We start from the raw sequence: 72,089 nt of genomic DNA on the forward strand, positions 1-72,089 counted from the left end.
ACCACACCCTCCTTGAGAAAAGGTGCTTCTATGGCCTCCAGGATGCCATCCTCTGCCCTCGCCCCTCCCTCCTACTTGCCTGGGTTTCCTCTTGTGCCCAGATCTGAGGTGCTGAGGGTCTTCAGACTGAACTATGGACCTCCCACTGCCTCCCAGCCACTCCCCTGTGGTCACGTCATCAACTGCACGGAGGCAAAAGCCATCTTTCGGCAAATAACGCTTACATGTTTATCTCCTCTTTTCACTCCGAGAGTAAACAGCCCACTGCTCCCTGACATTGCAACGTATATGTCCTATAGCATCTCAGATTTAACAGATACAAAAGGGAACTCTTGATTTTCCCACACAACCAAAATAAAAAGGAAAACAGCAACAACAGAGAGGGCATTCTGGTTAGCGGCGGAAGCCAGCAATCAGGCGTTATTCAAAGCCCCTGCTTGGCTCTCTCCATCTCATCTGCCAGATTCTGGTGCACACGTGATTTTTTTAAATTCAGTTCTGGCCACCAACTGTGAGGGAAAGATTTTCCTTATCTGTACAAACACACTCAGGAGGAAATGCCTCACTCATCGAGCAGTGGCTGAAACGGCTGCTGCCATTTCGTGGTCCTCTGAGGGGACATCACTGGTGAGATACAGACGACAGAGCAGAACATGGCCAGCACCAGGGCGTGGTGGTGCCTCAGAACGGACTAATCCCGGAGCTGCCCACCTCTGGACGTCCTAGTAAGGTCTACAATAAACTCCTCATCGTAAAGTGCTTTCTGTCGGTCTTGGGTTATTTCCAGGCTTCCCAGGTGGCGCTGGTGGTAAAGAACCTATGTGCCAATGCAGGAGACGGAAGAGACGTGGGTGCAATGCCCAGATTGGGAAGATCCCCTGGAGCAGAGCATGGTAACCCACTCCAGTATTCTTGCCTGGAGAATCCCATGGACAGAGGAGCCTGGCGGGCTACAGTCCATGGGGTCCCAAAGAGTCAGATGCAGCTTGGCGCACTATGGCATTATGTTATTTCAAGTCAAAAGCAATCTGACAGACACACCCCTTCTCTAACTAGTTCTCTGCATAACAAATTATCTCAACACTCAGTGGTGCAGAACAGCAATAAATGCGGTATGTTCTGCAGGTTCCATGGGCCATGAACTCAGAAGTGGCTTAGCTGGGTGGTCCTGGTTTGGGGTCTCTCGGGAGGTTGTCAATATGATGTATTGGGAGACTTGATGGGACAGGTAGACCCACTTCCCAAATGGCTCATCCTCACGGGCCATCCACAGGCCTGCTGCCTGCCATCAGTGGGTCCTCAGGTCCCTCCCACGTGGGCTTTTCCACAGGCTTCTAGGGCACCACGTGGCACCGACCTCTCTCTGAATGAGGAACCAAGACTGAGCGAACCTAGTGGAACCCATTTTTTTCCAATGACCATGCATCAGAAGTCACAGAGCATCAGCCCTCTTCCATTCATCAAAAGAGAGCCACCAAGTCCAGCCCAGGTTTATGGGCAGAAATGAGTCTCCATCTTGGGAAAAGATACACTGATGTATTTTAAAACCACCAAGTGCACCTTTTCTCAGTGCATTCTAGTCCCAGTGGCCCTTCATCTTCAAGAATTTGAAGTCCTCTCCACCTCAGAGCTCTAGCACATATGACCACGACTACCTAGAACGTTCCTCCTTTGCGTTTCATCTCTCCTTCAGGTGAGTCTTCCCCAAACACCTTCCATAGTCGCTTCCCCCAACCCCACCCTTTTCTTTCTTGACTCCTCGACTCTCCCCTTCATTACACTGTTCACAATTTATCGTTGTTTGATTTCACTTCACTTCCTTTTCTCTTTTGTTGGTCTGCATTCACCCCTTGGGCTTCCCTAGTGGGTCAGTGGTAAAGAATCCGCCTGCCAATTCAGGAGACATAGGTCCAATCCCTGGGTGTGGAAGATCCCCTGTAGAAGGAAATGGCAACCCACTCCAGTGTTCTTGCCTGGAGAATCCCATGGACAGAGGAGCCTGGCGGGCTGCAGTCCATGGGGTCACATAAGAGTCACATGACTTTGTTTTAGCGACTAAAAACAACACCACAATTCAGCCCTAGGAAGTATATCTCATCTTTTTTTTTCTTTTTTTGGCCATGCTGTGCAGCATGTAGAATCTTCGCTTCCTGGCCCCAACTGAAACCGCAGCCTCCGCAGTATGAAAGCAGAGGTTTAGCCACTGGACCACCAGGGAGGTCCAGAAGTAGGTTTCATCTTTCGTCTTGTTTACCATTACATTCGCAGAGCCTAACAGAGTCTATCAGGAAGCAGGCACTCAAGAAACACCAAATGAATAAACAAGAAAAACTTGGGTGATGCGTCCACAAAATGTTTTTGAACAACAGCATTAGCACAACAATGCAGAGGGCGATATGTCAGGTGATAAAGAAGCTCAGGAAGTTCAATATGCAAAGATCTCATAGCTGCTTTTGGAATATTCAAAGGACTATCATTGGAAAAGAAGATTAAATCTCTTCTTTATGATTCATGGAGTAGAATTAGAATGAATGGGTAGAAATTATGGTAAAACACACTTTAGTTCAATAAAAGGAAGGCTCTTCTAATGATTGTTGCTGTTGTTCAGTCGACTCTGTGATCCCAAAGACTGTAGCACTCCAGGCTTCCCTGTCGTCACTATGTCCTGGGGTTTGCTCAAACTCATGTCCATTGAGTCGGTGATGCCATCCAACCATCTCATCCTCTGTCGTCCTCTTCTCCTCCTGAAGGAGGAAACAGACAGAATAGGCTCCATCTTGAAAGCAGGACTCTGTCTTGGGCCGGACTGTGGACTTTGAGCTTTATGCCCAGTATCTATGGAAACGACATACCAACTGGAAAACCAGGCCCCCCGGATGGAAGAACCCCAGGGCTCATACCTAGACTCTCCATTGCCTAAAAGAATACCCTAATTATCTGTGTAACCAAATAGAATCATAAATTCTATTATGCTTATTGGGGTATGACCACAGGCCTATTAATTGTCCACTGTTAACTACCTAGGCTTAAGGCATATGAATCACGGGTTAACTTTGATTGTATCTTTCTCTTCCTTTGTTCAGACTAATTTCAGGGAATTTGAGGAGGTGGGTTTGGGCACGTACACTTAGGGTATATAAGGTTTTCACAAAAACTGGTCGGGGTTCTTGGCTAAGAGGAGACTCTGCCTTGGGCCCGCCGCTGTAATAAACTGCACTCCGCTGTCTGCACTGTCCTTCTGAGTGAGTTTGTTTCCCGGAATGCGTGGCCACAACACTCCCGCCTTCAATCTTTCCCAGCATCAGGGTCTGTTCCAATGAGTCAGCTCTTCGTATCAAGTGACCAAATAATTAAAGCTTCAGCTTCAGCATGAGTCCTTCCAATGAATATTCAGGGCTGATTTCCTTTAGGATTGACTGGTGTGATCACCTTGCAGTCCAAGAGACTCTCAAGTCTTCTCCAACACAACAGTCTGAAAGCATCAGTTCTTCAGTGCTCAGCCTTCTCTATGGTCCAAGTCTCACATCCAAACATGACTACTGAAAAAACCATAACTTTGACTAAACACACCTTTGTCAGCAAAGTGACGACTTTGCTTTTTAATATACTGTCTAGGTTTGTCATAGCTTTCCTTCCAAGGAGCAAGCATCTCTTAATTTCATGGCTGCAGTAACCATCCACAGTGATTATGGAGCCCAAGAAAATAAAATCTGTCACTGCTTGCACTTTTTCCACTTTTTCCCCTTCTATTTGCCATGAAGTGATGTTTAGAGTTATCTAAAAAACTAAAACCCACTGATCTATAAGAGTAACCTTCCTATCATTTAAATATATGCTCTGAGACTACCTGCCCTCAATGTCAAAGAAGAAATTCAAACTGGACCAGATGACTCTAAACTCCCTCTGTACATTCTAGGACTCTATAGTATCAGTTCAGTTCAGTTGCTCAGTCGTCTCCGACTCTTTGCGACCCTGTGGGCTGCAGCACATCAGGATTCCCTGTCCATCACCTATTCCCAGAGCTTACTCAAACTCTTGTCCATCAAGTCAGTGATGCCATCCAACCATCTCATCCTCTGTCATTCCCTTCTCCTCCTGCCCTCAATCTTGCCCAGCATAAGGGTCTTTTCCAGTGAGTTAGCTCTTCACATCAGGTGGCCAAAGTCTTGGAATTCAGCTTCAACATCAGTCCTTCCAATGAATATTCAGGACTGATTTCCTTTAGGATTGACTGGCTGGATCTCCTAGCAGCCCAAAGGACTCTCCAGAGTCTGCTCCAACACCATAGTTCAAAAGCATCAATTCTTCAGGGTTCAGCTTTCTTTATACTCCAACTCTTACATCCATACATGACCACTGAATAAACAATAGCTTTGCCTTTGTTGGCAAAGTAATGTCTCTGCTTTTTAATATGCTGTCTAGGTTGGTCAGAGCTTTACTTCCAAGAAGCAAAGATTTCATTTCATTTGAAATCTTTGGATTTCATAGCTGCAGTCACCATCTGCAGTGATTTTGCAGCCCCCGAAAATAAAGTCTGTTGCTGTTTCCACTGTTTCCCCATCTATTTGACATGAAGTGATGGTACCAGATGCCATAATCTTGGTTTTTTGAATGCTGAGTTTTAAGCCAGCTTTTTCACTCTCCTCTTTCACTTTCATCAAGAGGCTCTTTAGTTCCTCTTCACTTTCTGCCATAAGGGTGGTGTCATCTGCATATCTGAGGTTATTGATATTTTTCTTGGCAATCTCGATTTCAGCTTGTGCTTCATTCAGCCCAGCATTTCGCATGATGTACTCTGCATGTAAGTTAAATAAACAGGGTGACAATATACAGCCTTGACGTACTCCTTTCCCGATTTGGAACCAATCTGTTGTTTCACGTCCAGTTCTTACTTGCTATTTGACCTACATAGAGATTTCTCAGGAGGCTTGTAAGGTCGTTTGGTATTCCTATCTCTTGAAGAATTTTCCATAGTATAGAAGAATTCTCTATAATATAAGCCTTAACAAAATATACATTAAAAACTTTCCTACTAAAAAGATTTTTGAGACATAATAATGCGATAAACATTCATAAGAAAAGATTTCTGTCTACCCTCTCATGCTGTTGGAGATTTGATTATGAAGAAGATGAAATTTTTAAATGACTTTTTATGATTACAAAAAGAGCGTGTCTATTTTCAGAATCTAAATTTTGTTCTATATTGATGAAATACTGATTTCAGAGCTAAAGAGGTTTTAATTGAATGCTTTACCATGAGGTATATTTTCTAATATCTTTTGTTTCTGGAAATAATAAATTTCTGCATTTAATTAATCTTTTAAACCTCATATAAAGTAAAAAATAATCTTTAGAAAATAGCATCAATGACCTTCAAACTGTGAATAAACTGTGGTAATTCATACAGTAGAATATGATTCAGCAATAAAAAGAAGTGAGTTATCAAGACATGAAGAGGTCTGAAAGAACTTTAAATGCATACTGCTAAACAAAATAAGTCAATCTGAAAAGGCTACATAATGTGCATTTCAGCCATAGGACTTCTGGAAAAAGGACAGCAGTGAAGAGCAGTGGTTGCCAGGGATACGGGGGGAAGGGGACGGATGACTAGGTGGAGTGCAGGGGGCTTTTAGGGCAGTGAAGCTACTCTGTATGATACTTTTTTAATTCCAGAAATGATATATTTTTCCTGATCTAGTCAATAAATGTTGGTTAAAGGAATTAACATTCTAGAGAAAAGGACATTTATTTCACATTATGAAATGTCAGTTTTCTGATTCATCACTATTGTTCACATACCATGAACCTTTAATCACACAATATGACCTCTCTACAAGACTGCTTGGTATTCCTATCTCCTCCTTCTTCTGTGCCAACACCTATTTTTAATGGTTTTTAGTTGCAGGATGACTGTTGTACCATGTCGTGTTAGTTTCTGCTGTAGAAAAGCGTGAATCAGCTCTAAGTATACATACAGCCCCTCCCTCACGAGCCCCCAGCCGCTCCATCCCCCCCGTCTAGGTCATCACAACGCTCCGTGCTGGCGCCCTGTACTGTACAGCGCCTCCCCACTAGCCATCTGTTTACACATGGTGGTGCACACACGTGCTTCCTCTGTGGCTCAGTAGTAAAGAATCCACCTGCAATGTCGGAAACCCGGGTTCCATTCCTGGGTCAGGAAGATCCCCTGAAGAAGGAAATCACTGCCCACTCCAGTATTCTTGTCTGGGAAATCCTGTAAACAGAGGAGCCTGCTGGGTTACAGTCCAGAGGGTGGCAAGAGTCAGACCTGACTTCACAACACAACAACAAAGTATATACAAACAGTGCTCCTCTCTCACTTCATCCGCCCTCTCCTCCCGTGCCCCCCATGTCCATAAGTCCATTCTCTACGACTGTGTCTATTCCTGCCCTGCAAATAGGCTCACCTGTACCATTTTTCTAGCTTCTATATATATATATGTGTGTGTTAATACACAATGCCCACTTTTCTCTTTCTGACTTACTTCGCTCTGTATGCAGACTCTGGTTTCATCCACATCACTACGAATGACCCAATTTTGTCCCTTTTTATATTTTGTCAACAGTATGTTTGGGCTAAATTTTAAAAATACTAACATGAATTTTTAATACTAACTAAATTTTTAATACTAACAGGCACTGCAATTCCAATATTAATCATACATATCCATAGTTAAATATTGATATGGGGTCCACAACCAGGTCTCATGGTGAGCCCTGAGTTGACAGCTGGGTGATCGTGATGATTAAAAAATAAAATCCCCCATCCTTAGAAGTACCACTGCCCCATTCCCATCTAAATGCCAGAGCGACCAGGAAGATGAATGATTCACCTTCTACCCACGACAGGTAGGAAGCGCCTTAGTAGCCCTGATGCCAAGCACACCGGGAGATAGCCCTGTTGTCATCTGACTGGTGAGCAACAGCAATTCTAGAGACCCGAGAGGCTTCATCTGAGACTTCTTACACAAAACTTCCTACTTGGTTTCCCCCACAAAGCATCACCTAAGACAACTACTTGTGTGTGGCCAGGTCACTTGGGAAGGTGATCCTAGTTAGAAAGAGGATAAGGAGAAACATACAGAACATGATACGAGCGTGTATTACTGAAGTTGGTGCTGTAAGCAATTGAAGCTCCATTTCCCCAGGACCTCTTGAGAAGCTCAGAGAACGGTCTTACCAACCTATCTTGCTAAAGGGGGAGAGACAAGAACCTTTATCCACTGGCTACCATTGCCTGGTTGAAGGCAGACCCAGGAGTGTTAACTCCCCAAAGCTTCAGAGGCATGCAGGGCATGAGCTGAGACAGCTAGCACTGGCCTCAGAGGCTGGCAAAGTCAGAAGAGCTTCAGGCAGCCTGGCCAACGCAGAGGAGAAGCCTTCAGGGAGAAGAGTGGAAGCTTGCGTAAGACTGTTCCCCAGCGAGCCAGATGCTAGAAGGGACACCGAGAATACGGGTCAGGACACTGAAGGCTTTTGACACACAGGACAGTCAATTTCTTAGACGTTATAACCAACTCATAGCTGCACATCTTTAATTTTGTGGGACCACAAGGGTTCTCACAGGTTAAATGGGCGGCAGCGTTCTGCAGTCGGTATTGGTTAAGTGCCTCCTCTGTAACGACTCCAGACTGCTTCTCACACAGCTCACATTTGACCTGTAAAGATACGTCACTGACTGTCTTACTCTGCCAAGACTGCCTTAACAAAATACCACGGATCGATAGCTTAGACAACAGAATTTATTTCCTCACATTTGCGGAGGCTAGAAGTTCAAGTGCTGTGTCTTCACGTGGTCTTCCCTCTGTGTCTGTATCCACATTTCCTCTTTTTACGGGGTGACCAGTCAAACTGGATTAGAGTCCACCCTCTTGACTTCATTTTAACTTATTTACATCTTTAAAGACCATATCTTCAAATACAGTCCCATTCTAGGATACTAGAGGCTAGGACTTGAACACAGGAATTTTGTGGGAGATGCGACATGGCCTGTGACATTGACTTTTACATTAAAAAAGTATTTATAATATTTAATTAAAGTACTGCTCATTTGATTTAATATAAAAGCTACCCTGGATTCCTAAAGAGTAGGAATCTCTGGTAATCTGATTCTCTAATTATCAAAAAGGCAAAGTCATGCTTATCTTCATGATTAGGATTATTAAAATTACTGATGATTAGTTGCCTGGAAAATCCCATGGACGGAGGAGCCTGGTAGGTTGCAGTCCATGGGGTCGCTAAGAGTCAGACACGACTGAGCAACTTCACTTTCCCTTTTCACTTTCATGCATTGGAGAAGGAAATGGCAACCCACTCCAGTGTTCTTGCCTGGAGAATCCCAGGGACAGGGGAGCCTGGTGGGCTGCCATCTATGGGGTCGCACAGAGTCGGACACAACTGAAGGAACTTAGCAGCAGCAGCAGCACACACTTACGTATTTATATAATTTATTTCTTGTTTGATTGATAGATATAAAGTGATCTAAAACCTTATGGCAAAGAATTAAATAAACATAACTTTATAATGAAGCAGCATCATAGTTGAAATTGGGACAATTTTAGAAAATGAAACTGTTTGGTTTTCTTCTTTCTTCATATATAAGAAATACCTTTGGACTTCCAGAGAGAATTACAGGGACATTTAATCCAGCTGGTTATTTTGTGCCATATTATTTTCTTTGTCTTTCAGGTACAGGAGAAATTTTTAAATGTGTGTGCATCACTGATGCTTTATTTAAACATTTAATTCTATGTTATTTTCAGTATTTTCTTTTTCATGACTTCAATTCAACTATTCTCTAAGTATATTTCCTTGTCAGTCTGGAATTGACAGTATCTGATGGATACAATCTAGGAAGGCTAGGATTTGCCAGTAAAGAGGGAAAGATAAACCGGCCCTGATGAGGCAAGGTGAATTTTCACAGATGTGCCATTAGCAGTTCCCCATTTTGGTTATGCTTTTAGAGGCTGGCACTAACAATGACTGCAGACTCACACTGCCTTGTCCAGTGTCTTTGTTTTGGTTGACTCTGTTCTGACTACCCCTCACTCCCCTTTCCCGCTTTCTAAAAATCCCCCTTTCACCCAATGGGAATCCTCCTCATCCTTTAGATTCTGCCTTCTAAAGGAAGCTTTCACAGACCACTCCAGCCAATATTTTATTTCTCCTGAATTTCCTTATTACTATCCTCACACTCGTTTGGCACTGAGTCATTCGCTCACCACGTAATTACTGAGTGCAGCCTGTGGGCTGAGCACTCAGTTCTAGATGATGGCATCAGCGCTGTGAATAAATCAGACCAAAGTCCTGCTCTCATGGGATGTTTCAGCAGAGCCAAAGAGGTGAGATCCAACCAGTCCATCCTAAAGGAAAGCAGTCCTGAATATTCATTGGAAGGACTGATGCTGAAGCTGAAACTCCAATACTTTGGCCATGTGATGCGAAGAACTGACTCATGTGAAAAGACCCTGATGCTGGGAAAGACTGAAGGTGGGAGGAGAAGGGGACGAGAGAGGATGAGACGGTTGGATGGCATCACCGACTCAATGGACTTGAGTTTAAGTAAACTCTGGGAACTGGTGATGGACAGGGAGGCCTGGAGTGCTGCAGTCCATGGGATCGCAGAGTCGGACACAACTGAGCGACTGAACTGAACTGAACTGAAAGAGGTGAGGGAGATACAAATGGCACACGTGTGGGAAGTCATCTCAAGTGCTATGCAGTCCCGTGAAGCTGAGTGAGGACAGTGTGTGAGTGGGTGTGGGTGTGGGTGGATGGGGCAGGTGGCGGTTAGCTCTCCTGGATGGAGCAGTCAGGGAAGAACACTCAGACCAAGGTACATTTGAGCAGCTACGTTGGAAAGTGAGGGCACTCATTCTGTGGGTAGCTGGGAGGGCAGTGGTCCATTAAGAAGGAACAGTGAGTCCTGAGGGCTCCTGCCCAGGGTGGCTGGACAGAGTGAGACAGGCTTTAAATAGTAGCTGTGGATGTGGTTCATCCAGATCGAGTTTTCTTCTTAGGAGGAACTTTTGAACTTGGAAGGTAAAGCTTTTGAATTTGAATCTGAGTAAAATGGGTTCTGAGCACAGGAATGGTATATTCTGTCACAGGTTCTAAAAGGATCATTCCACTGCTGAAGGGAACTGGGATATAGAGAAATAAAGGGGAAGCAGAAAGACAGGCTAGAAGACTACTGCAATTGTCCAGGTACAAGTAGATAGTAACTCAGGACATCTCTTGTAAATTGTTTCATGCCAACATTTACCCTTTCCTGTGTCTCTCTAACTCTTTGAGGTCAGAGAGCTTACATTTCTAATTTAAGGATTATGTGCATGACCCATGCCGTATACATGCCTAACAGCAGACTTAAATCCACATTATCCAAGTAACAGAATGGCATCATTGCAAGCCTATCATTTACTACTTCTTGAAGACATTTAAATTGTCTAAGCCACAGTCAACATTTGTAAAATTCAACCTCAGTCAGTCGGTCAGTTCAGTCGTTCAGTCATGTCCGAACTCTTTGCGACTCCATGAATCACAGCACGCCAGGCCTCCCTGTCCATCATCAACTCCCGGAGTTCACTCAGACTCATGTCCATCAAGTCGGTGATGCCATCCAGCCATCTCACCCTCTGTCGTCCCCTTCTCCTGCCCCCAATCCCTCCCAGCATCAGAGTCTTTTCCAATGAGTCAACTCTTCACATGAGGTGGCCAAAGTATTGGAGTTTCAGCTTCAACATCAGTCCTTCCAATGAACACCAGGACCGATCTCCTTTAGGATGGACTGGTTGGATCTCCTTGCAGTCCAAGGGACTCTCAAGAGTCTTCACCAACACCACAGTTCAAAAGCATCAATTCTTTGGTGCTCAGCTTTCTTCACAGTCCAACTCTCACATCCATACATGACCACAGGAAAAACCATAGCCTTGACTAGACGGACCTTTGTTAGCAAAGTAATGTCTCTGCTTTTGAATATGCTATCTAGGTTGGTCGTAACTTTCCTTCCAAGGAGTAAGCGTCTTTTAATTTCATGGCTGCAGTCACCATCTGCAGTGATTTTGGAGCCCAAAAAACTAAAGCCTGACACTGTTTCCACTGTTTCCCCATCTATTTCCCATGAAGTGATGGGACCAGATGCCATGATCTTAGTTTTCTGAATGTCGAGCTTTAAGCCAACTTTTTTACTCTCTCTTTCACTTTCATCAAGAGGCTTTTGAGTTCCTCTTCACTTTCTGCCATAAGGGTGGTGTCATCTGCATATCTGAGGTTATTGATATTTCTCCCGGCAATCTTGATTCCAGCTTGTGCTTCTTCCAGCCCAGCGTTTCTCATGATGTACTCTGCATATAAATTAAATAAGCAGGGTGACAATATACAGCCTTGACGTACTCCTTTTCCTATTTGGAACCAGTCTGTTGTTCCATGTCCAGTTCTAACTGTTGCTTCCTGACCTGCATATAGGTTTCTCAAGAGGCAGGTCAGGTGGTCTGGTATTCCCATCTCTTTCAGAATTTTCCAAACTGTGGAAAATTCAACCTAACACGTATTAAATGGAAATGCCTAGCAGACCCACCACTTACAACACGAGATGCCCTCTGTCCTTCAGTATAAACCTTCACTGCCCGCCCTATACAAAATTCAAACGCTGCTCCTTGAACAATGCCTGTGAAGTTCTGAAAGCTGCACACAACTGGATTGCAACCTATATATTAACCCAATTCATTCCTTTCCTGGGTATCTAAAGCATGCTCTCAAAAATGTTCCTTCCGTACAGTAATCTGTATCATTTTAGCGTTACCCCCAAACCAGTCATCACTGCACCTGCAGCCCTGCTGCTGCTGCTAAGTCGCTTCAGTCGTGTCCGACTCTGTGCGACCTCATAGAGGGCAGCCCACCAAGCTCCCCCGTCCCTGGGATTCTCCAGGCAAGAACACTGGAGCGGGTTGCCATTTCCTGTAATCGTTTAGGGGCTGGCAGAGCTGTGGGATTTCCACATTCTGAGCAGTAAGTGGCACCGTCACAACAACGCTAATTTTCGCGAAAAGGACCGGGGTTGCCGTAGCCAAAAGCTGAATTATTCCGTCAGAGGCAACCCAAACATTACTTGGGTTCACCCAGAAGAACATGAGTGAACATGAAGTAGAGAAAGGTATTGTGACTTTACCCCATCTCATTTGGATCGAGCAGAGGTAAGAGGGAACCCCTGGGGTGTCTGTATGGGGTTCAACATTCTCCAGTCCGCTTCCTTCTCAAATTCCAGGGCAAGGCCACCTGCGTGGGCCCCCACGGGGCCCAGAGTCCCCGGCCCTGCAGCCAAAGGAGCTGCACGGGCTCAGAGGCTCGAAAACTAGAAACACTAGCAGCACAGCTCGGAGGAGGAGAGCTCTCCACCCGACCGTCATTTGCCGCAGGGACGCTACATCTAACCGGCAGAGGAGCGCACTCGCAACATCATCTCTGGACCACACCCGCGCTGGGCCAGCGAGCGCCGGGGCAGAGGGCGCATGCGCGAGACGTAGCCGCGCCCCTGCCGGCGGAGTCTCGGGGCTGGCGAGGGGGCGGGGCCTCGCGACTGCGCACGCGCAGGCGGACACATAAGCGGAAGTGGCGCGCGGACGCCGGGGATGAGAGCACCTGGAGAGGAGGCGGCGGCAGCGGCGGCGGCTGAGGCTGAGGTGGCAAGTGCCGGAGTGGGCGAGGAGGAGACGCAGGAGGTGATGGCGACGGACCTGGGGAGGGGGAGACGCTGCGTCTGGCTTGGCGGCCCCTGGGCTGGGGTCCCCCTTCCAGGTGACCCAGGGCCCCCCCCTCAACCCCCGGGCCTTTCGCCGTGTTTGGGACCCAGCCATCCCCTTCCCCGCTGAGAACCGTGACACGGCCCACCTGCGTCCTCGTGAGGGAGCGGGACGAGGTCGGGAGACAGGGCGCCGGGGCCCGGCTTAACGGAAACCTGCTGGCATGGTCTCCCCTTGTGCCCTCCGGCCGGCGAGAGCTCGCTCTGGCCGGTGTGTGGCCCCGCAGGCCCGAGACCACCTCTGGGAGGGTCTGGTCTGCTAGGCTATTCCCCCGGGCCTCTGGACCCTTGTCAGCCACTTCCTGGCCTCCTACCGCGACAGCGTATAGAGTTGACAGCTACTTCCCGGTTCTGCGTTCAACTGGGCACTGTGTGGCACTCTGCTGTCCACCTGCAGTGCGAGGTGATTGTCCTCATCGGGGTGTCAAGTTCGTGTCATGACCTTCCACTCGTGGCTCTGCACACTCCTCCAGGCTTTGCAGTTTCACTCTCTCCCACCACCTTTTTGTTTTCTGAGAAGTTGAAAGGAGGAGAAAGGGTTCGGTGTTCTTTTTTTTTTTTTTTTCAAGTATTGAGCATATGCATTTCTTCTGCAGTAAGATATCAGACGTCTAGAACTGTTTATTGGATGGATGTTTTTCTAATTGACATAGTTTGGGATTCGGAAGAGAGATACAGCTTTTGAAAATAATTTAGATAGGTGTTATTTGTACTTAGGGCTTCCCAGGTGGGTCAGCGTTAAGAATCCGGTTGCACTGCAGGTGACAAAGGGTCGATCCCTAGGTCAGGAAAATCCCCTGGAGGAGGAAATGGCGACCCACTCCAGTATTCTTGCTTGGCGAATCCCATGGACAGAGGAACCTCTCAGGCTGCAATCCAAGAGGACTGAGCAACTAACACTTTTATTTGTACTTAATTTCTTAATATACCTGTTCAATCCTAATTTTAGTTTTCTCCTTTGGGGAAAAAAGAGTCAGTCAGTTCAGTTGCTCAGTCGTGTCTCTTTGCGACTCCATGGACTGGAGCACACGAGGCCTCCCTGTCCATCACCAACTCCTGCAGCTTGCTCAGACTCATGTCTATCAAGTTGGTGATGCCATCCAACCATCTCATTCTCTGTCACCGCCTTCTCTTCCTGCCTTTAATCTTTCCCAGCATCAGGGTCTTTTCCAGTGAGTTAGTTCTTCACATCAGGTGGCCACAGTATTGGAGCTTCAGCTTCAGCATCAGTCCTTCCAGTGAATATTCAGGACTGATTTCCTTTAGGATTGACTGGCTGGATCTCCTTGCAGTCCAAGGGACTCTCCAACACCACACTTCAAAAGCATCAATTCTTTGGTGCTCAGCTTTCTTTATAGTCCAACTCTCACATCCATACATGACTACTGGAAAAACCATAGCTTTGACTAGATGGACCTTTGTTGGCAAAGTAATGTCAACTTTACTTTGTAAAGTTACTTTGTTGGCAAAGTAATGTCTGCTTTTTAATATGCTGTCTAGGTTGGTCATAGCTTTCTTTCCAAGAAGCAAGCATCTTTTAATTTCATGGCTGCAGTCACCATCTACAGTGATTTTGGAGCCCAAGAAAATAAAGTTTCTCACTGTTTCCATTGTTTCCCCATCTATTTGCCATGAAGTGATGGGACCGGATGCCATGATCTTAGTTTTTTGTATGTTGAATTTTAAGCCAACTTTTTCACTCTCCTCTCTCACTTTCATCAAGAGGCTCTTCAGTTCCTCTTCACCTTCTGCAATAAGGATGGTGTCATCTGCGTATCTGAGGTTATTGATATTTCTCCCAGCAATCTGAAAAACAGTAACCTTTAAAAATGAGCACACGGTTTCTTGAACTTTGTGCAGTGAAGTGTGTTCTAAGAAATAGCACAGAATCTTGTTTTTCTGTGTTTTATAATTATACCCGACAGGTCATGATTAATATCCAGAGTCCAGTTAATCTAGCTGTAAATGGCAAGATTCTTTTAATTATAAAGCATAGTGTGGCAAAATACAAAATCGGGGTTTTCTTTTTTAGGTTATTCACATCATAGTAGCATATTTTCCTCATAGTCTACATTTTTGTAGTGGGAGACTTTTCTTCTAAAGGTTAAGAAAGAGTAGATTAAGAAATTAAATTTTATTTCAGTAGATCATTTCAAATCAATGTTTTCACCATTCATTTATTTTTAAATTTCAATATGTGCTGGAAATGCTACTTTTTTATTCCAAATAATGATTAATATCAGTCACTAATGCCTGAAATGGAAGGAATATGACTGTCAGGATCACAGTTACTGGTGATCAGAGCTCTGTCCTCCTCCATCAGTCACATAATCTAAACCAGCGAAGTTCTGTTTAATAAAACATTGCATTCTCAATTCCAGGAAGGGAGATGAAGTTTAAAAACCTACACAAGAACAAATTATTTGAATGGTGCTCTACACCCAGGCCAAAACGTATGGAAAATAGTTGCTAACTTTTTTGTTTCTTCTACATTCAAACACAACGTTTAGGTAAGGTCTTGTAAGGCATGCTTTATAATGAAAGTCATATCTCAAGGGGATCCTGCAAGATGACTTTAAAAGTCTAAACAGAAATGACATTGATTAAGCGTGTGGGAAATAAGAACGTGTGTAAAAGAAGAAACACGGAAAGGAAATACAGTAAAAACTTTTTAAAATTACACATTTTTTCTTAAAATTACACATTTTTCTGTCTAGAAACATGGTGGGTAGCTTGTTCAACAAACATTCTTTGATGCCTGTGTATTACTGTTAGTGACAAGTTGTATTCAGAGCCTTGACCCCAAGTTTAAATTGCAGAAAGGGGCCTACTTAATCTCTAACTCAGCAGATTAAAAGGAATCTTGAAGAAGGAATTAATTATCGCCGTTTTAAACTTCCATATCGCGGGGGGGTGGTGTGTTTTGTTTTTTCTTTTAAGATTTTCGGATAATTCACTGTCAAAATTATTACTATCCTCTTCCTTCACGTAGAGTCTGTGTTTTAGTTCCCTCTGGGATTGTAACAGTCTCTTGTAGGAAAGTAATTTTTTCTTAATAAGTTCGTTCTGTTCTTTGTCATACTTCTACACTCTCTCGTCAACTTTTACATGAATTTATTTTCCAGTTTCTATTAATCCAAGGAGAAATTGACAGTCATCTGTGGAGCTTTCATGATTTTTTTTTTTTTTCACAAACTAACAAAAAGTTACATTTTTTCACTTTTTACAAACCCAAGAACTTTTTTATTTTTTATTTCTTTTTTCTAAACAGCTTTATTAGGGTATAATTGATACATACAAGAAATACACATGTTTAATAGTTAGAATTGGATGAGTTTGGGCATATGCATACACCTGTGATCCCATCTCCACATGCAAGGTAATAGACATATCTGTCCCCACCAGAAGTGCCTTGTGTCCCCTGGGTGTGAGTGTGTGTTGCTATTAAGAATGCAAAGAACTAAATAGACATTTCTTCAAAGAAGACATACAGATGGCTAACAAACACATAAAAAGATGCTCAACATCACTCATTATCAGAGAAATGCAAATCAAAACCACTATGAGGTACCATTTCACACCAGTCAGAATGGCTGCGATCCAAAAGTCTACAAGCAATAAATGCTGGAGAGGGTGTGGAGAAAAGGGAACCCTCTTACACTGTTGGTGGGAATGCAAACTAGTACAGTCACTATGGAGAACAGTGTGGAGATTCCTTAAAAAACTGGAAATAGAACTGCCTTATGATCCAGCAATCCCACTGCTGGGCATACACACTGAGGAAACCAGAAGGGAAAGAGACACGTGTACCCCAATGTTCATCACAGCACTGTTTATAATAGCCAGGACATGGAAGCAACCTAGATGTCCATCAGCAGATGAATGGATAAGAAAGCTGTGGTACATATACACAATGGAGTATTTCTCAGCCATTAAAAAGAATACATTTGAATCAGTTCTAATGAGGTGGATGAAACTGGAGCCTATTATACAGAGTGAAGTAAGCCAGAAAGCAAAACACCAATACAGTATACTAACGCATATATATGGAATTTAGAAAGATGCTAACAATAACCCTGTGTACGAGACAGCAAAAGAGACACTGATGTATAGAACAGTCTTGTGGACTCTGTGGGAGAGGGAGAGGGTGGGAAGATTTGGGAGAATGGCATTGAAACATGTATAATATCATGTATGAAATGAGTTGCCAGTCCAGGTTCGATGCACGATACTGGATACTTGGGGCTAGTGCACTGGGACGACCCAGAGGGATGGTATGGGGAGGGAGGAGGGTGGAGGGTTCAGGATGGGGAGCACAGGTATACCTGTGGCAGATTCATTTTGATATTTGGCAAAACTAATACAATTTGTAAAGTTTAAAAATAAAATATAAAATAAATTAAAAAATTAAAAAAAAAAAAGAATGCTTTACATAAGATCTACCCACTTAACAAATGATTGAGTGCATAGCTCCACATAGTTAACCATAGGCACTGTGTTATAGGGTCTCTGCAACAGGTGATGTCTAGGACCAGAGTTATCTGGTGTAATTCAAGCTTTATACCCACTGAACAACTATACCAAAGACTTTTTAAATTACAGTAATGTTATCCAAAGGAAGAAAACATTTCCTTTTAACTCAAGAGATGCTGTTGCTAAAGCGTAGTATCTTTTCTATAATCTCAGATAAATCTGGATTTTTACATAACTTACATAAGTTTGACTTTATTTTACAGTGTCATTAGCAAATAAATTTTACAGTTGGCTTAGCAGCTGTAGGAGTTTGGGCTGTTCTTTACTCTTTTCTACAATTAGAGATTGACTTTAATGTTGAAGACGTTCTGCATATACTGTTGTGGGCTTTAAAAATTATATCCTCACTACAAATAGAAGCATAATAAAGGCACCTTACTTCTTTGAAATAAATACAAGGTTAGCTTTTGATGTGTTGCTGTGGAGATAAGAATGGTGTATATTTAGTGATGTATTGGTCTTTATCAGGTGAAGGTACATTGTTTGGAGAGTAAACCTATTTTGGTCGATTGGAAGCTTGAAGAAGAGAATTAATGTATTAAAATCCAGAGAGAATGACTCTTACCTATATAAATTTCAAAATGTGATCTGAGATAGTATTTGGAGCATAGCACTTTACTTGATGGTCTAAATGTTTTGCTTGAATTGTTTGTTTCCTTCTTTAGGACTTGGCTCAGCAGGCAGAAGGAGGCCTGAACAAAGGAGAGGAAACCAACAAAGATAACTTTGGTAGCACTGAATGCGGCAAAACAAGAACAATGGATCTCAAGTTCAACAGCTCCAGGAAATACATTTCTATCACTGTCCCATCCAAAACCCAAGCAATGTCACCACACATCAAGTCTATAGATGACATTGTCGTGCTTGGCATAAATCTCAGCAGATTCAACAAACTGACTCAGTTTTTTATATGTGTTGCTGGAGTTTTTGTATTTTACCTAATTTATGGATATTTACAGGTAAAAAATTATTTGTTATAATATGTTAATTATTTGTAATAGTTGAGCTCATTATGGGCACTACCAACAGTTTTGTTCAAGAGACTTCCCCTCATAGGATAGCAAGTTGATTCACAAATTTGAGTTTCTTAGCATACTAGTAGAAAAGGGCTACTTAAGATAAAATTGGCTGGAAACAGGGATCCAAATTTTACAGTGAAGAGTTTTACATGGGGGAAGGGAAGCCGGAGACAATTTTTAAAAACTAAAATTATGAAAAAATATGAAGTGTTTTGGAAAATGTGTAATAAGTAATTATAACCATGTGTTTTTTTAAAGAAAATGATTCAAGTATTGATTAGTATTTTGGAACACAGTTTTCACATAAAATTGAACAACAGCACAAAACCCATATTCCCATTCATTTTTAAATTCCTAGAGGTCAGTAAGAGGTCATTTTGCAAGAGTATGTCTGGATGTTTAATATTTTTCCAAGGGTGTCTTTAATCCTGTACTGTTTGAATCATTCTTTAAGCATCTGTTGTGTTCTCATCCTTGTTGGTTTCCTCTTGTAAACTAACTTTGTGCTTGCTGCTCAGTCGTGTCCAACTCTTGCGGTCCCATAGACTGTAGCCCGCCAGGCTCCTCTGTCCATGGGATTCTCCAGGCAAGAATACTGGAGTGGGTTGCCAGTGGCTTCTCCAGGGCATCTTCCCTACCCAGGAATCGCACCCGAGTCTCCTACATTGCAGGCAGACTCTTTACTGGCTGAGCTACAAGGGAAGCCAACTTTGCCAGAATCTTATTTTTCTGTGATTTTTGCCTCAGCAAAAAATGTCTAGCATTGCCACAGTTTGTCTTATATTTGTGTTGTTTTATGGGATAGTGTATACATCTGACCAGCAAAGTCCCGACCTTCAAAGACATGAGTTGGATGGGTGACAGTCCAGACTAGTGTAAACAGCAGACGTATTCTCAATTATCAGTTCAGTAGTGGGTATTTTCAGCCTTTGTCAACTTACTTTTTCTTTGCAATTCCCTAACATGAGAAATCTTTATAATTCAAGAAAAGAAAAGTGATGCGTTTTCTTAAATGTAGATAATATTTCTGATATTCTTTATAATCAGTGATCTTAAAAATTATTCTTTGCTTTTCCTTTATCTTATATAAATAAAATATAAAAGTAAGTTTAAAAATAGAAAATAGAATTGTGACTATTCCTTTGCTTCTAAAAGTGCTCTATAGGATGTCTTAGTGTAAAACAACATGAATTTTAAAATCTTAATGTTTATATTGGTAACTGATTTTTCTCCTAGAAGATGATGTAAAAATTCAGGTATAACAATGAAGAACAACACAAAATAGTAACTTTTATCAGATGTTGGAATTTTTTGTTGAGAAGCATTTTTTTCTCCTTTGAAATACCATTGTTACCAAATAGCTTGGGAGCAGAGTTAGCCATTGTAATGGAAAATGAATTAGAAATTTACAAATTTCGTTAAATTTTTTTCTATTTGATAAATGATCAGGGATTTTAACTAAAAACTAATATGTTCGAAGTTTCTTTTAAAATTAGATAAACTGATTAAATTGTAACATTACTTTTGTGAGAACTGACATTGCTACTAACTCTTACATAAAACTCCGTATTAAAATAGTTTAAAGAAAATGGGGTTTTGTATTAATTTAGCAATATAGAAAATGAAATATTTACCTAGTGTCAGGATATTAATAAAGATATTTTTTATGTTTTTATAAACCAGATAACTCCTACTAAATAACTCACAGACTTATTTAAACATGAAATCTAAATTTGGCAAATTGCACAGAATCCTAAATGGACAAAATCAGTTTAGGATCTTTTTAGAGCATATGTTTAGTTTTTCTTTGAACATGAATTTATCCATCAATTTCATGTTTTTAAATTTTAAGTATAGCTGAAATATATATTATTTATACTATATATTATGCAATTTATATAATATTTATATATGTGGTAGATGATTTATTCAGTTAAGCCAGATAACTTTATTAGACTACTTCTTAATGAGATTAAGAATGGCTTATTAACAATTAACAAATTTTTTTCATGATAATAACATTATGTTTAGGAAGAGTAACCATTCTTCTATAAGGGAAAGTTTTTTATGTAATCCATGGCGCAGGATTTCTTAAAAAAACCATTAATCAGTGAGTTGAATGACTATGTTAATACAGGAAAACAGGCTTGAGGTAGTAGACTTCTAACGAGACTTGCTTTTTTAAAAGTACATGAGTTCTTCAGTCAGCTGCCTCCCTCATTGTTTTGGGCAACTCTCTTAATTTTGATCTTTTAAAAAAAAGAGAAAAGCAGGTGATGGGGTTACTTCCTAGTTCTTCCTCCCCCTCTCCTGTTGTGCTGGATGTCTGCCATCACGTCTTTTTAAAGTCTTCTGAGCTTGGAGAAGGAAATGGCAACCCACTCCAGTGTTCTTGCCTGGGGAATCTCAGGGACAGGGAAGCCTGGTGGGCTGCCATCTCTGGGGTTGCACAGACTCGGACACGACTGAAGTGACTTCGCAGAGCTTCTCCAATTTTACCTCTCAGAAGCCTTACATTTGGATGTTTTTTGGTTCAGTTTGCTGTTTTGAGGGGTGAAGCTTGGGTTCTATTAAAATGCTGTGCTTACATGAATTCATTGTGAGGAGATTGGTCCGCCGCTGAACTTAACAGTGTTCATGTATCTCTTGACAGGAATTAATATTTTCAGTGGAGGGTTTTAAGCCCTATGGCTGGTATCTTACTTTAGTACAGTTTGCATTTTACTCCATATTTGGCCTCATAGAACTTCAGCTAATTCAGGACAAAAGGAGGAGGTATGTGGATTGCTTGTTTTTTTTTGGCAGTTAAGTACATGACTAGTAGTTAATTTTTTTGTTTTATTATTTTGAGCTCATGAAGTATGTTATATGTGAAATATGTTTTACGTTAATAAAACATTTAATACCCAAGAATTTTCATCAGTGTTGTTAACGTATTAAAAATAATAAATTTGATATTTCCATTATATGTTGAAAAAAGTAATATCCCCTGAAGTGTAACGTTACCAAAAAATTGTTGAAGAAATTTCCTGATGGTCCGGTGGTCAGGACTCTGCACTTAACTGCAGGGGCCCTGGTGCAATCCCTGGTCAGGGAACTGAAATCCCACAAGCCACACAGTGCAGCCAAAAACAAAATGTTGTTTAGACTCAATAATAAAATAGATTTTCTTAAAACAGAATGTATTCAGATGTACATATATGTTCTTAAAATGGAAATAGGTGTGATTATGTGAAGTGTCAGTACCTATTTTTATACTGGTTTTTTGAAATGGGTAGTTAATGCTTTGTTTTGTGGGATATGTTCCACTTATCACATTTGTAATGACCAGCAGTAGGGATTATATTCATGGACATTAGAGAAATTTCATAATATTCCTTCCCATCAAAACTTAAGAGTTTATATGATAGTATCTTTTAAATTAATGACCAGTTAGGTTTGAGTAATATCTTGAAATACTTTTCCTGGCATATTGAACAATATGCAGTGAAAACCTTGTCTCTTACATCAGAAGGGGGTGGGGAATTTGAATATAACATTTTCTGGGTAAGTTTAGGTGTGGTTATCCTGTCATGTCAGACCCTAAAATGTGATTATTTCATGCATATATTGGATAGTTTAAGTGTACCAAGGAGATAGCAGTGTTGACATTGTTTTCATTGATATACATGTTTAATCTTTAAGTAAAAATAAAAAATCCTCATAGCTACTTTTTTTTCTTAAATAAGTGTTTTTGATGTTTGTATGAAGATAACTATAGGATTTTAAATATTTAAATGAGCAACATCAGTATCATTGGTCTAATTTTACTTCTCAACCTCTATATTGCCAATAAATTATTATGGCAGCAATTTTAAAAATGTTTGATTCCAAGATCATCTTTATTATTTTCGTGCTCTGAAACTCCACAAGACTTAGCTCAGCCATAGGAGATAGAACAGAAAGTAAGTAAATGCATCTGTCAAGACTAATATACGTGGAAGCTTGATGAGTTATTATGTATTGCAAACTGCTGGACCACTGATTGCTTTAAAGTAAAAAATCACAATGCTGTATTTATTAGATGAAAAAACACGAGATGACGCATCCTCTTAAGTGGTAAATTTTAAAAAGATACAGCTCCTTCTCAGCTACCAAAAGATGGAGAGTGAGCCATCAGTCATGTTTTTCCCAGCCTTCAAATCACATGCCCATAACATATTTAAAGATAAAGTCGTTTGTGTTTGATGTAAACACAGGTGAAGAAATTAGGTAGAAGAATTTATAGGCCTATAATAAAATGTAATTATGAATTGAAAACTTTTCATTCCAAGGCACCTCAAAACCCTTTTTAGAAAAAAAAAAAGATCTTTAAAGATGTATTACAGTGAAAACATGCCCAATCGCATATTTTTGAATGTATTTGCAAGAATATGTATCTATCTATGAATTTATTTAAGTGGCACTGCTCTTTAGACCTCTGATCAGTTGAATTCTTGGCTTAGTTTTTCTCCCTTGCTGTATTCATATGAATACCCATGAGCTTATACGAGCACAGAGTCTGGAGTTAGAAAATGTGGGTCTGAGCCCCCCTTAGTTCTGTCGGTTCCTCGGGGAGCTTCTTACATCGCTTCATGTTGAGGATGAACCACCGCGATGTGCGGTGTCGCGCGTCACAGTCTAGCATACCCTAAGTATGCGCCTTGTTATTTCAGCGAAGATGACCTTGTAGCTTTAGTGCTAGTTACTCTGTGAGAGTTTTCAGTAAAGGAGATCTGTCAAATTGCTTTTCAAAGGACTTTTCAAAGTTACAGCTTTCCCATCATATCTAAAGTAGTAAGTAGTTGGGGTATTCAAGTAGAAACAGCCGAGAGTCCTAGAGGCAAGATGGTGAAATCTAGCCTCATTTCACCAGTGAGAAAGCAGACCTGGAGGAGAGCTGGGATTTCCATGAGCTCATGCCCCACGCTGGAACCTTTTGAATTTAGGTTTCCTAAGTGGCAGGCTGGTTTTCCTTCTCCTTTACTGCACTGCTTTTCTAATCTTGTGATTCTTCTGACTTGAATTTTCTGGCCACTGTTTGCAATTTATGAGTGAGGAAATTTGCCCCTTCTGACTCCTGTCATCTCCTGGAGAAGTCGTGTTGTGCCTCCTTCACTGGTAACCCCCACTGAGGGTTAAACCCCATGGACAATGTAGAAACCAGCATCTGTGTACACTGATGCATATGGGCATGCCCAGTTATTTCCTCGTGGGTTCTGAATATTGACCACTGTGTTCATAGTTAAATATAAGCAAAGGTCTCAAAATTGAATTGGAAATGATACATTTTAATTGAACTTTTCTAGTAAATTATTTTGCCTTATGCATAGCCATGTAAAAAAAAAAAATGTGGAATTTTGTTGTCTTGATTTAAACATGAGCCCAAATCCCAAAATGAAAACTAGATCTAAATCTGCAACATAAATCTAAAAATGCAACATAATAGAATTATGTGAATGTACAAGGTTATTATTTTAGACCATTGAGTATCTCTTCAAAGTAAGCATATGCTCCCAAGAATAGCTCAAAATTCTGAAGGTGCCATATTGAGAATCTCCTTTAGGAAGTCCAGTTAGAATCCAAAGTAGAACATCTGGGATCATGAGAGAGTCGGATTCCTCATCTGAAAGTTGGTTGTTTTAACAATTTATAGAATTAATAGCATTAGATATAAGGCATAAGACATTATGGTAATAAAAAATCATCTACGGTTTTAAACCACCGTGGACTTCCTAGAGAAATTCTGCTCTGATTATTCGAGCAGAATGGACAGATATATTTTTCCTAATGCTAGATGGAAACATCAGGAAACAGAACAGCAGTTAGGAGTTAAAAGGAGCTGAAAGTTAACTAAGGCAGCCCTGGTGGCTGAGACGGTAAAGAATCTACCTGCAGTGCAGGCGACCCAGGTGGGATCCCAGGGTCGGGAAGATCCCCTGGAGAAGGAAATGGCAATCACTCCCGTATTCTTGCCTGGAGAATCCCATGGACTGAGGATCCTGGTGGGCTACAGTCTATGGGGTCGCAAAAGACTTGGATACAACTTAGTGACTGAGCAACAGCAAGGTGCTTTTTTGTCATTTTAGAAACCAATGTTTCTTAAAAATCAATTCTTATTTTCTGCATTTAGTCAAGATGGTTTTTGTATGTAACTGTAACTACTGTTAAAAAAACCTTAAATGTAACAAACATTTATACTTTTTGTAAGAATCTAAGTAACTGTCTAATGTACTACTTTTTCACACAGTTGAGAGTCCTCACTTACAGTCCATTAAATAAGCGTAAACTGTTATTTTTACCAGCATTCTCTTATACAAGTAAGCAGTGCTATACCTTTAAGAATAGTGATATTTTACCAATATTTCTAGAAGTATTAAACAGAAATTAGAAGAGTAATTAGGAATTTACACATTGTAAGCACATTCTCTTACAGTAGTATAATTGGGTCCCAAAATGAAGATTTTGAAAATTGTCTTTTACAGAATACCAGGAAAAACCTACATGATAATAGCTTTTCTAACTGTGGGTACTATGGGGTTATCAAACACTTCCTTGGGCTACCTGAATTATCCTACCCAAGTCATCTTCAAGTGCTGCAAATTGATTCCTGTTATGCTAGGAGGAGTTTTTATTCAAGGTATAGTAATGATATGTTTTCATACTGTTTGAAGCTAACAGGATATGCTGTGACATCTAGCATTAGGAAAAACATTAAACTCCGATTCACATCTTTAATGAACATTCTAGGTATTGTAACAATTTTGAGTGATAATCTAATATAAATAAGATATTATAAAAACACTGATACTTCGCTGATATACCTCAGGATCTAAAATCTTTGGACTTGGGGAACACCAAAATAGTATTTTGTTTTATTCTTTTTGCCTGGAGTCCACTACATTGCTGAAAGGCCATACTCACATATTGAAGGCTTAGCTCAGAAGTACCCAGAAAGCTCTGTTTTCAACTCTTTGATTTTCCTCCTCTCCACGGCTCCACTTGTGCAAATGGATAATTCTCATGATGAAGTAAAGCTTAAGCTGAGCAAAAGTGTTCTTTAACCCACTCTGCTGAGCCCCAACTAAGTTACAGGCCTATGAAAGCAGGAGTAAAAGAGGAAGCAGTGATAGTGACAAGCCATGGAGCAAGTTCCTATGACTGTCATGAGGAATATTCCTGTTTGGATAACACTAGATTTCTCGTACAGTCCTGACTTCATTTCATGTATTATAAGCCTTCCCAAAAGAGCCTTTTAAAATGAAAATATGTATGTCAACTGTAACGTATAATTTCAGGATAATTGTTCACATAGGAAAAAATGATCTCAATTCCTATTAAAAATCACATTTAACTTTGTAAATGACTTAACCTGTATAAGAATATTTCATTACAACCCTTCTAAAAAGTTACACTGTGTAATTTCCTTATTTAAATGTAGATGTACTGAAATAAGTTAAACCTCACCAATTTAGAAGTGATCTGACTGTGGTATTTGCAAACTTACATATAGCCTGAATAACTACTCTGGTTGTTTTGTAAACTTATGAACTGTAAGAGACTTCGTAGGCTTATGTTATAAAATAACAGAGGCACTAATTCCACAAACTTTTAAATGTTCTGATTTAATCACTATCATAGCAGATGAAAGGAGGATGACATTTTGGTGCTCACAGGATAATTTAATTTTCAGAAACCCTTCTGTGACCATCCCATGCCTTGATTAAAATGTTCTTGATCATTTCTGACATTGTATATAAAAAGCAATCCCTGCTGAGCTTGTTAGACACACAGATCCAACACTGTGCTGAATGGATGATTGCATGACGAGGTTGACTTACCCTTTGTTATACACAGGAAAGCGTTATAATGTTGCAGACGTGTCTGCTGCCTTATGTATGAGCCTCGGCCTGATATGGTTTACCCTAGCCGACAGCACGGTTGCGCCAAATTTCAACCTGACAGGTAAGGAATTATTTGTCTTCTTGGATTTTGTCAGTGTTTCAGTTCAGAGTAAGAATTTCTACAGTTTCATTAGGGTCTTACATGATGGTGTGACATCTGTGGTTCTCATATCTAGCATAAAGTTTCTGGACTGTTACATAAGATGTAGTGAAAAGGTCACAACTCTGAAACATAACCATTGTCTTCAGTCCTCTTGTATTTGGGCATGACAGGAGGCTGTTTGCCTGGTGAGAATCTCCTGTTTTCTAGTACTTGGTAGGTCAATCTTTAAAGGACTAAGTCGGAACCATACACACAAGTTACAGAACCACAGTAGTAATGGTTATTTTCTTAAGAAAGAAAAAAGAAACGTGCACACTTACTTTTCACTGTTAGCTTCATTGTGTCCGCACCCACAAAAGGAAAATTATATTTGGAGTCTGAGGGGAAAAGTGACTTTAGAGGCGTGTGCACGCTTAGTTGCTATGTCGTGTCTGACTCTTTTACAACCCCGTGGATTATAGCCCGCCAGGCTCCTCCATCCATGCAATATCTCAGGGAAGAATACTGAAGTGGATTACCATTTCCTCCTCCAGGAGATCTTCCCAACCCTGGGATCAAACCTGTGTCTCCTGCATTGCAGACTATACCGTCTGAGCCACCAGGGGTAGGAGTGGTTCACATAAAAAGAGATAATAGCTCGCCTCACACGAAGGTAGTGGGAGCGTAGAAGTGAGATGCTGGAGGAGTGGATGTGAAAGCACCTGCCCGTGGGGTGTGGGTGATGACGACGAGGAGAGGCGGTGTCAGCAGCTCTAACTTCTCACCATGTTCGTTTAGTACAGTGTTTCTTTGAGACTTGTAACCTAATCACTAAAGTTCTTAAACAGCCTGACTTCACTTCTATGTGTTATGAGCCTTTCCAAAAGAGCCTTTTAAAACAAAAATGTGTATGTCAACTACTTCACATATAAAATCCAGGATAACTGTTCAAAATAATGATCTCAAGTCCTATTAAAAATCAGTACTTTAAACATAAAACTATTATTTGATGTGATTATTAAACACAATAAGGTGATGGCATTAATGCAATTTATTAGTATTAGTTTTGTTTTCTTAAATAATATCTACATGCCTGTTACAACTGAATGTGGATAAAAGTATTCTACTGAGCAAGTGTAATTTAAGGTCTGCTGTTTTTTTAGCCCAATTAAATTTCTGCTAAGTCTTGATTACTGTTCATGCATTTGAATGAGGAGGTTATTTTTTCTTATGTCTTCTTGAAGGTGTGGTCCTCATTTCGCTGGCCCTGTGCGCAGATGCTGTCATTGGGAATGTCCAAGAGAAAGCTATGAAGCTGCATAATGCTTCTAATTCAGAAATGGTAAATGCTCTCGTGCTTTTTCATCACATCAGACAGACTCAAAAATGATGATGTCCTTAGTTTTATGACATAATTATAGTACTGAAGACTTGCATTTTTGCATTGCATTTTTAAACTGGTTTATCATCACTATTTTCATAAAAGTAGCACATTCAAGTGTCATACGAAGGTAAAAAGTAAAATACCATCACCACCACTAATACCGTATGATAAGCATTTGATCATTTTTTCCTCTCTGATTCAAGGAGTTTGGGGCATGTTAAAAAATTTTCTCTGTTGCATCATTTTTATTCTCTCTTTGTATCTGGTATTATCTTCCATCTAGCAGTTTGTAATTTGCATGTAGTTTAGCTTATCTTTTGCTTCATGGCTTCTGGCTGTGCATTATTATTGAAAAGGGCTTTTCCAACTCTCAAATTTTAAGAATTTTATGCCAGTTGCCTCCTAGTTTTATAATCTCCTTATTTATGAAATCTTTGATCCAGCCATAGCTTTCTAAAAATTTTCTTCCATATGACTATCCACTTGCACTAGTATCACTTATTGAATAGTCCACTTTTCCAACTTTTATTTTAAATATCTTCTTCCATCCTCTCATGTTCTGATGCAGAGTTTAGAATTTTATCCTTTCCAGTTTATTTCTGCTCCGGAACTATACGACAGAAGCTTTATCCCCAGACGTTTACCATCTGTTAGGACTAGCCACTGTCATTCCTTTTGTTTTTCAGAATTTTACTACCAGTAGTTACTCTTGGGTGTCCATATCCCCAGATAAACTAGAAATCCCGTTGGTATTGTGATTGCTATGGCATTGAATTATAAATTAATTTAGGGAGAATGGCATCTATACACTTGATTCTTTCAGTCCAAGAATGAGGTATGACTTTCCTTTTATTCAAGTGTTTCCTTTAAATGTCCCTTAGACTTTGTACAATTTTCTTTGTATAAATCCAGTTATTTTTTTAACTGAAGCTATTGTTAGGTGTTTCATCTTTTTGCCCTTATTACTGCAAATATTATCTTTTCTTCCCATGTGTCTTCTAACTGGTTGGTATTTGTATGCAGTAAATACGTCATGTGTGTGTTTGCATTAGTTTTACAGCCAACCACCTTGCTAGACAGACAGAGCTCACTGCATTAAGGATATGTAGGGCTGGTTACCTTGGGAGCAGGGTGGGGCATCTCTGCAGAGTCTCTGAGAACACAGGAACCTTAATCTTGGTCAGGAGTTTTCTTGATCATCACCGCTCTTCCTAGATAAGGGAAAGAGCCGAGAATTAAGGGACTGTGGGTAACTAGAAAGTTAGTGCAGTACGGTGGTTACAACGTGCACTGTGATCCGAGGTAGCCTCGGTTTATATCCTCCTGTACTAGCTCTCCTCTTTCGGGAAGATGACTTACCATCTCTTAAGTTTTAGTTTTCCCATCCACACACTGGTAGGAAATGATGGTCAGGAGTGCCTGACTCACCTACTGGATGGCGCAAAGAACTCTACTCAGTACTATGTGGCAGCCTGGATGAGGGGGGAGTGGACACCTGTGTACGTATGGCCACGTCCCTTCACTGCTCACCTGAAGCTATCACAGTTTGTTAATCGGCTATACCCCAATGCAAAATTAAAAGGTTAAGAAAAAATATATATATAGCCTGAAATAAAAAACGTGCCTGTCTCTTCAGCTGGTTGTGAGAAATAAAAAGGATTAATTTATATAGAGCATCATTAGCACAGTACCTGACACATAGCAGGTTTTGAAGTTTGACAATAATGCTGATTCTGCTTATAAGGAGTATAATAAACCAGGATAGAAAGATTGGTAGGAAAGTTGAGAAATTAATAAATATGCCATATACTGCTTATTTTCATTATATTTTAATAGTCTTTGCAAGCTTAATGTTTGGATTTTTCATATCTAATATGTAGTTTTCAGAGTATCTTTGTCTTGTGTATGTTTTTAGGATCCCAACACTAAAATCTGGTTTGAATTCAGTAATTAAGCTAAACAAAAAATGAATAATTAGGTAGTCATATATGAAAGGATTAGAACTGCTGAGTTCTGTTATACAAGTTGCTGCTGCTGCTGCTAAGTCGCTTCAGTCATGTCCAACTCTGTGGGACCCCATAGACCGCAGCCCACTAGGCTCCCCTGTCCCTGGGATTCTCCAGGCAAGAGCACTGGAGTGGGTTGCCAATTCCTTCTCCAATGCATGAAAGTGAAAAGTGAAAGTGAAGTCGCTCAGTCGTGTCTGACTCTTAGCGACCCCATGGACTGCAACCTACCAGGCTCCTCCGTCCATGGGATTTTCCAGGCAAGAGTACTGGAGTGGGGTGCCATTGCCTTCTCTGTTGTACAGGTTATGTTGTACCTAAAACTTATAAACAGGATCAACCATCATTTCCAGAAAATTAGGCCATGTCCAAACAATGATGTTACTTTTAAAGTGGTTTCTTCTGCAAATTTAATTGAATAGATTAATTGAGCCACATATTGAAAACTATTCATTTCCACCTTTGGTTAAATACCACTTTTTTCCACTTTATTTTTCTCTTCTCTAGGTTTTGTATTCGTATTCAATCGGTTTTGTGTACATTTTATTGGGATTGACATGCACTAGTGGATTAGGCCCTGCAGTAACATTTTGTTCAAAGGTAAACACTAATCACATTTTTTAAAATAAACATCTTCCATTAAATAGTTTCCTCTGTATTTCTGATTCTCCTTGTTCAAAAAGACTGTATTTCATTTAACTTGATGACTCCTTTAATACAATATATATAGATCAGAAATTAGAAATGAAATGATTTATATTTAAATTTATTTTATCCTTGCTCTTTTCTATAAGTTAATTTTTAAACTATTCATAATGTATAAGTTGGGGATTTTTAATTTCATTATTATTTTTCCATTAAATCAGAACTAAATAAGAATCTTTGCTTGATTGCATTGTTGAATGGCTTATTATTGCTCAAGAAGTTGATTAAAATCTGTAATTTTATTTCATTTATAATACCTCAGAGTTTGTTTTGCATTTTTTGTTAGAAAAGGCTTTTTTATATGTTACAGGATCCAATTCGGACCTATGGTTATGCTTTCCTTTTTTCCCTCACTGGGTATTTTGGAATCTCTTTTGTTCTGGCTTTGATTAAAATTTTTGGTGCACTTCTTGCTGTAACAGGTAAGAATGACGTACTTAATTAGATTATGTAATAAGCATGTGACTCCAGACCTGTCCTTTTAACCGTATGCCCATCGCCGCCCAAGCTGGCGTGGTGGCTCCAGCTCCTTGGGAATCCAGTCCCTCTGTCTCTCTGCCCACATCCTGTCTCTTTCTGTAAACTCCCTAGTGTTTACACTAGAGACAGCACTTCTGCTGACACTTGAATTGACACTTGGTTGACTAAACCCAGTTCCATGACCACAGCAACTGTAGGAGAGGCTGGGCAGGTGTCCTGGTTAAAAAATGGGATCCTTTTACTAAGGTAGAAGGAAAAATAGATTTGGGGAGTCAGGCTCTGACATGTGTTTCCAAAATAGTTCTGGTATTCATTCATTCATGCTTTGAACGTAGAGTCTGGGAATGGAGGACCAGTAAGAGAGAGAGCTGAGCAGCACACGGTCCAGGGGAGGAAGGTGTCCTGGAGCCGCATGCGGAGTTCCTGTCCCCCCCGGTGGGACCGGGGAGGAGGGTTTCTGGCCATAACCCCTGAAGGACAGTGAACAGAGGACAGGAAAGATGTTCATGGTTTTATCCAGCTGTGCCCACCGTTAGAGTGTTAGGATGACCTATAGATTGTCGCTTTCAAAGAATATCCCCCATTCTACCTAATCCTATCTTCCTTGGAAAAATGTTTCTTGCCAGACTAAGAATGTCTCTCTAAAAGATGGTGAAGCTCCATAGCAACATGGCCTCCATCAAGTACTTACTACAGTTGTACTGTAAAATTTAGCCTTATTATTTAATGTCTGTAACCCTGCTCAATTGTGAACTCCACGGTTGCAGGAGCAGTGACTTTCTGTTGTTGTTTTTTTAATTTGTTTCCTTGACACCTCATGTAGATCTTGGTGCACAGTAGGCTCTGTAAAGATTTGTCAAATACATGATTTCCAAAGTATTACCAATAGTAGGCACATTCTAAAACCTACCTTTTTCTCCCTACAGTGACAACAGGGAGAAAAGCAATGACCATTGTTCTTTCATTTATATTCTTTGCCAAACCATTCACATTCCAGTAAGTACTTGTCAATTCAACAAGTCTCTCTACCTTTGGGTACTTTCACATTTCTTCTTAAACAGCCTTAATTTCTTTATAAAGAAACCTTTTCATCTTGACCCACATTTATGGATGTGTCTTCTCCTGTTTCAGAAATGTATGTAATTATTTTGAAGAAATCATTTTGTACACTTAAATTGCCTAACCAGTCCCAATGCACTTGTGACCCTGTTTCTCATATAAATGAATGTGAATGATGTGGTGAGATTAAGGGATTCCCCTTGCCCTGGTACAGATATATAAATTATAAATATCTACATAGATGGTTCTTAAGGTTATTTGCTGCCTTTTCCTACAAAGGATTTGAGGTAGAGAAACATTCTGTAAATTGTGCCCTAATGGTTTTATCAATTTCTGGCTTCTGGTAGAAACACTGACTGTTTTCTTTACTGTCTATTATGTATTTGAAATTAGCATCATTTAAACTTATACTGGTTGGTAATTGAGAAGATTCAGACTTAGACATGGTCATTGTACAGTCATCCCTCAGAATCCACAGAGTACCAGTCCAGGACACGATAGACTGAAATCCAAGGATGCTGGAGTCCCTTTCAGTCAGCCCTTTGCATCCAGATTCCACATATGCACACAGAGGACCGACTGTGTATTTATTTTTTAAAAAACCACGTATAAGTGGACCTGTGCTTTTCAAACCTCAAAGTGTCAGGTGTACAAGCGTAAAGGTAACCACACGATAAATCATCATCCCTGTACAGTCGGTCTTCTGTATCCACAGGTATCTGCATCTGCAGGCTCAACCAACGGCAGGGCAAAAATATTCAAGAAAAGAGAAAGTCCAGAACGTTGAAAAAGGTGTAGTTTGAACTTGCATGGCAGATTCATCGTGTCAGGTCTTACAATAATTTAGAGATGATTTACAGTACACACCAGGCTGTGCACATATGCAAATACTTTGCCATTTTATATAAACGACCTTAGCCTCCACAGATTTTAGTGTCCTCTGGGTGGAGGGGTGAGTCTGGAACCAGCGCCCAGCTGATGGCAGGGGCGGCTGTGGGGCTGGTTCTCTGTCAGCGCCTCTCCTTCTGCGTGGGGCAGGCGCTCACTGTGCTGCCCACGCCCGTTCCGCTTTCTCAGGATGCGCCCCTGTCTGTCTGGGTATATTCTACCCGCTCTGGGGTAACTAGTTGGGCCGCTGTGTCAAATTCCCTGACAGATTTATGTATCCAGTGCTTTAAACATACTTATGAGACTTCTGGTAGATGTTGGACTTTGAATTTACTGTTATCCTCAAAATTCAAGTGCACTATATTTAAAATTCTGTAAAATACTTTTCTGGCATACATACTAAACATTAAAAATACAGAATTCCATCTACTATGACCTAAATATTATTTGTAAAATAAAATAAATACTATTTTAGTGCTATTTTAGATTAGGTATCCAGTAGCAAAATATTGAAGAATTTTTGTGAAATCCATCAAATTCTATGGTTAAAGATAAATTGTTACTCTGACATTAATCTTTTTTTTCCTTATTTTTTTCTCTTAGGTATGTGTGGTCTGGTTTCCTAGTTGTCCTTGGTATATTTCTCAATGTTTACAGCAAAAATATGGATAAAATGAGACTGCCATCAGCATATGATCTGATAAACAGAGTGATGGACCTAAGGAAGTCAAGGACGTTGGCACAAACTGTATAGGCAGTGGCTCGTTTTGTAAAATTCTATTTGTAAAATAGAATTAATTCATCAATCACTTAACTTTCCAAAGGGACTTATAAAAACCAAAGGCTCTGAAGGCATGCTGTCCATTTGTGGATGGATCACGTGTGAAGTCGGCCTTTGTTCAGAACCCTGTTTGTCTAACCTCCAGAGCAATCGAGGGCCTCGCCCGGCACGCCCGGTACGTCAGCATGAAGGACCCTGAATGCTTGCGGTCTGTTGAGAACTTCGCTGGAGATGGACCATGGGGTAGGACTGAGTGTATCGTTAAGACATATCAGAGAGATTGATATGTAAAAACAGACTGCTGTCCTCTTTCCATTCCATTGTGGTGGTCTTATTTAAACTGAATCTCTGTTGTAAGAGTGAACTGATGATTTAAAGTCCAGAGAGAATAACTTCATTATAAATAAAAATTATTCTGTGATTTTTTTTTTTAAAGAATGTGTTTGATGAAGTTTTTTTATAAAGAGGGGAAATAAAGGTTGGATTTTGTTATGAAGAGGGAAAGTAAAGTATACTTAAACTTTAAATCTTAGGCTTTTCTCTGATCATTTAAAAATATACATAAAATGTGCTTTAATTTTTCTGTGGAATATACGGGATAGAGGAAGAAGAGTTGTCATCCTGCGTCCTATAAGTATATATATCACAAGACACATTTCCTACTACTCATCAGAGGTGCTAGGAAACGTCATGATCTGAATTTTTAAGTTGAAGGGAAAATGTTGTTTAGTCTCTTAAGTCACGTCCAACTCTTTTGCAACCCTGTGGAGTGTAGCCTCCCAGCTTCACTGTCCATGAGACTCTCCAGGCAAGGGTACTGGAGTGGGTTGCCATTTCCTGCTCCAGGGGATCTTCCTGACCCAGGGTTCAAACCTGTGTCTCCTGCATTGGCAGGTTTCTTTACCACTGAGCCACCAGGGAATCCCGAAGGGAAAATAATTGTTTTTTTAAATAATAATAAAATTATCATAGTTTCTCTTAAAGTGAAATTTAATTTGGCAGCTTGAAGATGAAATGAGATAAATTTAAGAGCACAAGTAAATTTAGCAGATTTGCACAGTATGTTGCATGCACAGTTTTGAGTCTTAAGTTCAGAAAGATTTGGGCCCTGATTTTTTAGCACTTGAGTTTTGGAATTGCTTTAACTGTATTAAATCCTATTAATCTTCATTTTCACTGTAAGTAATACTGGCTAAAACAGCTTGATATCCACGCTTTTAGTAATATCATTTACATTTTGTGAGTATAGTATACTTGGAATATTTAATTTCATTTTTAAAATTACATCATATTCTGATGGTGACCTTAACCTGTTATGTGCATACATGGGTACAACAGAACCCATGATAATTAAGGATCTAGCCCAAGAAATTCTGCCTGGTTTTCATGTTCAATTGCTCAGTCGCATTTGACTCTTTGTGACCCCGTGGACTGCAACACGCCAGGCTTCCCTCAGTTCAGTTCAGTCGCTCAATCATGTTCAACTCTGCGACCCCATGGACTGGAGCATGCCAGGCTTCCCTGTCCACCACCAACTCCTGGAGCTTGCTCAAACTCACGTCCGTCAAGTCGGTGATGCCATCCAGCCGTCTCATCCTCTGTCATCCCCTTCTCCTCCTGCCTTCAATCTTTCCCAGCATCAAGGTCTTTTCCAATGAGTTGGCTTATGTATCATATGTTAAATAAAATAATGTGGGTCTCTTTTTCCCCAAATGGTAATCATTTTGAAACTTTTCATATTTTAAAGGGAAAAGTTAATTTGTTGCTTTTTATACTACTGCCTTAAATTCTAAGACAATAAGGATTTGTGCTTTAAAAAAAAAAAAAAACATTTTTCTAAATCCTTGATGAAATACTAGTTTTAACTTATCCATCCTTTTATCCCCATACTTCTCTAATTTTTTTTTACTGTCTGCCTGTTACAAACTCCCCATCCCACCCACCCTACCCCCAATTTTAAACAGTATAGCATTTTATTTAAAAGTCAGTTTGTCAGGCTAACTCTATTCCCATCTTTTTTGACCTGCCATCAGAAGGACTTAAACTTTATCTCACTTACTTGTATCCATGGAATAGTAGTAGTGTAAAATACTAATTTCTATAGGAAAGGAAATCAACATTTGAATGTGTACTTTGTGCCAGACTTAAAACGTGATCTTTCAGATATATAGCCTCACTACCAAAAATTAACAGTAAGGGAATTTAAAGTACTAACTACGGGAATTCCCTGGCGGTCCAGTCGTGGTGCTTCCAGGGTGGGGGCTGGCCATGCTGGAAAGGCGAACCATGTGACTGCAATTCGGGGTTTTGAGCCTCAGGACATCAGCTCAATTTTGTGGAAAGTAAGAGGTTTGGAGATTGAGTTCAATTGTATGGTCAGTGATTCAACAAATCGTGGCTATGTAATGAGACCCAGTAGAACCCCTAGACACTGAGGCTTGGGATTGCTTCCTGGTTGGAGGTACCCATGGATGTGCCAGGAGGGTGATGCTCCTGTAGACACTGAAGCTTAGTGTTTGTAATCCTGCCAGACCTCACTCCACGGGTCTCTTTTGTCTGTTCCTGATTTTGTACCCTTTATGATTAAGTGGTGCTAGTGGTAAAGAATCCGCCTGCCTATGCAAGAGACATAAGAGACTCAGATTCAATCCTTGGGTTGGGAAGATTGCCCTGGAAGAGTGCATGGCTGCTCACTCCAGTATTCTTACCTGGAGTATCCCATGGAGGGGCCTGGCGGGCTACAAGCCTTGGGGTCACAAAGGGTCGGACACGACTGAGCGCAGAACAGCACACATGTGATAAAATGCAGTGGAATTACGGTGCTTCCCGGAATCTGTGAGTTGTTCTAGCAAAGTGTGGAACCTGAGGGGGAAGTGGGGACACCCCACATTTATTACCGCTTGGTGGCCTGGGGTCCTCAGGGCTTGCAGCTGGTTCTGAAACAAGGGCAGTCTTGAGGGGACCGTGGCCCTAACCTGTGACACTTACCCTGCTGCAGATAGATAGGACTACCCTGCAGGTTTCAGGCTTAACAGATGTTTTAAAATAACTTCTGGCATTCGCTGGACTGTTATCTAAGTCTCTTAATTTCCTACAGTGATTTTGTGTGTGTCTTTTTTTTCCCACTGGAGGATAATCACTTTAAAATAATGTGTTAGTTTCTACCATACGTCAAGATGAATCAGCTTTAAGTATACATATGTCTGCTCCCTCTTGGTTGCCACAGAGAACCAGGTTTGAACTCCCTCCTGTACTGATTTTTATCTTTAACCCATTTTATATTCTAGATTTTCCTTGGTCAAAGAACACAGAATTCTAGTCAAATTTGACTTAGATTATGAACCAACAGTATGACTTGGCATGATGAAAATATTTATGCATCCTGGCGTCACAACTGCTCTTTAAATGACATGGTTTTCAAATTATCAGGTGAAGCAGAGTGATGCTCAAAACTTGTGTGCTTCCTTCCTAAGTAATTAAATAACAGTCTGTTTCCCTTATTCATCTGAGCAAAACTGTCTCATTTGTACACATTCTGCTTTTCTCGTATGCCCATGGGATGTCCTTGTATCAATACTTGTCCATTGAACCAACCATCCTAACCTTTGTAACAAATGCTGTAACATCACTGACTTGACTGCTCTATTTTTTTTTTTTTTTTTTTGGCCACACCTCAGAGTGATCTTAGGGATCTTAGTTCCCTGACCAGGGATTGAACCTGTGCCCCCTGTAGTGGAAGCACGGAGTCATAACCACTGGAAACCACCAAGGAAATCCCTTGGCTGCTCTATTTTTATTTTAACAGCATTCGTTCATTCACTCTCACGGAACCAAATGTGAGCCAAGCATTATATTAGATGCTGAGCATGCACACACAAAAAATAGCTCAGTTGGTAAATAATTTGCCTGCAATGCAGGAGACCCCGGTTCGATTCCTGGGTCAGGAAGATCCGCTGGAGAAGGGATAGGCTAGCCACTCCAGTATTCTGGCCTGGAGAATTCCGTGGACTGTTTAGTCCATGGGGTTGCAAAGAGTCGTACATGATTGAGCAACTTTCACTTTCACTTTTTTCATGCACAAAAAGAATCAAATACAGCCCTCATTTTTTTAGGAAAACACTGTGTATTTTATTTTGGGGTGTAGCCGACTAACAATGTTGTGATAGTCTCAGGTGAACAGCAGAGGGACTCGGTCATACTTGTGAAAGTGACAAAGTGAAGGTGTTGGTCGCTCGGTGGTGTCCGACCCCGTGGACTGCAGCTCAGCAGGCTCCTTTGTCTATGAAATTCTCCAGGCAAAATGCTGGGATGGGTAACCATTTCCTTCTCCAGGCTTTCTTCCCAACCCAGGGACTGAACCCGGGTCTCCTGCATTGCCGGCGGATGCTTTACCGTCTGAGCCACCAGGGAAGCCCCAGCCACACATACATACATGTATCCATTCTCCGCCAGACTCCCCTCCCATCCAGACTGCCACATAACATTGAGCTGAGTTCCATGTGCTACACAGTAGATCTTGTTGGTTATCCGTTTTAAATACAGCAGAGTGAACATGTCCATCCCAAACTCCCCTTCCCCTCATCCTTCTGCCCACTGCAACCTTAAGCTCATTCTCTAAATCTGAGTCTCCTTCTGTTTTGGAAGTTCATTTGTATCATTTCTTTTTAGATTCCACACATAAAGAACCTCTTAAGGTACACCCATTCTAGAGAAGATTTGCTGTAATGTCTACATAAAAATATATAAACTTATGTTGATTTCCTTCCAGGAAGATCTTGCTAGCCTTGAATGATAATTGATAATTCCCCACAATGGTAGCTCTTATAAAACTTGAGCATGCAGATGAATCACCTGAGCATCTTCTTTGAAAACAGGATTTTAATTCAGTAAGATTAGCTTGGGGCCTGAAATTTTACCAACGAGGCGTTGGTTATGCTGGTCCATGGACCACACGCCAGTGCGGAGGTCTTAGCTACAGACTCGGGATGTTTTCAATATCAGGACACCTGGAATTATTTGAATACTTTTTACCCGATAGACTTCTGCTTGCTTTTCAGACTCACTGTTCTCTGTGGCCTGAGCCTATTTAACTTGTCTGGGTCTCTTTGTTCAAACCGAATGGAAATCTTACCATGTTGCAAAGTCACTGCTGTTATAAGTGAAAAGAATTCTTTAATCATGGCAGGTGTATGAAAGATTTAATATTCATTACTTTTTCCATAAACATTGCTTTTTTTAAATCTTCACAAAAGTTAAGATAAACCCATAATTTCCTACCAGTCATGGTCTGTTGTTTTAATTTCATGGCATGTAGTTAGAATACTCTTTATGCTATTTTGCAGTGACATTATGAAGAAAACATTCACTGCAATGATTTACCACTGCTTCAGAATGAACTGTATATATTACAGAGGGCTCAGGAAGTAGGGCTTAACACTATGGGATTCTTCGGAGACTTTAATCACAAAACGTGTTTTATTAAATGCCTTAATCCTATGATACCCCCCAAAATTTCTAAAACATAATTAATTAGACCGTTTTAATCAGTTTGACATGATTGATAAGATTTAAATAGATGAAATAAGTAAAACGTGGATAATTATTCACGATAGAGAATGATAGAATGAGACCTCGCAGTCTGAAGGTCTATGGATTTCCTTCAGGTCTCACTGCCCTCTCTTTTTCTTTTCCCCTCCTAATGCCAGTTACAGTGAAAGGAATGAACGACCAAGTGTGTAGAAGAAGTGTTAGTCCCTCACTCGTGCCCAACTCTGCAACTCCATGGACTGTAGCCCGCCAGGCTCCTCTGTCCACAGAATTCTCCGGGCAAGAATGCTGGAGTGGGTAGCCATTTCTTTCTCCAGGGGATCTTCCTGACCCAGGGATTGAACCCGGGTCTCCTGCATTGCAGGCAGACTTTACCATCTGAGCCACCAAGTGTATATTGGGTTTCATCTCTGACTCAACAGAGTATGACCATTTGGGGACTGATTTTTTTGGTACCTTCTGAAAATGTCCATTACTATCAATACGTATCCTAACTGTTAAGAATATATTTTGTACATACATTCAGAGAAGATTCATAAAGGTAAGTAATCATTTTTCTCTAGTTTCTAACTATATTCTAATTGATAGAATGTTTCTCTGCAATCTCTCTGCTAAGCAGCACAAAATGATAAAATCTCAGGACTGTCTTGACGTTGACACCTGTCAGTAAAGAAGTCAAATGAAATGTCTTAAGACTTGATCTAGGAGTTCCGTGGTGGTCCAGTGGTTAGGACCTTGTGCTCCCAAAGCAGCGGTTGTGGAGAAGATCCCGCACGCCACACAGCACAGCCGAAAGAAACACACAAGGTTGGACCTACCAGTACCTTTAGCAAGCTAAGGATGCATGCCGAAAGAGTCCTCCTTTGCTTAATGACAGTAGCAACTGATTAAATGGATGTGACTTACACACACATGCCTACCTACATACATCTATTTCTTAAATCCTTCTTCAAAGACACTATATTTGACTGTAGGGATGAATTCACTCATTAGATACGTTTTCATCACATTCTTCATTAAGCGTTTTCCATTTAGAAGACAGATCTAAAACACTAGCCTTATCATTCTTCAGTTTGCAGTTTAAGTACCAAATCCTGCCAGGGTTGCATTCATTAAAATAAAACAGTCTTGGAAATTAAGGGCTAATTTCCCCCTCAAATGGCCTTGTCTGTTTTTTCCCTTCCTTCCTTCTTTCTTTCTAATTACCACTCTAATGAAGTGGCCAGTGTTATGGTAAGAAGTGATTTCAAGGCAGCAGCTTCTTATCATGAATCATGCATTTTACCCACCACCCTCGTCCCATGGGAGTCGGCCCTGGTTATTTAAAATGCACGCACAAACTCCATCTCGCTGAGTCTATAATAGTTTTAAAATAGCAAATCATCCTTTCAGCACAAAGAGTAGGCTTTCAAGCATTTCACTAAAGCAAAGAAGAAGAAAGCCATTATATATTCACCATAAGATCTTTTCTGATCACTCTATTACCCTCAGAAATATACTTTCAAAATCTTAAAACAGTTATAGTACCGACACATCTGATAAGAATGAGTAGGCTCAAGATTGAGGTGATATAATTATGGCTGATTTGTATTGCTGTATGGCAGAAAGCATCACAACATTGTAAAGCAATTTTCCTCCAATTAAAAAATACATTTTAAAAAAGGAGCTATGATGACAGGAAGCAAAAAACTGGAAAGCACTCTCAAAGCATTTATTTTCTTAAGGTTTCAGCTGGCTAAACTCTTCCAAACCATGGGTCACACAATTCACTCTGCTTCTAACATCAACTCCTCTTTTTGTTTACCATTAAAAGAAAAAAGTCGGCCAAAACATCTTGCTTTCATCCATTAAACAGAAATTTCTCTTTTAACTTTGGTCTTATCCCATGTGGACTCCTTATCTTTCCATGATGGAACATTATTTTTCATCAAATGTTGAGAATGTGGTTAAGGGACACTACAGCTGGTCGCAACTTGGTTCTAGACAACCAAGTGACCCTCTTTGGCATTTCTGGGTGTGTCTAGACCCTCATTTATTCTCAAGGACCTTTTTCCCACCTATGGCTTGGGTTGACCCACGATGTATTCACGGTACATTATGGGAGTAGGAATTCAACCTGGTTCTTGCAAAAAAATTCTACAGCTGACAAAAAATTCAAAACTAGAGACACAGACATAAAGAACAAACATATGAACCCAAGGTGGGAAAGGGAAGGTGGGATAAGTTAGGGGACTGGGATCAACGTATATACACTAATTTGTAATAAAAGAGATAAGCAAAGAGAATAAAAAGAATTGCAGGAGATAAAGGAGACAGTGGTTCAGTCCCTGGGTGGAGAAGATCCCCTGGAGGAGGGCATGGCAACCCACTCCAGTGTTCTTGCCTGGAGAATCGAACACAACTGAATCGACTTAGCACACATGCACATCTGAAACTTACAGTTGCTGCTAGGATTCAATTGGTATTCGGTAGGAACAACAGATCCATTTAGAAGAATTGACATCTTAACCATATTAAATTTTCCAGTCTATAAATATTGTATTTATTTTCATATATTTAGATCTTTGATTTCTTTTGTGAGTATTTGATAACTTTCAGAATATATATATCTTGCACTTGTCAGTAGATTTATACCCAAGTATTTAATGTTTTGGGTGCTCTTATGAACTACACTTTTTAAAATTTCAGTTTCCAATTGTTCCATGCTGATATCTAGAAATATAATTGATTTTTTTCTGTATTGATTGGTGTTTTATTTTCAATGGCAAGCTTCTCCCTAGACATTATATGTATTCTAGAACAGTGATCCTCAAAGCTGGCTGAGCCTTAGAATCACCTACAGAGCTATAAATACACAGATTTCCAGACCACATGTCCCTTACGTTCTTACTCTATAGTTTTGGGACAGACCTAGGAATTAATGTTTGCAAAGCATTCCCAGGTAATTCTAACCTTGGAGAGGTTTAGGAATCAATCATAAAGCATTTGTGGATGTAAATGATTTCATAGATAAGACAGACATGGTAAGAACATCATTCATTTCCCATACTGACACTAACTTACACTCATTGGGCATCTTCTGTTGGATTTCCAAATGATAGATTTGCAATGATACGTCTTTTCTGAAACCTAACCGCTTCTTTTTAACCGATGGTATATGTTTGTTGGAAATTGTACCAAATTTACTACCTGCGTTTGTGTGTGTGTTTGTGCTCAGTCGTGTCTGACTCTGCAGGCAAGAATACTGGAGTGGGTTCTCCAGGGGATCTTCCCCAGGGGTGGAACCCACGTCTTCTGCATCTCCTGCAATGGCAGGCTGATTCTTTACCACCTGAGCCACCTGGAAAGCACTAATTGGGCTTAGAAGCTCCTTAAAATCCAGTGTATGGCCATGCTTGGCCAGATTAGCACAGTATTTAAACAACTTATATACAATTGCTTAGGGGAGGAGCAAACAAGGGGACACTGGCTGAAAAAATAATAAAAATGTGGTTAATTCTAGATTGGTTCGCCAAGATAAAGTTTGATGATAGAGGGATTGGTGAGTACAAGTGCTAAAAAGTCATCTTTAAATAGTCTGTCAAGAGTGTGGGAGTGGATTTATTACCAGGGCATCGCGATATCTCTTAGAAGAACCCGAGAGCAGGAAATGCAAACTGGCCTCCCACTGGACGGGAGAAGGATAAAGGAAGTCACCAGGATCCCAGGCAGTTCCTCCGTCCCTTCTGCCCACATGGCTGTTTCCGGCTTCTCTGTGTGTGTGTGTGGTTTTCTTCCTGCGGAGCAGCTTTCTCAGGCCCTCCCAAGAAAATCCCTCAAGGAGATCCAGGCACTACATCCGCACGATACCAGAGCTCAAATCAATGCCAGACTAAGCAGTTCTCAGGTCAGATTACGAGACGGGCTCTAATCAGTCGATGTGACCATCTCTTAATATTGACTGATGGTGCCTATGGGACATGATCCTTTGAGAAAAAAATTGAGTAAGGCATGCAATTTGATTGACATCTGCCATATTTGGATGTCATGCATGTCCTAAAAAGTACAAATTTTAGCCATATACTGTGTCATTCTGTGATGACACATGTCCCATAGAAGTGTACCTATTTTGAATTCTCTAATAAATGAAGAACTGCATTTGCTAAATAAAACTGATGCTTTTAAAGAAAACATTCTGTTCTCAACACAGTTGAAATTTAGTCTGTCCTTTTTAACGTGAGCATTGCAGAAACAGTACTGGGGTAATTAAAATTCAATTACTTTTAAATAAATGAACTGACTACATAACAGGGCCATGGAAATAAGGCCATTGACTTGAATCCTGACCTATGGGGGGGGTTTTCTTCTTTTTCATGGCTTCTCAGTTTACAGCAGTTCCCAGATTACATCTCAGAGTTCCTTCAAATTGGCCTCTATGTTTTATAAAACCCTATATTTTCATTACACCAAACTTTTAGCAGTTTAATTTTCTTTTAACCTTGATCCTTTAATATTCCTTGAAAATGCTCTTTTCTGTCTGTTGCATAAGCCTGTTGGACTATAGAGCTATACTACCTCTCTCATCTCATATCAAGACCCCACTTCTAAATTACAGGCGGATACATACTGACAATAGTCACTTACTCCAGAAGACTCTGAATCACAGTACATTCCTTTTTCAGCGATAAATCCTGAAGTCATACAGAAATTTGCCATTAGTTGCATCATCCATCCCCAGGGCATTTGTGTAGGAAAGCTGTTAAGGACATTTTACTGGCTGGTAAACTGAATAGCAAGATTGTGTGAATTTATTTTCAGAATCCTACTAAAGGATCATGGTGAAACACTCCATTATTAGTCTCTCTTGTACTTTTCAATTTTCCATTATCTGAATGTTAAAAGACAATTCAAATGTACTTGATTGACTGAGATCAAGGAAAGAAGACTATGTCTGCCCTCAGTCAGTAAAGAATCTGGCTGGAATGCAGGAGACCAGGTTCCATCTCTGGGTCGGGAAGATCCCCCGGAGAGGAAATGACAACCCACTCTCCTATTCTTGCCTGGGAAATCCCATGGACAGAGGAACCTGGCGGACTCTGTGGGGTTTCAAGAGTCAGACATAACTTAGCAACTAAACCACCACCAGGTAAACCTGCTCCCAAAGATTTTTGAATCTACAAATAGGAATTAAGAATAAAGAAAGAAATACATACCATCCGTGATGTTCAGAGCCACTGTAGCACATGTCCTTTCCTACGAGGAGTTTCAACACATCAGAAACTGGGACAAAACATGATTCGAGAAAGACTGGCACTCACTGAGATTATGGAGGGCACAACACTAATCTTCCACCTGTTGTCATTAGATGACGTTAGCTAAATCAGACCGCACAACGTTGATGGCCCCTGTTCACACAACCTGGTCTGATTATTTTGACTGTGTGTTATCACATGCATGAAAGTCACAGCAAATGGGTCTCAGAAATAAACGCCAGAGCAAGAACATGAACCTGCAGTGACCACGCAACCTCCTGGCTCTAATCCTGATCTCTTGAAAGACAGTGAAGTCTTCCTTCTCATTCCCTTTCCACGCTCTTTCTTCCTTCTTTTTTTTTTTTTTTAACCTCTGCAGAATTCTGTGCGCTAATCAGACCTTCTTTCTTCCAGCTGTTCTACCAATATGGCACTTGTTCTGACTGCTCTCAGGGTAAAGTCAGGATTCTTTACTATAATCTCCCTGGTCCCCCAGCCTATTTATTCTCCTGGCACACATGCCCCCTCCAGCCAAACTAAGACACATGATGAGCTCTCTCTTCTCTCTTTCCTCCTGCTCTCACCAAACGATTCCATCTGCCTGGAATATCCTTCCTCTGGCTAATTCCTTCATGCCTTAAGTTTCTTCTTGGCCATTGCCAACTCTGAGAAAGGTTTCTATGTCCTCTCGTTTCTCCCCCAGCTGTGTGGTGCAGCCTCCTCTGAGCTCAGGGAGCATCCCTGGCTCAGACCCAACATGGTACTTCCCACTCTGCCTCCAACACCTCCGAGGGTCTTCTCTACTCATAAGCCTAGAACCAGGACCCCATCTTTCATGGTCCTGGGGCCGCCTCACCTAGTAAACGTTTATTCAGTGATTCCAACTTTGTGTTTATCTTTAAATTCTCATCCCTTGCCCCAAATCCCCTTCTCCCTTTGCTCAGTCATCTTGCTCTTTCTCCTCTCCCCAAAATCACACTTAAACCTCATCCCCTGGGAAACACTTTCCCTTCTCTATTTTCGTAGAGCATGTGGTTTGTACATTTAACTATTTATTTTGTGAAAGTCCCATAGGCACAAACCAGACTAGAAGACTTTCTACTTCTAGTAGAGGGGTGTGTGTGTGTGTGTGTGTGTGTGCGCATGCTCAGTCGTGTACCCCTCTAAGCTCCTCTGTCCATGGAATTTTGCAGGCAAGAATACTGAAGTGGGTTTCCATTTCCTTCTCCAAGGAATCTTTCTGACCCAGGGATCAAATCCATGTCTCTTGCATCTCCTGCATTGGCAGGCAGATTCTTTACCACTGTAGCACCTGAGAAGCCTCTCTATATAGCCATAGGAGGTTCCTAATACTCATTGCTTGATTCCCACTCTGAAAATATGATGGAAGGTCAATCGCTTCAAAAGAATAATGATCTATACAAGGCCATAGCACTCTTACAAAATAAAATGATTCCTTTTGTTTAATATAAGCATGATTATCATCATTATTGTTTTCATTATTATTATTTTGATTTGCCAAATAAAACACATCTATCCTGAAGCCAAGAAAAGCAATAAGAACTGGTGACATGCTTTGAGTGCTTTTATTAGTCAGAGCCCTGGTCTATTACATGCCCAAGTCTTTAATATGCATGAAACAATATTCTCGGATGCAACAGATGATTAAAGAAATATATTAAAGCACTCATTCTGAATGAAAATACATGGACAAGGTAATTCCCAAGACTCAGAGTGACTACAAGGAAGAGCATAGGAAATGAAGTCCGTCATTTCTCCCCAGAGAAATTCTACGGAGATTACATTCAAGTTTTGGTTTTAAAGCTAAGAAGTTGTGGCATAGAGAGCTGAAAAAGTTTCTGGCTTGTTCACACGCATGTTGCAGTGGGGACTTTTGTTAAGGGGTGAAGAGAAATGTAAGAGAAAAAAGTGTTCCTCCTATGAAAACTACTCAGGGGTGATTTCATCACAGGACCTGTGTGTGCATGAGTGCTCAGTCGTGGCTGACTATTTGCAACGCCATGGACTGTAGGCTACCAGGTTCCTCTGTCCATGGAATTTTCCAGACAAGCATATTGGAGTGGGTTGCCAATTTAGTGGTCAGTGTCCCAGGAGCTTCCTATGTGCTTTTCTAGCTGTTTAAGGGCTTTTCTGAACCTCATTTTTTAATCTTTCAAATAGGAAAAACAGAATCTTTGCTTACCCCACTGGGATGGAAGGGGGCTGAGAGATCAAATAAAATAAGCAGTTCAACATTTTCAAAGCAAATCTAAAGGCAAGACTTTAAGGTTCACTTGTTGCCACAGTTTGGGATCCCCCAAATGGAATTTACAAACATCCGTATTAAACCATGAGCCTTAGCACCACTATATGCCTAATGCAGGCTTACAGTGAAACCTGCTTTGCTTATCTAAGGAGAAAAATTATTGTTGGGCTACCTAACACAACCAACAACCGGGTGGTGATGGTGGTAAAAAAAATATGCCTCCCAATGCAGGAGACACAAAAGACACAGGTTCAGTCTCTGAATCAGGAAGATCCCCTGGAGGAAGGTATGGCAACCCACCCCAGTATTCCTGCCTGGAGGATCCCATGGACAGAGGAGCCTGGCGGGTTATAGTGCATAGGGTTGCACAGAGTCAGACGTGACTGAAGGGACTTAGCATGCACACACATCTAACACACTTGGCAGAGAATATGAAGTCCTGAAATGCATTCTTCCTACAACCAATCAATCAATAAGTATATATTGATTAGGTGGTATTGACAAGAAAATAAGATGGGCACTGTCTGGAGTTTGCCCAGTCTCCAGAATCAGAGCGCATGCTTGAAGACATATGTCATGTATATTAGCATATGAACAATTAATAAAAATCCACCAAGGTAGTTGTGCAGGGGTGGGGCCAGGGGCCAATCTCCTCCTCAGCACACTGGAGGAGAAACTGCTTGAGATAAAACCAGGAAAGACCGTGAATTAGTTTCCCTAACCGAGACCACACTGGACAGCTTCAACTACAGACATTTACTCCTTCACAGTCTGAAGACAACACATTGGAAAAGACCCTGATGTTGGGAAATATTGAAGACAAAAGGAGAAGATGAGATGGTTGAATGGCATCACCAACTCAGTGGACATGAATCTGAGCAAACTCCAGAAAATGGTGAAGGACAAGGAAGCCTGGCATGCTGCAGTCCATGGGGTCACAAAGAGTCAGACACAACTTAGAGACTGAACCCAACAACAGCATTCACTCCAGGATGTAAGCCTGGTTCTCGACCAAGCGGGCAACATTTGTGTAATAACCTCCTCACTGCGGGGAGGACAAGGGATGGGAAGCAACAAGTGATTATTGATTGCATATCTCAAACTCATCAAAATGAAGCCTGTAGGCTGAGAGATCTTCATCAGTCCATCAGCAGCAGACACGAGGCTGAGCTCTGAAGTCACAAATAAGGAAATACACAGTCTATCCTCAGGAAGCCTACGATCTAGCCAAAGTCTGAATCCAGCATGTGCTTGAGTCTTCAGTGGTTGACTCAAGAAATTGGAACACTCTAGACAAGAGCCTGCAGTCCATGGAGTTGCTAAGAGTTGGACACGACTGAGCGACTTCACTTTCACTTTTCACTGTCATGCATTGGAGAAGGAAATGGTAACCCACTCCAGTGTTCTTGCCTGGAGAATCCCAGGGACAGGGGAGCCTGGTGGGCTGCTGTCTATGGGGTCGCACAGAGTCGGACATGACTGAAGCGACTTAGCAGCAGCAGCAGACAAGAGCCATCAGTAAAACAAAGTGTGCAGCAATGGCATCTGGCAGTCACTGGATGGCAAAGCTTGACATTGGAGTATATGGGCCACCTGGGCAGTATTTTTTGAACCATATTTTTATTAGATATTAAATAACGGCAAATTAAATTTATTATTGGCATTACAACTCATCACAGCTATTTTTTAAACATAGCATTTGCATAAACCATGATATCTTTGCTATGTCAACTTTCTCTACTGTAAATTATCTCTCCATGTGCTTCCTCATTGTAGAGTAGAAAAATTAAACTGAAAACATCCCTAGAATGAATCATGAGTTAAGACTGGCTATAAAATGCCTTCTGATTTAAAAAGAAAATGTATCAGGGTCAGTTAATCACATGTCTAAGATAAATGGAAATCTGTCCAAACATATTCTTTTCCTAAAAATATCAGGCAAATGATAATTACAAACACAAAATTTTAAATATGAATAAAAGAGGGAGTGAAAAGCATTACGATATTAGTCTATAATGATGAGTAATTTCCAGTTAATCAAAGACCTGCTCTCTTTTTTTTCTCAATGAGAAAACAAACGTTAGCTACGTTTTTAAAGACAGCAGTTTCAGACGCCTTGTAACTTGGAGGGTAAGACTATGATTGTTTTCAGTTCCCCCATTGTGTATAATCATGTAAACCCTGACATGTTCAAGTAGCAATCCTTCTGATTCTGCTCAGATGAAAATAAAACATTATAAGGTAAATGCTGCTGAGATAGCAAAATGGTTTTTTATATTCATAGGTTGAGTCCTCTTGGGGTACTATTGCCAGTGACTTTAGAATTACATTTTCTGAGTTGGAGAGGTCTAATTTGTGTGTATACCTGGGTTTCTACCAGGGTTAAAAATGATAATTGGGATGATGATGGTGGTGATGGTGGTGACGCTGAGGCTGGTGATGATGAGAGTGATGGTGGTGATGCTGAGGCTGGTGATGCTGGTGATGCTGAGGCTGGTGATACTGCTGATGCTGAGGCTGGTGATGCTGCTGATGCTGAGGCTGGTGATGCTGGTGATGCTGAGGCTGGTGATGCTGCTGATGCTGAGGCTGACAACAGTGATGTTGAGGATGCTGCTGATGGTGGCAGCAGCTTCAGGAAAGGCAAGTGCTCCAGCGTCCCCTGCTCTGTTCTGCATTGTTTAAAAAGCAGCCCCTCTGTTTGTGTTTTCGCCGTGAAGATCGACCACCCAGTTTGGCCAGTTTCCTTGTTGGTTACACATGTGCACACACGCACACACAAGCAAATGAGCTCCCCACACTTCATTCATGTCAGAACTCAACAGCTTGAGTAGCACAAATATTCTGCAGTCACTCATGAAAAGAAATTTTTAATAATAAATATCTAACAATTAATGGGCTGGTGGCTGCAATTGTCTTCAGGGCACACTATCTAATTTCCTTGCAATGTTTCATATCCTTACTTTTCACGCTGCAACAGTCTATCATTAAAACCAAATGCAGGTTTCTATCACTTTTATTTATTTTTCAAATCAACTTATAAATCAGTGCCAGGCCTTGTTACAGATGAGTTCCAATAAATTATCGGCGGTGGACAAATTCTGAATGTTAAACACTTCCTTTCTCTTCCTCCTGCCCCTGGTCTCTGTCTGTCTCTCTCCCTATTGTTTTTTCCTCTCTCTCCGCTCAAAGAGACGATGCCTCTCCCCAGGCCTCTAGGCCTCCATACCTCGCTGGCTGTGCTTTGGTTACAAGGAATGGAGAGCCCTCAGTACTTAATTATGTGCTATTTAAATAATGCAAAAAGACATTTATTTCGCAGAGAAAAATATCAATATAGGAGACGTGAGTCATTTTACAGTCCCTTGGGAAATTTACCTTTCTGAATTTCAAAAGTGAAGCATTCTCATTAGAAGCTTTCTACATCCTCTCAGCAGCCTGAGACCTGAAGATCTGAGGTCTAGTTTTCACAGGCCTCAATCCATTAAGCAGATCACCTACCTTTTCCCAACTGTCCCGTCATCACCTCCAAGAAGCCCTTTGGCACATTTGACAGGCTCCTGCTAACTCTCCAGGGGAGAACTGGGGGTACTATATCTGTGTCTCTGCTCCCACTGACATGCGGTCTGCAGAACAAACAGAAAACGTGAGATACCCTTCCAGTGACTAAGAAACGAAAATTCTAAAGAGATGCACCCTGGGACGATAACCCGGGACTGTCACATGTTCCATCGTGCTCATCTTCACAAAGTGTGTCCTAAACACATCTTAGCTGGAAGCTAAGAAATGTGCTTTCAGATTCTTCCAACAGCAAGACCCTTTCCTGAGTGCTCCCTTGTTCCACCATAAGAAGATAGAACGAAAGTGAAAATCACTCAGTCTTGTCTGACTCTTTCTCCAAGCCAGAATACTGGCGTGGTTAGCCTTTCCCTTCTCCAGGGGATCTTCCCAACCCAGGGATCGAACCCAGGTCTCCCACATGGCAGGCGGATTCTTTACCAGCTGAGCCACAAGGGAAGCCCAAGAATACCTGAGTGGTGTCAGCAAACCAGAGGAGAAATGTTTTGAGAAAGTTGAAGTGGTCAAATGTGCCAAGGCTTCTTGAAAATCGAGTAAAATGAAGACCAGGTTTTAATTTAGATTTTGCAATAGGATCAACTCAGTACTGAAGGTGGCTCAGATGGTCAAGAATCTGCCTGCAATTCAGGAGACCTGGGTTTGATCCCTGGGTCAGGAAGATCCCCTGGAGGAGGAAATGGCAACCTACCAATACATCTCTAAGTATTCTTCCTCAGAGAATTTCATGGACAGGGGAGCCTGGTGGGCTACAGTCCATGGGGTCGAAAAGAGTTGGACACGACTGAGTGACTAACACTTTCTTAAGGAGGGCTATTTTTGTAGGAAACAGAAATTGCACACAATTTAAAATATTTTATCAAGAAAAATTTCAAACCTACAAAAGTGGAGAATAGTATAATGAACTCCATCACACCCAGAACCCAGATTCAGTAAAGATCGGGATTTTGCAAGACATGCTTCATCTATCCTCTTGTAGCTGTTTGTGCCTCTTATTTCCGAAGTATTTTAAAAAGTCCCAGACTCACGTCTTTTAACCTGTATTGCACATCTTTGTAGGTTCTCTGGAAGCATTATGTCATTACCACACCAGCCAAAGGAGTATTAACGCTTCAATACCACTCAGTATAAGGTCACATACAAATTTCTGTCGTTGTAGGCAAGTGTGGTCCATAGAACAGCAGCACAGGCATTGCCTGGGAGCTTGTTGGAAATGCAGCATCTCAGGCCACATTCCAGACTGACTGAATCAGAACCTGAATTTCACAGCATCCCCAAGTGGTTCATATGCCATGAAACTCCTCGTGTATGCCTACAGTGAAGAGGCACTCTCTCTACGCCTGTTCTTTTTGCAAGTCACACTCCTCAGTTCAGTTCAGTGCAGTCACTCAGTCGTCTCTGACTCTTTGCGACCCCATGAATCGCAGCACGCCAGGCCTCCCTGTCCATCACCAACTCCCGGAGTTCACTCAGACTCACGTCCATCGAGTCAGTGATGCCATCCAGCCATCTCATTCTCTGTCATCCCCTTTTCCTCCTGCCCCCTATCCCTCCCAGCATCAGAGTCTTTTCCAATGAGTTAACTCTTCTCATGAGGTGGCCAAAGTACTGGAGTTTCAGCTTTAGCATCATTCCTTCCAAAGAAATCCCAGGGCTGATCTCCTTTATGATGGACTGGTTGGATCTCTTTGCAGTCCAAGGGACTCTCAAGAGTCTTCTCCAACACCACAATTCAAAAGCATCAATTCTTCGGCGCTCAGCCTTCTTCACAGTCCAACTCTCACATCCATACATGACCACAGGAAAAACCATAGCCTTGACTATACGGACCTTTGTTGGCAAAGTAATGTCTCTGCTTTTCAATATGTTGTCAGGTTGGACATAACTTTCCTTCCAAGGAGTAAGCGTCTTTTAATTTCCTGGCTGCAGTCACCATCTGCAGTCACACTTCTACACAAGTACTATACACACACAGGCATGCACAAACACACACACACACACAAATAACTACTGTTACTAGTTTTGTTTTCCCTTTTTGTTTTCTTTCTCTTTTTTTGACCACACTGTGCAGCTTGTAGGATCTTAGTTCCCCAACTAGGGACTGAGCCCGCGCCCCTGCATCTGAAGCAAGGCGCCTTAACCAATGGACCACCAGGAAGTCCCGCTAGTTTTGCTTTTCTTTCCAACATTTCTTTTTGTAAATGTAAGCAAACACAAAGATATGCGTATTTCTCACGTTTCCCCACAAATGTTAGCTTGTTGTTAATTGCTGTTACAAATCTTGTATTTTTTACTTACTTAAACTGTTTTTAAAGAATTCAGTGCTCCTCTTTTCATGTTTAAAGGTGATTGGCTATAAATCCTGCGCTTCCCGGGGTTCTATCGCTCTTTCTCACCTCCCTACACAGATTTGTCAGTGTCGTGGACTAGAAGCTGGGAAGCATTTACACTCTTTCACCTTAATGACCCGCATCCTGCCATTGCCAGACACTGGTTAAGCTGATGTCATCATCCAAGACTTTTTTTTAAATGAAATCAGGAAAGCCAATACAAAAACTGAGCCTATTCCCACAAAGGTGTTTAGTCGCTCAATCGTGTCTTACTCTTTGTGACACCATGGACCATGGGATTTTTCAGGCAAAAATACTGGAGCAGGTTGCCATTTCCTCCTCCAGGGGATGTTCCTCACCCAGGGATTGAACCAAGCAAACCCGCATCTCCTGTGTCTTCTCATTTCAGGCAGATTCTTTACCTGCTGAGCCATCGGAAAGTCCCCAATTCCCACTAGAACCTCGCTTAATCTCAAAAGACTTTTAAAGAGCAATTACATTCAAAGGAACATTCTCGGAATATGTTCATATATCTACTCTTTTTCAGATTTATTTCCCATAAAGGTCATTGCAGAATGTTTAGTAGAGTTCCTTTGCTACACAGTAGGTCTTTACAGTTATCTATTTTATACATGTGTTAGTTGCTCAGGAGTGTCTGACTCTTTGTAGACCCCATGGATTATAGCCCTCCAGGCTCCTCTATCCATGGAATTCTCCAGGCAAGAATGCTGGCGTGAAAGTGAGTAGCCATTCCCTTCTCCAGGGGATCTTCCTGACCCAGAAGTCAAGCCCCAGTCTCCCGCATTACCATCAGAGCCACCAGGGAGACCCACAGTGAGTATTCGTCAATCCCAGTCTCCCAGGTTATCTCTCCTTCCCATCCCACTTTCCCCCGATAACAGTAAAAAAGCATGCTGCTGCTAAGTCGCTTCAGTCGTGTCTGACTCTGCAACCCTATAGACAGCAGCCCACTAGGCTCCTCTGTCCCTGGGATTCTCCAGGCAAAAATACTGGAGTGGGTTGCCATTTCCTTCTCCAAGGTGTGAAAGTGAAAAGTGAAAGTGAAGTCGCTCAGTCGTGCCCAACTCTTAGCGACCCCATGGACTGCAGCCTACGAGGCTCCTCCGTCCATGGGATTTTCCAGGCAAGAGTACTGGAGTGGGGTGCCATTGCCTTCTCCAGAAGGCATGGATAAATACATATAAAATAAAGGTCAGCAAAAAGTGCTTCAACAACAACTTTATTGTCTTTTAGCATAGGATATGTATTGTATATTCCTAGAAATACCTTCAAATGGAGAGTGGAGATTATAGACATTGTACAATTAAAATAGAGATGGTCATACTAAGTGAGTCAAGCCAAATAGGGAAAGACAAATATCATATGATATCACATATGTAGAATCCTAACAAAATACAAATGAACTTATTTACAAAACATAAACAGACTCATGGACATAGAAAACCAGCTTTATAGTTACCAAAGAGGAGCAAGGGGAGGGGAAAATTAGGACTTTGGGATTAAAATACACACACTAGTATATATAAAATACATAATCAACAAGGACCTACTGTAAAGCACAGGGCCCCACGCTCAGCGTCCTGTAATACCCTATGATGTGTGCATATCTATGTATCAGTGTGTGTACGTATAACCAAATCACATTGCTGTACACCCAAAACTCACATAACATTGTAAATCAACTATATTTCAATAAAAACTTTTAAAAATAGCTCTACAGTTTTAGAATCCTCTAGGTATCTTGGAGCCATTCTAGACATATTTCTTACCATCTCAAGATTTCAGTGTTCTGTCTATAGAGGGAAAACAAATAAACATTCATGGATGCCATCACACACCTCAGCAGGAACAATGAACTTCCCAGCTATCTCCCTCCTCCCCCTAAAAAGCAATTTAATGCACCACTGGAGGTTGCCTATTAATTGGACTAGAAATAAAGTAGCCTGTGAGGGCTGGCCGGGGAAAACACAGTTTTGTGTATGTGTGTGTGTACACATATATAAGTGTTTATGTATATAATATTTCACCCACAAAGTAAACAAGCCACACTCGTCATTTTCTAATTACAGGGCTGTTTCATAACCTGTAAATGCTAACATGGGAGAGGTAAATCATAGCAATTTAATTAATAAAACAGCTTAGACACTTAAACCCGCATGTGCATCCCTGGGGGGCACCGCATCAATAACAGAAGCTTGCAGGCATATTTCAGAAATTTTATGCAATCATTGCAGATCTTGTAGTCAATAATTGTTACAAACTGCATTAACTCTTTTCTCGCTGTAGCCTAGGAGAGATTTCTCAGTCATTCAACATTCTTTGCTCTGCGGACGGTCTCTCAAGGTTGCTAGGAGTGGAGGAGCCCAGGGCTTCTTTCCCTGAACCTACAGCACTGAATGGGCTCAGAAAACTGTTTTTCCAGCCAAACAGCAAAATGTGGGAAGTGAGACTCCAGAGAAGGCAAGGCACACTCAATCCATCAATTTTCCTTCCATTAAACAGGGAGACTGAAGATTATACATGCCAGGAAATGGAATTTTAACCTTGAAATTTATATATTGGTAGATCTTCTTTCTCGTTTAACCTTTTAAAATTAAGTCTACAAGACTCCCATATATTATTGGTGGGAATGTAAAATGATGAAATCACTTTGGAAAGCAGTTTAGCAACTTCTTTAAAAGTTAATATAAATTCATCATCAATCAGCAATTTCACTCCTAGGAATTTCTTATTTCCTAAGAGAAATGGAAACATGTCCACCGAAATGCTTGATCATGAGTGTTCTCTGGGTTATTAGCATCTCACATGTTTTTATTTTCTCACATACACTGAATCTTCCCTTTCTCCCTCAGTCATCTCCAGACCCTTAGTCCTGTTGAATTCCACATCCATCAATCCATCCTTCCATCCATCCATCCAATGTACTATCCATCCATCAGTCCATCTTTTCTGTCCATTCTATCCTAACCTCACTTGGTTCCCATTATACTGTGGACCACACAATTAACCATTTTAGCGTGTCTTGGCCAGTACCCTAAGATACCCCATCCCATCCCATCATCTTTCTGCTGTGCCCTGCACAACCGAGGCACTCAATAAATATTTGTTGACTGACTTCCCATCTTGCCACTCCCTGCTGCTGAAGAAAATAAGACAGCTGTCTTGACTGAATCCATTAAAACCTGCTGAAATTTAGCATCAGCTAAGCTTGCTTCAAAATCTTCCAATTCAACTCCAGATGAGTTATACTGACACTCAACAGGAGTATGACACTTTCACGTTCAATCCTTCCTGCCTTTTAAAAATACTAGGCTCCATTCCAGGCCAATTATTAGACCAGAATATCTTGAGGTCAGGACCAAAGAATCTGCATGTGTTAAATCTCTCTAGGGGATTTTCATGTGCAGTCAGAGTCCAGAAGCTCCCCCCGCTTCCCATCTTCCTCACCTGAGTTATGAGAGGACCAGGATAAGTTCCTCCCGTGTTGCTGAGATGATGGAAGACATCTGGTACATGTTCCTTCAATTTCCCCTTTCAATCTCCTAGAATATCTTTTCAAAGCAGGAGTAAGCAAATTTTTTCTGTCAAGGGCCAGATAGCAAACATTTTAGGCTTTCAGCGCAAGAGACAATGTCCTCAACTCATCAAGCAGCCATAGTGAAAGTGAAAGTCACTCAGTCGTGTCTGAATCTTTGCAACCCCATGGACTACACAGTCCATGGAATTCTCCAGGCCAGAATACTGGGTGGGTAGCCTTTCCCTTTGCCAGGGGATCTTCCCAACCCAGGGATCGAACCCAGGTCTCCCACATTGCAGGCAGATTCTTTACCAGCTGAGCCACCAGGGAAGCCCAAGCAGCCATGATCACAGTTAAATATTTTATATCTAGGATTTCCCTGCTGGTCCAGTGGTTAACAGGAGACATGGGTTCAATCCCTGGTCCAAGAAGGTTCCACATGCTTTGCAACAGTTAAGCCCATGCGTTACAACTACTGCAGCCCACACTCCCTAGAGGCCGTGCGGCAAGAGAAGCCACCACAATGAGAAGCCCGAGCATCACAATTGGAGAAGAGCCCTTGCTTGTTGCAATTAGAGAAAGCTCACATGCACAGCAACAAAGACCCATTACAGCCAAAATAAATGAAATCTGTAAAGTATATTTTATATCTAAAAATGAAAAAAACACAGCTGGCTTGTGGGTCACACAAAGACAAACAGTGGCCATAGCTGGCCAGCCCCTGTTTTAGAGTCCCTGATGATCTCATCGACAAATACAAGGGGCGTTTTTTAACTGTTTTCATGAATTGATCTTCGTGTGGCCCTTGATACCATCACCACCTCCCTCTTCAAGGCTTGGCTTTCATGTTGTCCTTCGTTGTTGCTGTTGTTTACTTGCTTAGTTGCGGACGACTCTTTGTGACCCCGTTGCACGCAGCCCACAAGGCTCCTCTGTCCGTGGGCCCAGGCAAGAATACTGGAGAGGGTCGCCATGCCCTTCTCAAGGGGATCCTCCCAGCCCGGGGACTGGACCCTGGTCGCCTGTGTCTCCTGCAGTGGCAGGTGGATTCTTTACCGCTGAGCCACCAGGGAAGTCCCTTATTTATCCGACTTCCATCCTGTTTTTCTCTGACCCTTGCGCCAGCTCCTGTGTTATCCATGTGTACCTGTGTGAGTGTCCCAAGCTGCTTTTGTGGTCGTGTTGTGAGTCACCTGGAAAGGTACTTTTTTAATCAAGTTGTACCCTAACCACTGGAGCCTGACCCAGGCAGGCCAACTGCTCCTCGTGTAGACAGTGCCCCTCAAACTGTGTTACTGCAGAGTAGGAAGAATTCCCCCGCTGCAGCAGGCGCTTGCCTGACCCAGGGTTCACCCTTCACCTAATTGAAACCCAGGGCCGTGGCTATACAACCACAATTGGTGAGCACAGCAATGGCATCTCATGTTTCCATAGCACCCCATGCTGCCAGGGTTCATATTTTATCAAGGTCAGTCGAATGAACAGAACTTATTTCCTAAGGAGGGAAAACCGACGTCTAACATGTCCTGAGAGCATCTGTCAGTCGTCCAATATATTCAAATCTATATTCACATTCCATCTTGCCTGAAACAGTTAGGAGCATGGCCAGCTGTGCCAGGGAAGGTACCCTTCCAGCTGGAACTGAGCCTGGGAAAGAACTCTGGCCTCATTTTGCAAGTACTAAGCATTCTAATGAATCTGACTTGATTTCCATTTTAACAATATCACACAAATGTAGTACATGGCACTTTTCCAATAACCACTTTCACATCACTCATTTTGACACCTCCCATTGTTAGGAAAGCAGAATGAATAAAGCAGCATTCCGTGGTAGGGTACCTGGGGAGGGGAACTGAACTTCATTTCATTTTCAAATTGGATAGCCCAGGCACGCCCTTTTGTGGGACGGAGGTTTCTCCAGACTGAAACTCGATGACGCACGTTCCCCATCCTCATAAACCTGGGTACTAGCTCTTCCTGCCCATCTGTCGTCCAGGACAGCCGTACAATAATTAACACTCGGTATCTGACTTACCCTGGGAAATCCCACGGACAGAGGAGCCTGGCAGGCTGCCGTCTATGGAGTCGTAAAGAGTAGGACACAGCTTGGCAACCAAACAGCAACAACAGGCTGATCTCGCCATTCTGGAAGCCAAGTGGACATGCTTCTCCTGCTAGCCCAGCAGCAGGCAGTCTCAGTAAAAGGGATGATTTCAGGATATTTAGCTTTCCTCTCCTAAACTAACCTGATCAAGACACTTACTTCTTGGTTCCACATCCTGATCAGAAGACGAAAAATTGATTCTGCTTCCCTATTGGCAACACTCACAGCATTTAAATATGGGCCCTAGAAGGTCTGATTTTTTTTTTGGCTGTGCAGAGGCTTTTAAGTTTTATGTTGTATCATTGTTCATTTTTTATTTTATTGTTTGTGCTTTAGGTGTCATGTCCGAAAAATTATTGCCAAGGACCAGGTCAGGGAAATTTTTCTCATGTTTTCTTCTAAGAGTTTTATGGTTTCAGGTGTTACATTTAAATCCCTAATCCATTTTATGCTACTTTTTGTGAGTGGTGTAACAGAGGGGCCTAGTGTCATTTTTTTAATCTGTGAATATCTCATTTTCTCAGCAGCATTCCCTGAAGAGACTATCTTTTCCCTAAGGCAGATTCTTGGCTCCCTAGGCAAACATTAGTTGACCATATATGCTTTGGTTGATTTTGGAGATCCTGACTGTTCCATTGGTCTGTGTGTCTGTTTTTATGCCAGTCCCACGGCTTTAATTACTATTGCTTTGTAGTATAGCTTAAAATCAAGAACTGTGATGCTTCCAGCTTTGTCCTTTCTCAAGTTGCACTGGTTATCCAGGGCCTTTTGGGATTACATATAGATTTTTAGGATTAGTTTTTGTACTTTTGTAAAAAATGTCATTGGAATCTTCATAGGGATTGCCTCAAAGGTATAGATAGCTTTTGGTGCTGTTGACATCTTAGCAATAGAGGGCTGCCTTCTGATTCTCCCTTAGGCTCATCTTCTCCTTCACAGAGCTGGATGATTAACGTCCATGCAATGACCCCTTGCTGGTGGCTGGAACTTTATCCCAGCATTAAAGGGACCAAGAGTAGGTCACCTGGTCAGTCCTCCTGTAGTACATGAGTCTTCTCTATGTTATCATTAGTTAGTGGTTGTTCAACTTCTGCTTTTGGTACCTCCTGCAATGAGAAAGTCATTGCCGTGCTGAACATGCAGAAACGTGTCTCGGGGTACTCCGAGGAGCTCCATGCAGAAAAAAATTCAGAGAGAGGCAAAGTGATAGATAAGAAGTGATTTCCTAGGACTTCCCTGATGGCCCAGTGGTTAAAACTCTGCCCTTCCACTGCAGGGGTGCCGGGTTTGACACCTGGTTGGAGAACTAAGATCCTGCATGCCACATGGAACAGCAAAAAGTAAAAAGTGGTTTACTAGACTAGGACGCTTGTGAGGCTTACAAGTGGGTGGGCAAGGGAGTATCATGCTGAGAACTGAGTGGGCTACAGCTTTATAATCAAAGGAAAAGTAGGAAAGGAGAGATGACCACCTTCTTCCTCCTTCTTGAGCAGACGTCATGCTTCCATGATCCGTTCCTCCTCCACGTTGGGAGGGGGAGTTTTCTTGTTCCCACATGGTCAAACTGAAACTGTCATGGAGCAATGGAAATGAGCAAAAAGCGGCTAACACATACTAAAATAGGTCAATCATGTCAGGCTTCTGTATAATATCACCTTTTCCTTGTATTTTCTTTTGAGGGTGCGTAGAGGAGCCTGTCCTAGGAATCACTAACTTACTGAGCTCACTGGGCAGGATGTGGGCGTCAGTCCCTGATAGTTCTATTATTTGGGGGCAGCTCTCGTGCTTCAATTAAATGGTTTTGTTGCTAACCAAGCCTGCCTGGTTCTGTGGTTAAGAAAACCTACTTTCTTAAGTAATCATTAACTTACAGGGGCCTCTCACACTTTCACCTTAACAACATCATTAACCAACTGTACTCCAATATAAAACAAAAATTATTTTTGAAGTGTCCAGAATTATTCATTCCTTTTTAACTCAATATTATAAGGTAGGAACACGCATGACCATGTGTAACTTTTTGATTTAGTTTTATAATTTCACTTTAAAAATGTATCTGAAATATGCACTAAGCTGTTCAATAAAGCTCATTTTTCATGATATTCAAGAGATTTTCCTTTGGTTCCCTAGTCGGTGTCAGTGCTCCTCAATGAGGAAGGAAAAATCAATTCAATTATCAAAGCGTGGTTAATTGCTTTCAAGATTAGGGTGATTTAAAGAGCAGCAAAGAATTTTATCTGTACTCAGCAGTTTTAGTAAAGGATATTCTCCCAAGCAACCTAGGAAGAGAAGTTTAAAATTCTGTCCGTTCACATATTACATACTTCTCAACTTTCCCCCATATTTGCCGCTAACAGAGCTAATGGCAGGAGTCCTGGTACTTCAGAACTACAGCGCAGGGTAGAATCGTCAACCAATATAGCCTCTTCATCTCTCAAGAGACTGATGTTTTTAGGCCTTGGTGCTTGCCGCTCCAGTTCTTTGAATAACTGAAACAGTTTCTTGAACACACAGACAATAGAGAAGAACATCCTTTATTCTAAGGATTCTCCAGCTCAGTTCAGTTCAGTCGCTCAGTCTTCTCCGACTCTTTGCAACCCCATGAATCCCAGCACGCCAGGCCTCCCTGTCCATCACCAACTCCTGGAGTTCACTCAGACTCACGGCCATCGAGTCAGTGATGCCATCCAGCCATCTCATCCTCTGTCATCCCCTTCTCCTCCTGCGCCCAATCACCCCCAGCATCAGAGTCTTTTCCAATGAGTCAACTCTTCGCATGAGGTGGCCAAAGTACTGGAGTTTCAGCTTTAGCATCATTCCTTCCAAAGAAATCCCAGGGCTGATCTCCTTCAGAATGGACTGGTTGGATCTCCTTGCAGTCCAAGGAACTCTCAAGAGTCTTCACCAACACCACAGTTCAAAAGCATCAATTCGTCAACACTCAGCTTTCTTCACAGTCCAACTCTCACATCCATTCATGACTACTGGAAAAACCATAGCCTTGACTAGATGGACCTTTGTTGGCAAGGTAATGTCTCTGCTTTTCAATACGCTATCTAGGTTGGTCATAACTTTTCTTCCAAGGAGTAAGCGTCTTTTCATTTCATGGCTGCAGTCACCATCTGCAGTGATTTTGGAGCCCAGAAAAATAAAGTCTGACACTGTTTCCACTGTTTCCCCATCTATTTCCCATGAAGTGATGGGACCAGATGCCATGATCTTCGTTTTCTGAATGTTGAGTTTTAAGCCTACTTTTTCACTCTCCTCTTTCACCTTCATCAAGAGGCTTTTTAGTTCCTCTTCACTTTCTGCCATAAGGGTGGTGTCATCTGCATATCTGAGGTTATTGATATTTCTCCCGGCAATCTTGATTCCAGCTTGTGCTTCTTCCAGCCCAGCGTTTCTCATGATGTACTCTGCATAGAAGTTAAATAAGCAGGGTGACAATATACAGCCTTGACGTACTCCTTTTCCTATTTGGAACCAGTCTGTTGTTCCATGTCCAGTTCTAACTGTTGCTTCCTGACCTGCACACAAATTTCTCAAGAGGCAGGTCAGGTGGTCTGGTGTTCCCATCTCTTTCAGAATTTTCCACACTTTATTGTGATCCACACAGTCAAAGGCTTTGGCATAGTCAATAAAGCAGAAATAGATGTTTTTCTGGAACGCTCTTGCTTTTTCAATCATCCAGCAGATGTTGGCAATTTGATCTCTGGTTCCTCTGCCTTTTCTAAAACCAGCTTGAACAACTGAAGTTCATGATTCACTTATTGCTGAAGCCTGGCTTGGAGAATTTTGAGCATTACTTTACTAGTATGTGAGATGAGTGCAATTGTGTGGTAGTTTGAGCATTCTTTGGCATTGCCTTTCTTTGGGATTGGAATGAAAACTGACCTTTTCCAGTCCTGTGGCCACTGCTGAGTTTTCCAAATTTGCTGGCATATTGACTGCAACACTTTCACAGCATCATCTTTCAGGATTTGAAATAGCTCAACTGGAATTCCATCACCTCCACTAGCTTTTTTCATAGTGATGCTTTCCAAGGCCCACTTGACTTCCCATTCCAGGATGTCTGGCTCTAGGTGAGTGATCACACCATCATGATTATCTGGGTAGTGAAGATCATTTTTGTACAGTTCTTCTGTGTATTCTTGCCACCTCTTCTTAATATCTACTGCTTCTGTTAGGTCCATACAATTTCTGTCCTTTATCCTCTATTCACAGATGGCTAAAACTCTTTTAGAATCATCTCTGTTCGTTTCTAAGGCAAACCATTCAATATCACAGTAATCCAAGTCTATGCCCCGACCAATTATGCTAAAGAAGCTGAAGTTGAATGGTTCTGTAAAGACCTAGAAGACCTTTTGGAACTAACACCCAAAAAAGATGTCCCGATTCCCTAGTGTCTCAGATGATAAAGTGTCTGCCCACAATGCGCAAGACCCGGGTTCAATTTCTGGGTCGGGAAGATCCCCTGGAGAAGGAAATGGCAACCCACTCCAGTACTCTTGCCTGGAAAATCCCATGGATGAAGGAGCCTGGTGGGCTACAGTCCATGGTGTCACAAAGAGTTGGACACGACTGAGCCACTTCACTTCACTTCATTATAGGGTGCTAGAATGCAAAAGTAGGAAGTCAAGAAACACCTGGAGTAACAGGCAAATTTGGCCTTGGACTATAGAATGAAGCAGGGCAGAGGCTAATAGAGTTTTGCCAAGAGAACGCACTGGTCATAGCAAATACCCTCTTCCAACAACACAAGAAAAGACTCTACACATGGACATCACCAGATGGCCAATACCAAAATCAGATTGATTATATTCTTTGCAGCCAAAGATGGAGAAGCTCTATACAGTCAGCAAAAACAAAACCAGGAGCTGACTGTGGCTCAGATCATGAACTCCTTATTGCCAAATTCAGACTTAAATTGAAGAAAGTGGGGAAAACCACTAGGCCATTCAGATATGACCTAAATCAAATCCCTTATGATTATACAGTGGAAGTGAGAAATAGATTTAAGGGACTAGATCTGATAGACAGAGTGCCTGATGAACTATGGACGGAGGTTCATGACATTGTACAGGAGACAGGGATCAAGACCATCCCCATGGAGAAGAAATGCAAAAAAGCAAAATGGCTGTCAGAGGAGGCCTTACAAATAGCTGTGAAAAGAAGGGGAGAGAAAAGCAAAGGAGAAAAGGAAAGATATACCTATTTGAATGCAGAGTTCCAAAGAATAGCAAGGAGAGAGAAGAAAGCCTTCCTTAGTGATCAATGCAAAGAAATACAGGAAAACGATAGAATGGGAAAGACTAGAGATCTCTTCAAGAAAATTATAGATACCAAGGGAACATTTCATGCAAAGATGGGCTCGATAAAGGACAGAAATGGTATGGACCTGACAGAAGTAGAAGATATTAAGAAGAGGTGGCAAGAATACACAGAAGAACTGTACAAAAAAAATCTTCACAACCCAGATAATCATGATGGTGTGATCACTCACCTATAGCCAGACATCCTGGAATGGGAAGTCAAGTGGGCCTTAGAAAGCATCACTATGAACAAAGCTAGTGGAGGTGATGGAATTCCAGTTGAGCTATTTCAAATCCTGAAAGATGATGCTGTGAAAGTGTTGCACTCAATATGCCAGCAAATTTGGAAAACTCAGCAGTGGCCACAGGACTGGAAAAGGTCAGTTTTCATTCCAATCCCAAAGAAAGGCAATGCCAAAGATTATTCAAACTACTTCACAATTGCACTCATCTCACATACTAGTAAAGTAATGCTCAAAATTCTCCAAGCCAGGCTTCAGCAATACATGAACTGTGAACTTCCAGATGTTCAAGCTGGTTTTAGAAAAGGCAGAGGAACCAGAGATCAAATTGCCAACATCTGCTGGATCATCTAAAAAGCAAGAGGGTTCCAGAAAAACATCTATTTCTGCTTTATTGAAAGCCAAAGCCTTTGACTGTGTGGATCACAATAAAGTGTGGAAAATTCTGAAAGAGATGGGAACACCAGACCACCTGACCTGCCTCTTGAGAAATTTGTATGCAGGTCAGGAAGCAACAGTTAGAACTGGGCATGGAACAGCAGACTGGTTCCAAATAGGAAAAGGAGTACGTCAAGGCTATATATTGTCACCCTGCTTATTTAACTTCTATGCAGAGTACATCATGAGAAACACTGGGCTGGAAGAAGCACAAGCTGGAATCAAGATTGCCGGGAGAAATATCAATAACCTCAGATATGCAGATGACACCACCCTTATGGCAGAAAGTGAAGAAGAACTAAAGAGCCTCTCGATGAAAGTGAAAGAAGAGAGTGAAAAAGTAGGCTTAAAACTCAACATTCAGAAAACGAAGATCATGGCATCTGGTCCCATCACTTCATGGCAAATAGATGGGGAAACAGTGTCAGACTTTATTTTTCTGGGCTCCAAAATCACTGCAGATGGTGATTGTGGCCATGAAATTAAAACATCCCTACTCCTTGGCAAGAAAGTTATGACCAACCTAGATAGCATATTAAAAAACAGAGACATTGCTTTGTCAACAAAGGCCCATCTAGTCAAGGCTATGGTTTTTCCAGTAGTCATGGATGGATATGAGAGTTGGACTATGAAGAAAGCTGAGTGTTGACAAATTGATGCTTTTGAGCTGTGGTGCTGGAGAAGACTCTTGAGAGTCCCTCAGACTGCAAGGAGATCCAACCAGTCCATCCTAAAGGAGATCAGTCCTGGATGTTCATTGGAAGGACTGATGTTGAAGGTGAAACTCCAATACTTTGGCCACCTGATGCGAAGAGCTGACTCATTGGAAAAGACCCTGATGCTGTGAAAGATTGTGGGGAGAAGGAGAAGGGGACAACAGAGGATGAGATGGCTGAATGGCATCACTGACTCAATGGACATGAGTTTGGGTGAACTCCGGGAGTGGGTGATGGACAGGGAGGCCTGGCGTGCTGTGGTTCATGGGGTCGCAAAGAGTCAGACACAACTGAGCGACTCAACTAAACTGAAAACTCTTTTACCAGGGTCACTGGAGTTTAGTTTCATTTTGCAGCTTCAATCATGTTTGAAGAGCATTCTGGAAGCTATTAATATGAAGATGAATAAGATATGCAGCTGATCTTGGGGACCTTACAGACTAGAGGAGGATCAAGACTGTCATACCAATTGCTTTACTTCCCGGGGGTGAAATGCAGCTGGGCCCAGGGAAGCTGCCCCGGTGAGGCTCCCAAGAGCTGCCTGATCAGACGGGTGCAAGAAGGCGGAAATAGCTAGGGGAAGGGAACCGATATCCTGGGTGGAAGTCATGTGAGCAGAGAGACATGGACACGCCTGGTGGGACATGATTAAAACATGAATTACAAGTCAGAGAGGGATAGGGGATAAAGCAAGGGAGGGTTCTCATACAAAGCATCAAGACTTGATTCTACAGGCACTGAAGTTCCAAATGGGGATATGACACAGGAAATGTATGTAGAACTTGTTCTCAATTTTAATATCATTTTATGATGAAAAACATTATATATGCATCATAGAAAATTTGGAAATTGCAAGAAATTATAGAAAATAAAATAATGTGTAATCTTACCAGCCAGAGACAACAAGTTCTAATATTGTGCTGTTTTTCCTAATACTCTTCCATGTATACACATAGACATTCTGTGTGTGCTTGTGTGCACACTAAGTCCTCAGTCATGTCTGACTCTTTGCAACCCTATGGACGGTCCCCCACGAGGCTCCTCTGTCCATGACATTCTCCAGGCAAGCATACTGGAGTGGGTTGCCATGCCCTCCTCCAGGGGATCTTCCCGACCTAGAGATGGAACCGGAGTCTCTTATGTCTCTTGCATTGGCAGGCGGGTTCTTTACCACTAGCGCCAGCTGGGAAGCCCATATTCTATGTGTATGTATATGTATATCAGTGATGTGAGACGTATATACTCTTAACAGGTGACCTATGGAAGAGAGCAGCCTTAAGGAGAAGATGTTTTGGCAAACCCACTGAATGGTCTAAGGTGCATCTTGAGCGTTCCCCACTGTGGACGAAGGAAGGGGAGATTTACTGAAATATATATTGGACTTACTGGAAAGGAGAAACAGGAAGAAACTGCCAGGATATTTAACCAGTATTTATTGTTTGCTATGTGATGTAATTCTAATCCCCTTCTCATTTACATTACTTGAATAAATTCTTTATTGTTCATTCATTCATGCTTTTGTGCCAGTAAAGTTTTGGAAACATTGTTTAAAAAAACAAGAGCAAGGTACAATTAGACATCTGAGAAATATATCTGTATATAAGAAGAAATACATATTTATTTATCCCATTTGTAGAAGGAATACACTTTGAGTAGGGAAGGAATGTATCTCTCATTTATGGATGGAGAATATTTTTCTAAAATAATGGATCCATTAATTTCTAATTATTGTCAAATATGTAAAATGAGAAATTTAAAGTCATTTTGGTTCTCCTACACCACCACTTCAGGAACCTCCAATTTTTGTTGATGTAATCTGGAATTTAGATCTACATAACTGTTTTTCTTAAATTTTAATTTTTTTCCTTTTCTCTATAAAAAAAAATCAAGGCAAAAATATTTGATGTCCTTTGATTTATAACACAACTAAGACCTACATAATTTTAATAGAAAATATTATATATTTTGTATTTTAAGAATTATTTTTATATTGAGATTAAATTTCTAAGCTTAAAAACATTATACCTAATTATGTTTTCTTAGTTTTGTCATTTATAACTGGTTTTCATGTATAAAATAGAAAAGATATGTACACGTACATATATTTAGCTTCCCAACTAGAATTCCTTATTTTGATTGTATCTCTATTGAATAGATGATCATATGTGTCTTCAAGTAAACTTTTTTCAGAAAGAGTAAATGAATAATAACTAATATTTATTTAGCACATACTATGTGCCAGATACAGAGGCTTTCCAGGTGGCGAAGGAATTCTCCTGCAGAGCAGGAGATGAAAATTTGATCCCTGAGTCAGGAAGGTCACCTGGAGAAGGAAATAGAACCCCACTCCAGTATTCTTGCCTGGGAAACCCCACGGACAGAGGAGCCAGGTGGGCTACAGTCCACGCAGTCACAAAGAGACAGACGCAACTGAGCACACACACAGAAACAAACACAGCGTTGTAAGCAACTATACTCCAATAAAAATTAGCTTACGATAAACAGTAAATAAAAAAGATTCAGGAGACCGAGACAGAGGGTGTTGTTTTTCAGTCGCTCAGTCGTATCCAACTCTTTGCGACCCCATGGACCACAGCACGTCAGGCTGCCCTGTCCTTCACTATCTCCCAGAGCTTGCTCAAACTCATATGCATTGAGTCAGTGATGCCATCCAACCATCTCATCCTCTGTCGCCCCCTTCTCCTCCTGCCCTCAATAGGGAGTTTAAAATAAACATATCCATGTGCACAGCTATTAACAGGTAAAAAAGTGAATCATGGACTTATTATTCCCCATGTACCTGAAGGAGGCCAAAAATCAAAACTCCTGAATTCTGCATAAATTACAGCCTCCTGGATCTATCAGAGGAAACTGCGTCAGGAAACATCAGCTGAAAACAAGGTAACGTGATGTACCAAAATAGAGAGCCTCCCAAGTCCTTTCTAACAAGAGCTTCAGGCTGAAATTACATCTATGTGATTAAGTCCAACATGATAACAGGTTTTTATGGACTTGTTTACACAGTACCACATAGGCATGTGTTCCGAGACCCTATCCGACCTGTCCTCAGTGGACATTTCTAGCCTCAGTAGATTCTAGTGATCTGTTCACTGCTGTGTTTTAGCCAAAGCACTGGGGAGTATCACCAGCTAAGGGTCCGAGTTAAGAGGACAAATCAATGTCATACTGAGAACTGATTTTTGCTCTCTCATTTGGGTTATTTGGCTAGTTAAATATTATTTAACTAAGGAAAGAATGGCTTCCCTGATGGCTCAGATGGTAAAGAAACTGCCTGCAATGTGGGAGAACTCATCAATTCCTGGATTGGGAAGATGCCCTGGAGAAGGGAAAACAACCCACTCCAGTATTCTTGCCTGGAGAATCCCATGGACAGAGGAGCTTGGCAGGCTATAGTCCATCGAGAGGCAAAAGAGTTGAACACAACTGAGCAACTAACACACACACACACAAGGAAAGATACCCTAAAGCTCAAAACCATTCCATACACATTATTAAGTAGAAGTGATCATGTGCAATTAACCTTATGAATACATTACTGTTTTCTCCTGCATTTGACAATTAGATTTTTATGGATTATTATCTGTGGCAAAAGGTTTTGAGGCAAAGCTTATTCAGCGATGGGCTTCCCAGGTGGCTCAGTGGTAAAGAATCCGCCTGCCAAGCAGGAGATGTAGGTTTGATCCCTGGCTCAGGAATATCCCCTGGGGAAGGAAATGGCAACCCACTCCAGTATTCTTGCCTGGAAAAGTCCATGGACAGAAGAGCCTGGTGGGCTACGGTCCACGGGGTTGCAAAGAGTTGAACGTGACTGAGTGACCAAACAACAACAATGATTCAGTGATAGGCAAATACTAATAGGAAGAACTTCCTGTATGGCTCATTCATTAATTCACTCATTCAACAAATGCTTGTTGTGGGCACTGGGCTGGAGCTGAGGATGCAATTGTGAGCACAGCAGGCATAACTCCTATGCTTGCAGAGTTTACGGACCAACAATGAAAAGAAAACACTCAATCACACAGGTTATGGCTACAGATAAGGGTAAATTCTACGAAGAAAAAGTGAAGTTCCTATTAGGAATATGCATGGAAAGTCTACTTTCCATTTAGTAATCAAAGAAAGTGTTTCTCAGTAAATGGGAGATGATGATTGTGATGGTAGGGATGAAGATAAGGATTTAAGATACATTATAGGAGATAGAATCCACAGGACTTCAAACAAACTGGGGGAGAAAGGATGATGGTCAGAATCTGGCACAAGAAACTGGGTAAATGGTGGGGTCATTAGCTGAGCTGCGATCACTAGTATAGCAATAAATCCTGAAGGAATTATCCAACATTATAGCTGTGAAATTTGAGATGCCATATGATATTCAAGTGAAGATGAATATCAAGTTAAGGATGGCTTGTGTCACACAAGCCATAAGATATATAGGTCTGAGCATAAAAGACTCTGGAATGAAGAGATAAATTTGAGTGTTGTCATTTATCAGCATTAATGGAAGTTAAGGACAAGGGTAACATTGCTGAAAAGGACATGCAGAATGCAATGAGGCAGGGACTCAGGACTGAGCCCAGGGGGTTCCAACTGGAGCACTGAAGAGAGAAGGAAAAATTCAAGAAGGGATTTAGAGCGCCAAAGACATGTGTGAGCAGAAAAATGTGGAATACACAAGATAAGGAAATGAGGGACACCGTAAAAGCTGCATAAACAAAGGGAAACTTTAGAGGAGAGGGATGACATCCATCTTGAAACTAGCTGGATCCTACCCAGGAAAGGCTGGTGAGAGGTGCATTCTAAGACAATTATTTCTTTCCAGCCTTCCTGGATAGAAAACAACTCCACTAAACTATAAACACAATAACCCGATTTTCAGAACTGTCCATGGCATTATAAATCGTGGAAAACCAGAGGATGAGGTGATGCCTCTGGATGAGAAAGGACCAGAACTCTCTCCTAATTCTTTTAATGACACGGTTATGGAAAACTTGGGAGGCAACTGGCAAAATTACACGATTTTTCTAAAAAGCTCTCCCTACATTGGGCTTGAACAATGCCCCTCTCTCACCTTTCTGGGGTGAAGAAAATAACATGCCACTATGTTTGTCTTAGTGGCTCCACTGCTCTCAAAAGGCCATAGCTCCTAGAAAAAGGGGTGATGGCTTCCATTATTCATGGCGTGGGCATCACAGCAGAGATGGAGCTGGAGATGGAGCAGAGGGATGGCTGATTAGTTCTAGGGGATGAAAGAAGAGCAAGTAAGATGACCAACCTGGGTTTACCAGGAGCTTTCGCATTTTCAGCACAAACAGTCCTGCTCTTGTGTGATCTCTCACTCCTGGGCAAGCCAGGATGGCCGGTCACCCGCAGGAGGTAGAGATGGCCCTACGACTTCAATTCTGGGTAGCTCGTAGAATTACTGTGTCTTTAACAAAAATAGGATGCCTTAGGAAGAATGAGGGCTGGAGAAGACAGAGGACCATTTAGGGTTCAGTGGGTGATGAATGTGAGTCTCCTGTGAGGTAGCAGCCTTGGGACTCGGGCTCATAATACAATCGATCAAAGCTAGAGATGCAGGTGGGGAGTCAGTCACCTGGACACGAGCCGAAGTTCTGTATCAGGTAAAATTGCCCAGGGAGAGAGTTTAGGGAGAATGGTAACATGGAAAACAGCAGGTTCTTAAATGGCCTTGTTTAGGAGATGAGCGGAGGAAGGGATAGGAACCGGAGAGGGAGACCCAGGAGAGGACAGTGGAGCAGGGGATAGGGCAGGGGGAAGAAGAGAAGAAAGACGGAGCGTGCAGCGGCTATGGTGCAGTGTCCCAAGGGTTAAACATAGAATTCAGTCAGCGCTAATGAGGTGGTGAAACTGGAGCCTCTTATACAGAGTGAAGTAAGCCAGAAAGAAAAACACCAATACAGTATATTAATGCATATATATGGAAATTAGAAAGATGGTAACGATGACCCTATATGTGAGACAGCAAAAGAGACAATGATGTATAGAACAGTCTTTTGGACTCTGTGGGAGAGGGAGAGGGTGGGATGATTTGAGAGAATAGCATTGAAACATGTATATTCTCACATGTGAAACAGATCGCCAGACCAGGTTCGATGCATGAGACAGGGCGCTCAGGGCCGGTGCACTGGGCTGACCCTGAGGGATGGGGTGGGGAGGGAGGTGGGAGGGGGGTTCAGGATGGGGAACACATGTACACCCGTGGCTGATTCATGTCTACGTATGGCAAAACCACCACAATATTGTAAAGTAATTAGCCTCTAATTAAAATAAATTAATTAATTTTAAAAAATAGAATTCAAGGAGCAGACTACAAACTAATAAACAGCCTCTGTATTTAGTGACTGCCATGGTATTGTCTTCCTTTTTATTTTCGTTTTTATTTCTGGCTGTGCCGTCTTCCCTGCTGCGAGGCTGTCCTCTAGTTGTGGTGAGGGGAGGCTCCGGTCCAGTTGCAGTGTGGGCTTCTCATTGCGGCGGCTTCCCTTGGGGAACACAGGCTCTGGGGCACAGGCTCTATAGTTGTGGCTCCCAGGCTCTAGGGCACAGGCTCTATAGTTGTGGCGCACGGGCTTAAGTTGCTCCAAGGCATATGGGATCTCCCCAGATCAGGGATGGAAATTGTGTCTCCTGCATTGGCAGGAGAATTCTTTACCACTGAGCCACCAGGGAAGTCCCAACTAAGGTGTTAGCAATGGCTCTGGCAGAGAAATCTTACTGACTTACTGTAACAGGGAAGAACAAATCTGACTCCATATTGGATCTGTTTCCTTTACTTTAACTTTCTTTTCCTATTGCTTCCATTACAAGTGCATCACTGGAGGATGTAGCTTCAAGTATACATAATGGCCTGTCACAGGGGACCCTGCCTCCCCTGCCTAAAATACCTTTGTTCGGGTGACAGGAAGCATTGTGACTCAGCTTACCTGTGAATGGTTGCAAGAAAGAAGAAATTAGCATATCCCCTCCAAAGTCTGACTGAAACCAGGAAATATTTGTAACAACTTCTGGCCTTTTGGGGGTTTTCCTGGTGGCTCAGGTGGTAAAGAATCTGTCTGCAATGCAGGAGACACT

General features: G+C 41.5%; 1 protein-coding gene across 6 annotated transcripts; it reads left to right on the forward strand.

Annotated features, from left to right (window-relative positions):
* The first annotated feature begins 12,592 nt into the window (after positions 1–12,592).
* SLC35B3 (solute carrier family 35 member B3) lies at positions 12,593–34,108 on the forward strand. 6 transcript variants are annotated; one of them, XM_061398895.1, is made up of 11 exons: positions 12,593–12,737; positions 18,016–18,309; positions 21,023–21,144; positions 24,873–25,027; positions 26,245–26,352; positions 27,618–27,715; positions 30,271–30,363; positions 30,779–30,890; positions 31,875–31,944; positions 32,723–32,799; positions 33,499–33,615. In XM_061398895.1, exons 1-11 carry the CDS (start codon positions 12,648–12,650, stop codon positions 33,519–33,521), a joined length of 1,242 nt encoding a protein of 413 aa, XP_061254879.1. In that variant the 5' UTR covers positions 12,593–12,647; the 3' UTR covers positions 33,522–33,615. The 6 variants fall into 6 exon arrangements, with proteins under 6 accessions (XP_061254879.1, XP_061254882.1, XP_061254878.1 ...); XM_061398896.1 differs by lacking the exon at positions 32,723–32,799 and adding an exon at positions 15,199–15,327 and having other exon boundaries at positions 12,653–12,737; positions 33,499–34,108; XM_061398894.1 differs by lacking the exon at positions 32,723–32,799 and having other exon boundaries at positions 12,595–12,737; positions 33,499–34,108.
* The last annotated feature ends 37,981 nt before the right edge of the window (positions 34,109–72,089 follow it).

This window comes from Bos javanicus, chromosome 23 (genome assembly GCF_032452875.1).
Source record: "Bos javanicus breed banteng chromosome 23, ARS-OSU_banteng_1.0, whole genome shotgun sequence".
Classification (NCBI taxonomy): domain Eukaryota; kingdom Metazoa; phylum Chordata; class Mammalia; order Artiodactyla; family Bovidae; genus Bos; species Bos javanicus.

Excerpts from the sequence above, each read along its gene's own strand:
- SLC35B3 (XM_061398894.1), top strand. The coding sequence starts at position 12,648 with ATGAGAGCACCTGGAGAGGAGGCGGCGGCAGCGGCGGCGGCTGAGGCT. Across the intron at positions 12,738-18,015 it reads GCGAGGAGGAGACGCAGGAG|GACTTGGCTCAGCAGGCAGA; the intron begins GTGATGGCGACG and ends TTCCTTCTTTAG. Across the intron at positions 30,891-31,874 it reads TGCACTTCTTGCTGTAACAG|TGACAACAGGGAGAAAAGCA; the intron begins GTAAGAATGACG and ends TTCTCCCTACAG.